The sequence below is a fragment of the Cetorhinus maximus genome, chromosome 3 (assembly GCF_964194155.1).
Source record: "Cetorhinus maximus chromosome 3, sCetMax3.hap1.1, whole genome shotgun sequence".
NCBI classification, from domain to species: domain Eukaryota; kingdom Metazoa; phylum Chordata; class Chondrichthyes; order Lamniformes; family Cetorhinidae; genus Cetorhinus; species Cetorhinus maximus.
The window spans coordinates 163,706,946-163,779,034 of NC_135881.1; the positions used below are offsets into that span (position 1 = coordinate 163,706,946).

Consider the following 72,089-nt stretch of genomic DNA (forward strand, 5'->3'; position numbering starts at 1 on the left):
CATCCACATGGCACTTATGGCTGAAGCCATTTATCACATTGTTAATCAGCATCATGGGCACAGTAGCCCCATGTGTCAGAGGTGTCATACGGTAGTGACTTTCTCCATAGGTATCTGTGTATTTCATGTAAATCCTGCCAATAATCACATAGAATACCCAGTGTGTTTTGCACAATACCATTTAAATATATCCACTTGGAGGCTGCTTCTGTCCCATGCTGAATTCGTTGTAGAAGGGGTTGTATAAATGTTTCTCAGTAGTTTTACACTTTAGTGTGAAACAACCATCCCTAATTGCCCTTGCTCAGAGGGCATTTAAGAGTCACCCACATTACTGTGGATCTGGAGTCACATGTGCCAGGTAAGGACAGCAGATTTCCATCCCTAAAGGGCATTAGTGAACCAGATGGGTTTTTACAACAATCAACAATGGTTTCATGGTCATCATTAGACTTTTAATTCCAGATTTTTATTGGATTCAAATTCCACCATTTGCTGTGGCGGGATTCGAACTCATTACCCTGGGTCTCTGGATTACCAAAATATAAAGGCAAAATACTCCTGATGCTAGAAATCTGAAACAAAAGCAAAACATGCTGGAAAAGCTCTGAGCTATTTAAATTTCTAGACTTAAGTTTCTGTTCCTGAGATGTGATGCAAAGCTAGGAAATCGAAACCTATGAATTTTTTTTACTTTCGCTTTCTCCCGCCTGCTTTTAGCTGGTGAACACAGCCCACTTTTGCTCGCAGTGTGAACTGAGTGCTGAACATGGAGTTTCTGTCCAGTTGTAAACCGGAGCGATCGATATTTCTGATATTACAGTCAGGTAATTTGGAGTGCTTTAAAATTAATCTTTTTTAGCAGATTCATTTTTCGGTGGCAGCTCACTGTTGTTTCTTCCCTTCTGTCAGTAAGATTTTGGTTCGCTGCTTTTTGAATTTAGAGTGTGTCGTTCAATATATCTTGACGTTTTACCCCGTGATGTCCCTTGTTTTAGCAGTGCTGTTCTTTCTGGATGTAGAAGCTGTGACAGAAGTTTTTATAAGGTTGGGTGAAATTGCAAAGCTGCCCTGTGATGCTCCTTGCGTACCTGAAATTCAGTACCGAGCTATCAGCTGGTACAAGGTAAAAGAATTTTGCTGTTGTATTTAAGGTAGATTTAGACTGTACTCATAGCAAGTAAAGCAGTCGCAACTTGGGCTGACGATGCAGCTGTGCAGAACTCCTTGCGGCACATAAACATGTGCCTGGTGTAAAAAGTGTGGAAATTTGGGACACACTTAATTACACTATACCCGAGTGTCCTCACTCTTTTACCCCTAACTATTGACCCCTGTGCCTGAAGGGACAAGGGCTTCACCCATGACTCCTGTCCGGAACCTGGACACAGCTGCAGATCTGTCCCACAACACCAGCACAATGCCACTGCAACAAAGGTGATAGTTATGATTCCGAAGAAGCTTTGCATTGCACCCCTGTGATTTGTCATTGCTTGCTGCATACTGCACAACTTCAGCACCACTGGGTAAGTACAGCAGGACAGTGGGGGAGGCAGCCACTTACAGACCCCTGACATGCCTGAGACAAGTTCATTGAGGATCATTTAACACAGTCAACCAATATTCCCACAGTCTTTACCACTCTGGTTACAACCATCCCACTCCAAAAGTATGGATCTTGCCCTCAGTTTACCACAAAGACAAATCAAAAATCAAATTGATTAAATATATCATGTCAGGATTGACATAAGGAGTGAGACCTGTGCAAGCCCTTAATGCCTGTCTCCTGAGATTATTTACCTATCATAGTGCTCCTATGAGTTACTATCCCAGTAACTACAACTTGGGAGATAGAGGCTTGCTGAGTTTCCATTGAGACACTTCAGAGGCTGTGACGGGAAGCCTCAATATCAGCCAACTCCCAATAGGCATCCGTTGAATAATGCAGACATTTTTTTCTAATTAGGCAGCAAGGCATGTCTGAATTGGTACTAACTGGCATGAGTAATAGGCACAATGTAATTTCTAGGCAGTGGTGCTTAGTATGCATGAATGATAGATGGTTTGAAACTTTCATACTTAAAGGAATGTAGTCTGAGTTTGACGCTTGCTGTGGCACTGCTTGCTCGCGTTGTTTTCTGCTTAGTTGTGTCCATTTTAAAATTATGGTGGAAATTATCTGAGATTGGCAGGAAATTTGGGTGAAAATAGACATCAGCAAACTCGGCACACAAATGGACATAACCTCGGCTGTAACTCCCCAATTATGACCCCACACAAAATTTCATGTAGCCTGAATAGGGAACCTAAACTGGCACTGAAACAAAATGGAAACTCTCGGCAGGAGATGATCTTCCTTTAGATAAAAACAAAAAGCTAAAAGCTACTGCGGATGCTGGAAATCCAAAACAAAACAAAAACAGAATTACCTGGAAAAACTCAGCAAGTCTGGCAGCATCGGCGGAGAAGAAATCAGTCAACGTTTCGAGCCTCCATGGCCCTTCGGCAGAACTGCAGCATAGTTTCAACAAGGGAGAAATATAAATTGGTTTAAGGTGGGTGGGGGGCGGGGGGGAAGAGACACATTGAGGGTGTGGTGTGAGCAGATAATCAAAAGATGTCAGAGACAAAAGGGTCAAAGAGGTGTTGAAGGTGGTGGTCTTTGTCTGAGAAAAGTGCTAATTAAGAATGGAATACAGGATATTCAAAGTACAGCTCTAGTGGGTGTGGGGTAGAGCTGTACTTTGAATATCCTGTATTCCATTCTTAATTAGCACTTTTCTCAGACAAAGACCACCACCTTCAACACCTCTTTGACCCTTTTGTCTCTGACATCTTTTGATTATCTGCTCACACCACACCCTCAATGTGTCTCTTCCCCCCCGCCCCCCACCCACCTTAAACCAATTTATATTTCTCCCTTGTTGAAACTATGCTGCAGTTCTGCCGAAGGGCCATGGAGGCTCGAAACGTTGACTGATTTCTTCTCCGCCGATGCTGCCAGACTTGCTGAGTTTTTCCAGATGATCTTCCTTTGTTCCACTTTGAAATTGGTCTGGGCCATGACACCTGACTTATACTCCACAAGGTTAACACCAGTGCAAATCTGGAACTGCTTTGGTAATACTGGCGGAGGGAGGTTTTAGCCTAGACCTCGGTACCAGATAATGACAGGAGATCTTTTACATCCATTTGAACAGGTGGGTTGAGCCTTTAGTTAATATCCAAAAGATGCAGTGCTCCAATATATTGTACCGCACTAACCTCGAAAAGGAGAAATGTACCATCATGAAGTAAATATGGAATAGTTCACTTTACAAAGAGAAATGCAGCAGCTAAAATGTTAAAGATTCATGCTTTGACAGAGGGGGAGTACGTGGTTGAGCGAGGGAAGTTGTATTCTGATGAATCATAGAAACTATTACTCAAATTACTTGCATCCTGGAAAGGAAGGAGAAATTTTACTGTGGAAATTTTGCTTAATTTTTGGGTTTCCTTCCTCCTTCTAACTATTAGACCTTTTGATTTCTGTGATAGTTGGCCTTGAAACCATCATATAGGCTTTCATGCAACACTGAGGGAATACAAAATTGCTGGAGAGCTGTGTTTCATTAGTTTGTCCTTATGGATGTAAAAGACCTGAACATCTTTTTAAGAAGTGGCAACATTTATCCCTCAAACAACATATACAAAACAAATAAACTATTCATTCATCTGCTATTTTCTATCGACAAAATAACAGCAACTAGAAAATCCAGGCTACTAAACTGTAAGGGCAATTTACTGTTCCATCTGAGGCCAGAATCATTCTCTCTCATTGGCAGCGGGCATCATGGTGGGCGTAAGTGGACAATATGGTGAGAAGGCCAAAAATTTGTTTTATGTCGCCATGAAACCAGTTTGCGAATGTCCATTCCGCTCATCAATGGTGGGCCACGTTTCCCGCCATCCAATGTCGGGAATTTAATTTTAATGCATTTGAATCTCCTCATTGTGCCCTCGTGCCAGAATCACCCCCCACATCAAATTTACCTCCCACATTGGCGCGACTTTAGAACGGCGTGATTTACGGCCGCCTTTAAAAGACGTGCACCTGGCAAGCTGAACTCGAGGGGAACTTGGAAGTGAATGCACACAAGCTTGCGCAGCGCTCGCAAGGATCGCCCGTAAGACACCAAGGTAGAGGCACCTCGCATTCGGGGGAGACGCAGACAAGTCGCATTTTCCCAGCTGGCTTTCAATGCGGTGCCAGGACAAGGGCTGTGGTGCCAGTGGTTGCAGGGGGCAACGCAGCTCCGACTGAAGGAAGGACACAAGCACATGCTGGAGGGGTAGGGGGTGGGGTAGGGGGAGGGTGAGAGAAGCAGCCACACACTTGGAAAAGCTCGTCAGAAATGAGCATTCTTTCGCAGCTGAGACTGTTCAGCAGCAGCTCCATTGACATGCTTGGAGTCGGGCCTCTGAAACTTTTCTGCCCACACGGGCAACTCAAAAGCATGAAAGTGCCACCAAATGCTCCAGAACTTTTCACCTCTCGGGCACAAATTAATGTGCTTTTTAGGGGGCTGCAGAACAATTGGCCGACTGGGCAAGTTGTAGAATCCCTTTGCGAAAGGTGGCCATGGCATAGTCACTGCTGGAGGTGCTCACAGCCCCTTGAAGTGCTGGTTAGGAGAAAGCCTGTGCCTGAGCTGGGAACACAGCATGCAGTCCAGTGGCCGAAGCTGCCGCCAATCGGTCAAGTGGAGTGGGGCGGAGGTGAGTGGGGTTTCAGACTGCCAAAGAGCGCACTACAGACTGGCCATCCAAGTGGTGGCTAGCACACTCCGGCATGCGTGAAGGGGCCTTTAGCCTTAACCAAGAGAGGTTCTTAGGACACATATGCTAATTTTATCCTGCAAGGGGAGAACATCAGGATCATGGAGCCTGGTGATTTAATGGTATGCCTCAAGAAGAAGAGAACGATGGAGGCACCTGGCTTGCCAATGGGAGGAGCATCACCCTCAAGATGAAGGTGTGGCAGGGCCTCCTGCACATGCAGCTGCAGATCCACAGCATGCCATCGCTTGTAGGCACCTCGCTAGACCCAGGGTCTATAAACGGCGCTTTTCATTCCTGCAGATGACAGAGAAACAGTGTTGCCAAAGACTGCGCGTGTCGAGGGAACTGGTTGGTCACAAATGCCAGCTGCTGCTCAATTTTTAAACCAGTGGCTCCTTCCAGGGTTCCACAGGTGACCTGTGTGGGATCTCACAAGCCTCCACGCACAAGTGTATCCAAGAGGTCACGGATGCCATCTTCATGAAGGCACAGAACTTTATGCATTTTGGGCGGGATCAGGAAAGCCAGGAAGCAAGAGCATTGGGATTTGCACAGATCTCTGATTTTCCACAGGTGCAGGGTGCCATCGACTGCACTCGCGTGGTGCTTAGACCTCCATGGTAACAAGCAGTTAACTATGTCAACCACAAGGGCTTCCACTCGTTGAATGTTCAGCTGGTCCACAACCACCACAAACGCATTCTACAGATCTACGCATCGTTCCCAGGGAGCATCCACAATTCCTACATCCTTAGCAGGTCTCAGATCCCTGACATCTTCCAAGGCCCACAGAAGCTGCAGGGTTGGCTCCTCAGGGACAAGGGCTACCCACAGAGGCCGTGGCAGATGATGCCCATGCAGCGGCCTCAGACTGCAGCAGAGTGATGGTATAACGAGGGTCATGCTGCAAACCGGACTTTGGTGGAGCAAACAATAGGCGTCTTGAAAATGAGGTTCCGGTGCCTCGACAGGTCCGATGGAGCACTGCAATACAGTCCCCAGAGGGTGTCACGCATCATCATAGCTTGCTGCACGCTACACAACCTGGTGCTGCAATGGGGGGAGGACCTGGCTGAGGAGGAGATGGAAGAGATGCACATCTGCTCCGATGAGGATGACATCAAGGGGAATGAGGGTGATGAGGTCCTCGAAGGTGAGGATGCTGGTGATGAGGCCAGACAAGGCAGGCACGCTTGGGAGACCCTCATAGCCACAAGGTTTGTGGAGGATGATGACGAGATGCAGTGAGGACAGTCTTGACATCCTCACTTTGCATCTGTGAACATCTGACTCCTGTCTGACTGAGGGCAGCTCACTCGTGCTCTGTGACCAGGGTCAAGTCGTGGAGACGCAGCCGTGAAATTTAAATGCACCTGATCCTTTGTCCGCCTTCAGCACCTGACCCCTTCAAGACCACACCGTCACTGGACACAGATGCTGAAGAGATGGGGGCCCAGCCCCACCTCAAAGATGCTGAGAGCACACAGAGAGAATGATGGAACTCAGTGACACCTGCCCATGACATTCTGGCAGCAATGACCAGCACTATCGAGGTGCAACTACATCTTATTAACATTCCTAACTGCTCCCCAAACATCCACAGTGGAGGTGGAGGCAGCCTGCTCTCTGCTGCGCCCTGTCTGTAGTAACCTTGGTGGTCATCCTCTGGAGGGCCGAGACCTGAAGGACCCCGGCCTGCTTTAGGTGTCCTGCTGTGGGCCAGCTGCACCCTGTTCAGCCTGTGAAGCTGGAGATAATGGGGTCATAGGAAGAGGAGATTTGGATGGGCCGGACATTCCCGGAGTCACCTGGGTGGATGGCCTTGGGGTGCTGAGCTGCTGGTCCTCCTCCCTACGGGTGCCCGACAGCCCCTGGCTGACTCCCTGGGAAGAAGGGGAAGCTGGAGTGAGATTGAGCTGCCCTACTCCCCTCTCGCATTGACACTGTTGGAGGTTAACTATGGCGTCAGCAATGGAGTTCAGCCCACGCAGCAGTGCAAGACCGATGTCCTGGACCAAGGCCTCCATGGCGGCTGCCATCCTGCTGGCGTTGACCTTGGTTTATCAGCATGCCGGTGCTATCACCTTAGACTGAAGGTGGACAGACTTTTACATCGTACCTTGCAATCTGAGGAGTGCACCAGGCATCCCTTCCTGATGTTCCCATGATTTGTCTTTGCAAGTCCAATAACTGACTCATCATCTGACTTGGACTCAGCAGATTCCTTGCCTCCAGCAGTCCTCTCGGCAACCTCAGATGTCCCTGCCTCTGCCTGCTGCGGAGCAGATTGTGATCAAGAGGCTACTGTACATCTTGGTCTGACTGAGGTGTGTGTCGCTGCGCTGGTGGAGTGTGTGGGTGAGCGCCGTGAGGGGTCTTCAATGGTGCTGCCCTCAGTGTCCTCATCCGAGGTGCTCTCGGCGCTGGAATCAGGGTCAAGTTTGCTTGAGTGCGAGATGAGATTATTCATGCTTGGCAGCCACGTTACACACAGAACAGTGGACTCAGAGTTGTGTTGAGACACCGATGTTGTGGTGCGGGATCCTCACCTGGATGCTTGCTGCCAACCTCCCCGTTGCCGCAGGAAATGTCCACGTCCTCTCCCACCGGCTTCAGCACACGTGTAGTAATTATGGTTTTATTTATTGTGTAATGTATCCTTAAGAATAATACTTGTTAAGGGAGACCACATGATCTGTAGGAACCATTAGGAGAGTAGTGTGGGCAACCTCAGCAGTCAGTGTAGAGTTAAAGTTGGAGTTGAAAGCACATGTGTAGTTGCTGCTGAGCATATTGTTAATAAACTTAAAGCTTACACCCAAGAAGTGTCTGCTGATCAACTCTATCATTAATAGCACAACTCGGCCGTCCTACAAGAACGGAATGAGGACCTTGATGTCCAGCACTCCACCCCCAGCCTGGGGCCTCTGCCAGCGATTGTGCACATTCACGATCTTGTCCTGCATAAAGACAGATGGAGAGAGTGTGATCGAGGTGCATGCTAGGCCAAATGAGAAGGATGCCAGGTGTGCTGAGTGGAGCCATGGACGGGATGAGGAGGCGATCGCCAGAGAAGTTGAGGCCAGATGGAGTTGTCGGTGTCGGTGCTATGTGGTGTGTGTGTGGTGTCCCTTAAGCTGGCAGTGATTGAGATGCCAATGAATGTGCGAGTTGAGAGCGATGAGATGGTCGACTTGCCTGGTGGCATGGATGGGACCATTCATCCTTTTTCTGCACTGGATGGCCAACCTCTTGTGTGCAGCATTGGCACTATCCAACTCTGCTACAGCCTCCCAAGCCAGAGTGGTGAGATCTCTTGCGGCCAGAGCAGTGGCAGAAGACATCACAGCGGGCCTCCACAGCATCCAGAAGGTATCCCAGGGATGCGTCACTGAACCAGGGGGCTGTACTCTTCTTGGCTTTTAGGGCCATGTCTTCACTGGAGCAGTCCTGGGAGGCGAGCATCGAGAAGTGTGTGTGCGGCTACAGTTTAAATATGGTGCCTGGAGTGAGGAAATGGTGACGTAATGGCATGTAGGCAATTCGGAGGCGGGGGGGGGGGGCACCAGCAACCTGGCATGTTTACCATAACTGCATAATTTATGAGGCGGAAAGGGGACGATATGGTGTGAAAATTGGCCATTAGTTAAAATATCTTTTTTTATCCCTGCTACCGCACTTAGTGCAAATCTGGGATGGTTCCATCCTAAGTAATGGCAAAGTTTTATATCTTTCAATTTAATTCTAGGTCTCTGTTACTTCTTAAGTTGACCATCATGAACAAGAGTTTTAACAAAGCCATCTGAATCCTCGATTGTGTTCTTATTCATCCTGAATGCGTTAAATTATATAATTTCATAAACATTTAGATGTTAGTATCTGAATAATTGTTGCATAAACAACCTAAAATTACTGTGTGTGTGTATATATATATATATATATATATGTAAATTGTTGGCGATATGTACGTTGCAATATAGCCATTTTGAGCATTACATTCTTCAGTCTCTTAACCGCTTCCTGACGTGATTTTGATTGAGTTTGTTGTCGCCTGTTTCCACAAAAACTGTTAAAATTTGAGAGTTTAGACAAAATTAGGAACTGTGCTAGTTTATACAAACATACGAATTAGGAGCAGGAGTAGGCCAGTTGGCCCCTCGAGCCTGTTCAGCCATTCAGTAAGATCATGGCTGACCTCAATTTCACATTCCTGCCTACCCCCACTAACCTTTCACTCCCTTGCTTATCTCTGCCTTAAAGATATTCAAGGGGCAGGATTGTCAGCTTGGCGTGCCAGCATGCGCCTGACACACCCGAGGGTGAGATAGCACACGATGACGTTGGGCAGGCCTATTAAAGCCCTTAAGATGGTAATTAAGTTTAATTTTCCGCTGCCCATCCAACCTTATGGTTGGTGGGTGGGCGAATCGGCTAGGTGGCCGTTGCATTTTTTGTGAAATCTCATCCACAGGTGGGATGAGGTCTCCAAACAGTGAATGAAAAAAATCAGTAAAAATATTTTAAACTAATTTTTAATATGTCCCTGTTCATGTGACAGTGTCACATGTGTGGATATGTTTCCCTTATTTTTCAAACCTTTATTTTTAAATCATTCAGCTCCCTGAGGCAACTTGCCCTCTCGCTGACCCTCCCTCTCACTGCTTACATCCTGAGCCCTCACTCATAGCGAGGGTTCCGGAGAGGGAAGCAGTGAGCGGAAGAAGCAGTGACTGAGAGGGTTGGGGAGGGGGTGGCAGGTGTGTGGCTCAGGGAGCAGGAGGTTTGGCGAACATGATCGGTGATGACTGGGTAGATTGAGCATGCGGGTGAGATGAGGGGCGGCAAATGGGAGGTTTGGAGAGCAGGAGAGGTGGTACCCAATGTTACTCACAATAAGAGGTTGTGGTGGAAGAATTAATCCAGGCAGGTCTCTTAGCTAAAGCTGGTTTATTTCCAAGACAACTCCTCAGTGCTACTAACTTCTAGTAGCTTGCACACAAAGTGTTCCAGCTGTACCTTTTTATTCTATTCAGTTGGGATAATTAATGCCCATCACCTGTTTAACTACCAATTGGTTTTAACAAAATGATTACCATATTAACACCCAAAAGCAAATAGAAAGAATTAGCATATTTCTTTTATATTTTTAAATATTTTTCATTTTATAAGTTATTTAATTTACAAATATAGGAATTTAATAATTGTATTATTTCAATTTACAAGATATAATTATTTTTTTCTGAGGAGAAATATCCCACAGAATCTAACTACAGTTTTTACATTACGTGTGGTAGGAAAATCTGATTCACTTAACTTTGTTTGCTTAAAGTTGCACTTTTCAAAAACACAACTACAACAATTAAGCAAGGTAAAAGCAAAATACTGCGGATGCTGGAAATCTGAAACAAAAACAAAAATTGCTGGAAAAACTCAGCAGGTCTGACAGCATCTGTGGAGAGGAATACAGTTAACGTTTCGAGTCCGTATGACTCTTCATCAGAACTAAAGAGAAATAGAAATGTGGTGAAATATAAGCTGTTTAACGGGGGTTGGACAGGTGAAGCTGTATAGAGGGCCAATAATAGGTGGAGGCAAAGGAGAGATTGCCAAAGATGTCATAAACAAAAGGTCAAAGGTAGTGATATTAGCTAAAGGATGTGCTAACGGTGACATTAAGGGCAGAAAGCAGGATGAGCAAGGTACAGATAGCCCTAGTGGGGGTGGGGTGGGGGGAGGGGATCGAAATAGGCTAAAAGATAGAGATAAAACAATGGATGGAAATACATTTAAAAATAATGGAAATAGGTGGGAAAAGAAAAATATATATATAAAAAAAATATATAATAATTATTAGAAAAAAGGGGATAATAAAGGGTGAGGATGGAGGAGAGAGTTCATCATCTGAAGTTGTTGAACTCAAAGTTAAGTCCGGAAGGCTGTAAAGTGCCTAATTGGAAGATGAGGTGCTGTTCCTCCAGTTTGTGTTGGGCTTCATTGGAACATTGTAGCAGGCCAAGGATGGACATGTGGGATGAGAGCAAGGGCATGAAGCAAGGACTTGCTTTGCTCTTGTTCACAAATATTCTCTGTAGAAAAACAGCACTGTTTGATTCTCTGTGATTTATAAACATTTTAATATTTTACTAGGTAGTCGATGATGGGTTCGGCTTATCAGGAATTGTACGAAGGGATTTGAAAGAGAACATTTCCAGGCAGTACCTGGGTTTCAACGGATCAGTTGAGGTAGCTTCTGCCAGTCCCTATTCCTTGACTATTCACAATGTCTCCATTGAGGATTTGGGAAGATACCAATGTTCCGTGTGGGCACCACTTGGAGAGCAAAACAAGCAGGGAGATGTGAGACTGCACAAAATAGGTCAGTATCATATCAAAAGTTAAAGTTAGCATGTAGTTACTGTATATTCTTTCTTTCATTCCTCTCTTTTTATCACGTCAAAAACATAGAGTAGAGTTTATGAATTAGTATTCCTGGTCTAGAACTTTGCATGATAGGAGCACAAACCAAGAATAGGTGAGAAATTCTGCCTTTGGATGAGAAATTATATGACTTCCATACTCAAAATCCTTTATGCTCTCCCACAACGTGAAACCCTGTACTGGAAGTGCTCATTCATCCAATCGACCTAAATACGCAATGTTAGCTGTACAGCAGCTTAAGGAGGAAGGGCTACAAATTTGTTCCTATCTCTGTTTCTGTCCACAGGTGGTGTCTTATCTTCTGAGTATTTTCAGCATTTTTTGATTTTATTTTATACTAAAATGTTGATTGCCTAGCAGCACTTCAAAGTGGTGCTGCATCGATTATATTGATTCCCCAGGGACAGACAAGGCCACCAGCCTCTACCTGTGCAACCCACATGGGTTCCTTTGACGATATCAATGAGGAAACTTTTGCAGGTCATGCAGGTAACGGCCAGCGTCTCTGCCTAGGAAATCCACATTGAACCGACATAGAATCAACAATCAATGCTTTCAAGCAGTGCTACATGAATGAATTTTTATCCCGAGGTATTTACTCGTGAATTGCCACGCCTGGAGTTCCAATGACATCATGAGTGATACCCTGAGTTGACTATTCCTTATCACGATATCATCAGAGTAGAATATCATCATGTTGCACTCTGGACATTCCACATAAAAGACTGCTTCGTTGCTACCCCTAAAACAGTGGATGCCTTAGACATGACTGGGAAATGCTGATAAGAGATCAGAGAGGTTTGAGACAGTCCATATCAACAAGAGTGACCTTGGGGAAATAAAAGCAAAAAATGCTGGAAGCTCTCAGCAGGCTAGGCAGTATCTGTCCAGAACACAAGAACGTTGACATTTCAGCTATTAACGCCTCCTTGGAATTGAGAGATATTACAAACAACACTGAAGAAGGAATGCAATAGGGGGAATGGGGGAGCAAACACCTAGAAAGACATAACATGACTTGTAAAGTGTCACAGTAAGGATCAGGAAATGAATAAAAGCAGAAATGGTGTGTTCAGGAGACAAAAGGGGGCATAATGCAAGAAATCAGAGAAATAAAGTGAGAGAATGAAGCATCAGTTTGTGAACTCAGCAGGAAATTTATTGGGCACAGAGAGCTTGGTGAATTATGCAATAAATTAATATCACATTGTGATCCAGTGGTTTTTTTTGCAACAGAGCAACAAAATCCTCTCATACTTGGTGCCCCATCAGTCGCGATTGAGATTATGTTGTTGGTATGTTTTCCTCTTGTCTTTAGGTAGTTAATGATAGTTGAGAAAACATCTTGCCCCTTTGTTTTTTAAGGGGCAACAAGTGGTTGAACTCCACTTGGGTTCTGTTGGAATTCACATAACTGCAGAGAAGAGCAATCTGTGCAATATTATTAACATCACAAATTATCACAAGCAATAAGAGGAGCTAAGTTTATATCCTCAATCTGTTACCTACTGATATCTGCAGCTATTTTCACTGTTCTGTTCCTCATTGTCTTTAATTTTTAAAATAATTTTGTTTTTCTTTTGAAAATAACTGCCCAGTTGTTCTGAGACTTTGATAAACCAGTCTTTACATATTCATCATTTGTGAACAGCTTTACCTGTTTCACAATCTCTTGAACTGCCACAGAATTAGCAGGAGCTGAGCTGTTTGATGATTTCACTCACTTGGTGAACATTGTCCAAGATTTCTCTGCCTTGCTCTTCAGCTCCTATACCGCTTTTTCTCGAGCTTCACCAGCTGGATAACTTCTGGCCAAGGCACTGTGCTTTTTAGTGAAATGCCTCTTGAGACTTGATCGCTTGATGTCAAATTTCTCATTGCAAATGAGCCCAGCAAGGAGACCAGCTGAATTTGGAATGAATGGGATTGAATTTGTCTAGAAATTCTCAAGTTTCTTCTTAAATTCTTCTCTTCTTTGCAGCCATTTTCAAAGCATCCTCAAAAAAAGTACGTTTGTGCCTTCAGTAATTTATCTGCCTGCCTGCATACGAAGCACTTGCTCACCAACACAGCCTCAACACCAGGGCCAGAGAGAGCATGCTCTTTTATTGATTAAAGTGCTTGTCAGCATGTGCTCACTAGCACGGCAGCAAGGGCACTTCTAATTGGCACCCACCTTGTCATACATCCCTCCAATCGCAGAGCACTAACCCATTGATAGCAATCAATAAGCTGCCAAATACGACAACCAATCAGAATGAGCCATCTTGGGCAAGCTTTGTGAACAGACCAACCAGGGCTAGAGTGAGAGGGATTGTTTTATTGACTAACATGCGCCACATGTTGGATGGCACGTGATAGTTCAGGGCTCCATTTTTCCTGATGAAGCATTTGACAATCAAGACTTTTTAGATAGCTGAATGATTTTTATGTTCCTGCGCTGGGGGAACAATTTTCTGAAAACTCATTGCAGTCAATGTTTGAAAGATGCATTTGTTTTGGCGCTACTCAGGAGCTGCACATCAGACCCCAGGGAGCCACAGGCTGCTGACCCCTGGAATAGGTCAACTGAAAATGAGTGCAAGCTGAAAAAGGACCTGGAGGCAGATCATTTTCCATACTATGGGGGCAATTTAATGTAGAATGTTGGTACAGCTGAGCTATTTAAAAATCCCAGAGGGAAACTTTAAACAGCTGTCATAACCAATAATTTTAAGTGTTATGTTTGAGATGTGACTCTAAACTCAGGAATCAGACCACCAGTTCTCGAGGCTTCACATTAAACTAAATGAAACATTTAGTTAATTTATACAGGTTAAAATATATATACACATGGCTACAAATCACTACTATATAACATAACTTTTAACAAATTCCCAAACTAATCTCCATTAAGGCAACAACAACAACCCATAGACTTAACCAGGCACCAGACAAAGCATTTTCACCTTACACATTCAAAATGAGGTTCTTTTCACCTTGGTTCCTGTGGTGCCAGTTGGAGGCTTACAGCTGCTTTTGATTTCACATTGCCTCTGCCATGCACACCCAAAAACTGCTAAAGTTATACCAACCACTGTCCATTGAATGTTAATTCTCATTGTATCAACAACCTCTGAACTAAACCTCTCTAACAATAAAACCCCTTTCATAGTACCAATTTTATTAGTAATATAAACATATGGCTTGGTTTCTGCTAGAAAGGTATCATTTTTCACCCCACTTCTTGAATGCTCTATTCAAAAAATGCAAATGCATGCTATTTCTCTTGCGTATCAAAACTACTATACATCAAAGCACCCAGACTAGCTGACTTTAATCCAATTAAGTCACACACACAGACTAAACCTCTCTTTTAAAATAAAAATCTTTTCCAATAATATTATATACATTAATAGCTTCATGACATAGAAACAGTATCAGACGAGGTCGAAACATAACAGAAAGCAACTACTGAATTTGTTAAGAGCAAAGGACTTGGGATCTACACCACAAAGGCCACAGCTGTGCTCAACATTTTGCCCAATGGATCACTTCAGTCACATTGAAGGACTATCTCAGGCACTAGTCAAAGACTATTGTCCAGCTGCATTTAAAATGCAACAGATGTACTACTAAAGAATGATAACAGTCTCATCCATTTCCATTGAGAAGAAGGTCAACTGTTTCAGAGAGAGAAAAACAATTTTGTTCCACTATTAACAGCAAAAGATGTTGGAAATAACCAACAGGTTAGGCAGCCTCTGTGTAGACAGAAACAGAGTTAAAGGGCTAGATTTTACCAGCCTTTTGGAGTCAGGCTGGGAGTTGGGAGGGCTAGTAAAATAGAAGATGCCTTGAGGCAAGCCTGGTGCCTTCCTGCCGCCACAATATATTATCAGCAGTAGGAAGCTCAGTGGCATGGCCGCCCACTTGGTGGCCAGTTATGCCAATTAAGGGCTGCCTCCCACTGCTGCTGACATTTTACTGGCATTGTGGGGAGACTGCCAGATAAAACCAAGCAGCCTGACAGCTGGAAAGGGGGGTGGCGGGGCCTCCTTAATGGCTGCTCCATGGCTCATGGATGGAGGGCCCCAATGGTAATGGCCATCTCCATGGCTATGCTGCCCCCGATCACCTAGGCCTGCCTGCCTGGCTCTGGCAAGCTTAAAAACAAATTTACCTTCTCTTTGAGGGACCTCACCATGAAGTTGCCCTTTCCTTCATCCTGCAGCTTCAGCAGTGGCCACCTGTACTGGAGGGGTTGCCAAGCTGCTTGCTCTCTGATTGGGCTGGCAGCTGTGGGAGGCAGACCGCCAACCTCCATGGGATTTTAAAAAAAAATATATACTTTATTCATAAAATATCTGGAAGAATATTACAAAACATTTCTAAATAGCCATCACGATAAGTACAATCAGATTCAACTTTTACACATGGATCACAAGGTGCTTCAATACAATCAATGAACATTACAATCATTTCAATATGGTCATTACAGACAGTCAGACAGCGCAATGGTATTGGAGTTGTCGACATACATCATGTTGCACTCTGAGGTGCTTCAATACAATTAGCATTCAATGCATACATTCATTGTGAGCTGTACAGCTCGAGGAGTCTATACCTTTCCCGGCCCCTCGGTGCATTATGGCAGAAAGTTCTTAGAAAGCGACCTTTCCCCATTGCATCTTTGTGGCGGCTGCCCCAAGCTTTAGTACATCCCTCAGCACGTAGTCCTGGACCTTGGAATGTGCCAGTCTGCAACACTTGGTTGGGGACAAGTCTTTGCACTGGAAGACCAACAAGTTTCAGGCAGACCAAAGAGCGTCTTTCACCGAGCTGATGATCCTCCAGCTGCAGTTGATGTTTGTCTCGGTGTGTGTCCCTGGGAACAGCCCGTAGAGCAGAGTCCTGTGTCACAGAACTGCTCGGGATGAACCTCGACAAAAACCACTGCATCTCTCTCCAGACCTTCTTTGCAAAGGCACATTCCACAAGGAGGTGAACAACGGTCTCATCCCCACCACAGCCACCTCGAGGGCAATGTGCAGTAGCAGAGAGACTCCTGGTATGTTGGAAGGATCTGACGGGGAGGGCCTTTCTCACCACCAGCCAAGCTATGTCTTGGTGCTTGTTGGAAAGTTCTGGCGATGAGGCATTCTGCCAAATGACTTTGACAGTTTGCTCGGGGAACCATCTGACAGGATCCACCCTCTCCTTTTCCAGCAGGGCCTCTAAGAACTTTAAGTGCCGACCACTGCCTGATGGACTTGTGGTCAAAGGTGTTTCTCTGCATAAATTTTCCCATGAGGGACAGGTGGTACGGCACGGTCCAACTACTTGGAGTGTTCCGCGGCAGCGTGGCCAGACCCATCATTCTCAACACCAGGGACAGGTGGAACCTCAGCATGTAGTGACGCTGGGTGTTTGCGTACCGAGGGTCTACGCACAGCTAGATGCAGGCACACACAAAGGTGGCCATCAGGATGAGGGCTGCACAGCAACAGCGAGAGTGCCTCACACCTGATGACCAGGTTCTTACCTGCAATGGAGAGGGAGCGTCGCTCCCACACGCCCAGTTTTATTTCCACCAAAGCCACTCGCTCCTTCCAGTTTCTAACACATGCCCTGGTCGCTCCGAACCATATCCCCAGCAACTTCAGGCCGTCAGCCCTGATGGTGAAGGGGACAAAGGATCGGTCAGCCCAGTTCCCGAAGAACATGACCTCACTCATGTCATGATTTACCTTGGCTCCCGAGGCCAGTTCGAACTGGTCGCAGATGTGGATCAGTCTGCGCACCGACAGCGGATCCAAGCAGAAGACGGCGACATCATCCATGTACAGGGAGGCTTTGACCTGAGTACCTCCACTGCCTGGGATCATCACTCCTCTTATGCCCAGATCCTTCCTGGTGGACTCAGCAAAGGGTTCCATGCAACACACAACAGGACAGGGGAGAGAGGGCAGCCCTGCCTGGCTCCACATTTAATAGGAAAGCTTTCTGATTCCCACCCATTGATTTGAGACTGCCCTACTGATGTTAGTGTAGAGCAGTTGGACCCAGTTGTGGATTCCTTCCCCAAACCCCATTTTGCAGAGCACATCCACCATGTAGGTGTGTGATATTCTGTCAAAGGCCTTCTCCTGATCCAGGCTGATGAGGCAGGTATCCACACCCCTATCCTGCACATAGGCAATCCTATCCCTGAGTAGCGCAAGGCTGTCAGAGATTTTCCAGTCGGGCACAATGCAGGTCTGGTCAGGGTGAATCACCAATTCCAGAGCGGACTTGACCTGATTGGCACTGACTTTGAACAGAATATTATAGTCCACATTCAACAGTGAAATGGGTCCCCAATTTCTAATTTCCTCCCTTTCCCCCTTGTGCTTGTAGATGAGAGTGATGATGCCTTTCCTCATGGATTCTGACATGCTGCCGGCCAGAAGCATACTCTCGTACACTTCTAGCAGGTCTGGGCCGATCCAGTGCCACAGAGCCGAATAGAATTTCACAGGCAAGCCGTCGCTTCCGGGAGTCTTACTCTTCTCGAAGGACTCAAGGACTTTAATCAGTTCGTCAGGAATTAACGGTTTGTCCAGGCTTTTCCATGTACTGTCGTCTAAGACCTCCGTGATAGGGGACAGGAAGGACTGGGAGGCCGTGCTGTCTGTGGGCTTCACGTCATACAATCCGGCATAAAAGGATTTGCTGATCCTCAAAATGTCGATGACTTTACTGATCTGTCTTCTTCCTTCAGGCTGCTGATCACGGAGTTCTCTCTGTGTACCCTTTGGAAGAAGAAACGTGAGCACGTCTCATCCTGCTCCACGGAGCGGACTCTGGACCGGAAGATGATCTTGGAGGCCTCCAAGGCAAAGAATGAGGCTTGGTGCTCTTCACCTCTTGAAGTTCCTCGTTGACATCGACCCCCATCGACTGCAGCCAGAGCAGGTTCTACTTTTTTTTCTGGAGTTGGCACATTTCCCTCTGTTCCTTTCTAGCTTTCCAGATGCCTTTGAGGATGCAAAATCTCTTGATGTTTTCCTTGATCACTTCTCACCAGTGTGTCAGTTACTCAAAGAGGGGTTTCACGGTTCTCCAACCTTTGTAATCCCTCTTGAGTTCCTCCATGTTCTCTGGGGTCAGCAGTTGCACGTTCAACTTCCATGTCCCCCTTCCAACCCTCTGGTCTTCCTGTAATTGACAGTCAGCCAGTAGGAGGCAGTGGTCAGAGAATAACGCCAGCTTGACATCGGTGGATCTGACTGTGAACGCACGGGACACAAACCGGAAGTCAATCCTAGAACGGATGGACCCGTCTGGCCGCGACCAGGTGTATCTACGCTGCGCTCCATCTGTAGGGTTGCTGAAGACGTCATGCAGCTTGGCATCCTTTACTGTTTCCATCAGGGACCTGGACGTAGCGTCCAATCTGCTGTCAGCCCTGCCGGATCGTCCAGCCGCATCGATGATGGGATGGCGAGCCTGGTGGTGGCCTCTTAATTAATCACCAGCGACAAAATGCTGTCCCTGAGTTTTGCTGGTGTGAGATTGGGTCCCCCTTTTAGTCCTGGCAGCAGAGCTTTTTAACTGCTGGAAAAATACAACCCAAGGCTTCAGGTTTCAGGCCTTGCATCAAAACTGGAAGAGATTGGTGACTGAACAGTTTTGAAGAAAATACGGAAGCATGGAAATGTTCGGAGGTGGGCTTGTGTGACGAAGAGGGGAGGAAAGAACAGAAGGAGAAGTCTGTGATAGGCTGGAGTGATTAAGTGGCAAGGGATGATTGTGCAAGGCCAAACGGGTAGTCATGGGACAAATAGTAAAAGATGGGCTGAGAGCAGCTGCAAATGGTAACAGCAGAACCATCTGTCCGAAATAACAGGAGCACCGGATATGATCTGAAGCTCCTGAAATCACTGGGTCCGGGGGGTAGTAAAGTGTGTAATCGAGCTTCCTCAAGTTTCTGTTCTCAACTCTGTTATCCAGTGCTAACATGGGTCTTCACTCTGAAGAAAATTTAATTCGTGGGTACAAAGGTGAAGGTGGTTGTTTTAAATAATTTATGTGATATTGTAAGTGTGTGCACATTATGTGTATACAATCTCCCCCTATGCCTAATGTGATACCTTATATGCACATGGGCCAGGATTTCCCGATCGGCGAGCGGGGGTGGGGCCTGCTCGCCGACGTGTAAAATGACGCGGGATGATGTCGGGCGGAACTGCCAACATCACCGTGCCCCATTTCAATTTTCAGATCAACGGGAGCTCAGCCGAATCAGCTGTGCGCCCGCCGACCTGTCAAAGGCCAATTGGGGCCATTGACAGAGTCATTAAATTAATTAATGGACCTGCCCGTCCAACCTTAAGGTTGGCGGGCAGGCCGGGAGCCCTGGCGGGAATTAGAAAAAGCATGAAACCTCATCCACGGGCGGGGTGAGGTCTCATGTAGGTTTTAAAAAATGTAATTAAAGTGTATTTAAAAGTTATGGACATGTCCCAACTCATGTGACAGTGTCATATGATGGGGACATGTCAGTTAATTTTCTTTCTATTTTTCAGATTTTTTTTTGTAGAGCCGATCTCCTTGAGGCAGCACTTAGCCTCGAGCGATGAATGCGTTCTTTCGTGCGCATGCGCAATGAGCACACTCTCGGCTCGGGGAATCCCCCCGCCCACACAGGGAGAGCATAGCGCTTCCTTGCGGACATCACGCTGGACGGGCCTTAATTGGCCTGTCCACGTAAAGTGGTGGCGCGCTCCCAATCAGGGCGCGTCGATCGGAGGCACGCCTCCACACGGCTGCTCTTAAACTGCCCCCCACCCACCCATCCGACAGGGGGAAAATTCTGCCCATGGTGAATGTTATCTTATTTGACTAGGGAATTTTAGAGAAGGTCGCGGAGGGATCAGTGAAACCACATGAAGGTGTGGCCATGGAGAAAACATTTGTTAACTAGCCATTCTGGGGAACCTTTTGCTGCAGGCAAGGCACGTGGACAACTATGTCCAGGACTTTTGCCATCAGCAACAGACTGCTCACCTCATTTTCACCATTCAGTTTTTGAGGTCCTCTATTTATGTCAGTGGTGGTCAGTGCCTACCTATGGCTCCCAGTGATGTGTCTGAAGATAGACTACTGTACCTCCACAAGGCCAAAGAGACTTTGGTCATAGCTGACCATATAACTTCTTCGTGATGCCACTGACAACTGCCCTGATCACCTCATTAAACAAAGCATCAATCAAACCATTTTGGAATGATATTGTCTCTAAATGACTGAGGTTGATTGTTGGTGGACATCAATTTCAGCACATTATGGGTTTTTGGGATGGAGGTATTTGTCTTTGAAATGGATGACTCTTTTGTTACCAGCCAATCATCCGCCATAGCATGTGCAGTGGCCACTGTAAGATAGCTTTGTGTGCTGGGAAGGCATAGCAGAAAATCAGTGCAAGATAAGACCCAGTGGATCATGCAAGATTTTCTTTCCTTCTCCCTTTAAATTTTAACAACTGCTCTTCAAGAGTTGATTCAGTCAATTTTTCATCCCTGACCCCACTGTGAACTATAGTGAGCTCCCAGTGATAAGCCCAATATGAGTAGATATATTAATTAGGGCTGACCATGGAGAAATTTCTTCTAGTTATCCCAGTGTGATTTTGGCAAGTGTTGATTTAACTGCTTCACGGCCTCTCTCCTTTTAATGTTTCGATTGGAAAGTCACCATCTTTTTTGACTTTATACCTGTTGCTGTCAAAAGAACCAATAATTTATCTATAACAGCATATACAACTATTGCCATTGAGTGAATGAAGTACAACACAGCACAGAAAGCTTCAAGAGATGCCATAGCAACAAAGAACACCATAGCAACATGAAGACGTTAGTGCAACAGTGCACCATTATGCATCACTTTGTACTGATCCAATTTAGAATTTGGCTATGACTCACAAACTGGCTGTGTGCATGTACAGAATTAGGGCAAAATTATACTAAATTGGCTTTGTATGTCTACTAAGAATTTTGCAACACAAACCAGTGACAATCTACCCCTATTGTCAATACTGCAACTCATGCTCTAGTGCTGTGCTGAAGAGGAGGTGGAAATGGTCTGCCTAAGGTGTGATAGAAATTTTTCAGATGAGTCCGTATTTGTACAAAATGCCAAACAGAAGTTAATTAGTCACAGTGTTTTTGCCTTCGATATAAAAAACAAAATATAGTGACCTCTGTGTTGACCTCTATTGCTTACATTGTCGGGAAGACTGGAGAAACTGAACTTTTCACCCTTGAAGGGAGGCACATGAGAGTAGATCTTACTGAACATATTAACGGGAGTAGGCCTTTCAGCTCCTCAAGCCTGCTCCACCACTCAATCCGATCGTGGTTGATCCACAGCTCAACTCCATTTTCCCACCTTTGCTTCATGTTCCTTAATATGGTTACCTTAAAAAAAAGCTACTGTTCTTGGTCTTGTAAGCTCCAATTGTCCTAGCATTCAGAAACTTTTGGGGGAGCAAGTTACAGATTTCTTCTATCCTTTGCATGAAAAAATTTCTCTGATGCTGCAGCTTTTACATTTACTATAGCTTTCTGCATTTGGAACATAAGAATTGGAACAGGAGTAGATCATTAGGTTCCTCGAGCCTGCTCCACCATTCAATACAAACATGGATGATCTTCTACCTCAGTTCCACTTTCCTGCCACCCCCACCCCACCACCAATCCACCATATCCCCTGAATCCTTAGAGATCAAAATCTATTGATCTTAGTCTTAAAGATCCTCAATGATGAAGCATCCACACCCTCTTGGGTGAGCAATTCCAAAGATTCACAGCCCTCTAAGTAAATAAATGATTAGAAATTTCTCCTCATCTCAGTGCTAAATGATAGCCCCTTTCCTGAAACTGTGTCCCTGTGTTCTAGATTTGCCAGCTAACAAAAAAAGCCTCTCAGGCTGGAATTTTCCATGCCCATTGGCATGAATGGATAATAAGGCGAGAAGACGAAAAATAGGTTTCGCACCATGGTGAAACCAGTTTGTGATCATCCTTTCCACCCGTCAACGGCAGGCCGCCTTTCCCGCTGCCGCACGTCGGCAATGTAATTTTAATACATTTGCATCTAATTATAAGCCCTGCCCACCGGCATCATCCCTGCACGTCAGATTTACCGCCCATGTTGATGGGGAAACAGGCCGGCCCACAACACGTCTTGACAAGCGTGATGTTCAGAAGGCGGGACTTACCGCCAGGCCCTTGCTCACATTGCCGACATCTGAGGAGCAGAAGATGCTGGGGCCCAATGGCAACCAGATCTTGGAGAACATGTGCATCGCATGCTGGGTGGACTCTGATGGACATGGCTGGCTGCGAAGCAGCTCACGGGAGATGGAAAGTCTCTGTTGATGTCTGGGGCCTGCTTCAGGACATCACAGACTTCGTCATGGGCTGCTGCAGATGATCGTCATTGGGGGGACGGACGGCGGTGGCGGTGGCGGTGGTGAGGAAGGCCTAGCTGGAGTGGGAGAGGAAAGTCTAGGTTTGACTGGGAGAGGAAGTTGTGGGGGGGGCGGGTAAGGTTGGGAACGGGAGAACGCATGTGTCAGGGAGTGAGGTTGGGAGGGGGGGAACTAAGGTGTCAGGAGGGTATGGTTGGGAAGGGGGAGGGAGTATGGGGGGAGGAGGGTGTAAAGCGGGAGGATGCAGCCGCTAGGGCAGTAGGTGTGGGGGGTGAGGAAGGTATAAGGGAAGGAGTTCGGAGGGGGGAAGGAGTCCAGGGGGAAGGAATGAGTTCAGAGGGGGGGTAGGTGTCCGGGGGAGAGGTGCGAGTAAGGGTAGAGGAGGGTGTAAGGGGAGGGGGGATGTCCAAGTGAACATGCAAGAGAGGGGCCTGTGAAGCCAATAGGGAGAAAACGGAGGGAGGGCATGGTAGGTGGGAATGGTGAGTATGAGAGGGGGCAGAGTGAGCCAGAAGGGTGGGAGGGTGAGTTTGCATCGGAGGCGGCAGAAGGGGCAGCGACGGTGGTTGGTGGAGACGCAGAGGCAGACATGGACCTTGGGGGTGGGAAGAAGGAGGTCGGGGAGATCAATGTGGATGGGGGTGGGATTCTCAGGTAGGTAGGGATGTGCACATTCACCTGGGCATCTGGGAAAGAAAAGGGTTCTAGCTGGTAGGTAATGCCAGAGGGGTCAACGGTGATGGGGAAAGGACATGGGCGATTGGGGGAGGGGAAAGGCTGGGGGATTTGAGAAGAAAACTTATTGCAACCATGTTCTTAAAATCGAAAGTGAGCGGAGCCTCATGTTGGACAGGCACAGGTGCTGCATGGGAGTGTGATCAGTGGGTGGGTGGAGATGAGGTCAGCTCAGATGGACAACTGAAAGAGAACCCCAGCAGGCAGCACTGAAAATGCTCGGGACAGTGAGATGAGTGTGATGGAGGAAGGCTCCACGTGCCTGGGAGAATGCTTGCAAGAGGCTCCGAAAGGCCCTGCCGCACACAGGGCAGGATTTTACGCGTCGGCAAGCGGGGCGGGGCCAGCTCACCGACGTGTAAAATGATGCGTGGTGACATCAGGGAGAACTCCTGACATCACCGTGCCCCATTCCCCATTTAAATTTTCAGGAAGGTGGGAGTGCAGCGAAATCAGCTGCGCGCCCGCCGACCTGTCAATGACCAATTGAGGCCATTGACAGAGGCAATTAAGTAATTAAAGGACCTGCCCGTCCAACCTTAAGGTTGGCGGACAGGCCAGGAGCCCTGGTGCAAATTGGAAAAAGCATGAAACCTCATCCACCGGTGGGTTGAGGTTTCATGTAGCTTTTAAAAAATTTTAATAAAGTTTTTGTGAAAATTATGGACATGTCCCAACTCATGTGACATTGTCACACAAGGGGACATGTTAGGGAAATTTTATTTTTCTATTTTTATTTTTTTGACATTTATAGCCGATCTCCCTGAGGCTGCACTTTTCTGCCCTCAGTGTCCACCCTGTCAAGCCCTTTCAGAACTTTGTATATTTCAATGAGATCCTCTCTCATTCTTCTAAACTCCAGAGAGTAAAGACCCAATTTACTCAGCCTCTCATCACAGGAAAACCCTCCCTTCACAAGAACCAATCTAGTGAACCTTCACTGTACTGCCTCCAAGGCAAGTATCTCCTTCCTCAAATACAGAGACCAAAACTGTGCACAATATTCCAGGCGTGGTCTAGCCAAAGCCCTGCACAATTGTAGCTAAACTCCCTTATTCTTATGCTCCAAATCCATAGCAATAATGGTTATAGAGACATAGAGGTTTACAGCACAGAAAAAGGCCCTTCAGCCCATCAAGTCTGCACCGGTCAAACAAGTACCTAGCTATTCTAATCCCATTTTCCAGCACTAGGCCCATAGCCTTGTATACCACGGCATCACAAGTGCACATCCAAATACTTCTTAAATGTTATGAGGGTTTTTGCCTCTACCACCCTTTCAGGCAATGAGTTCCAGATTCCCACCACCCTCTGGGTGAAAAAATTCTTCCTCATATCCCCTCTAAACCTCCTGCCCCTTACCTTAAATCTATGCCCCCTGGTTATTGATCCCTCCACCAAGGGGAAAAGTTCCTTCCTGTCTACCTTATCTATGCCCCTCATAATTGTATACACCTCAATCATGTCCCCCCTCAATCTCCTCTGCTCCAGGGAAAATAACCCCAGTCTATCCAATCTCTCCTCATAACTAAAACTCTCCAGCCCAGGCAACATCCTGGTAAATCTCCTCTGTACTCTCTCTAGTGCAATCACATGCTTCCTATAATGCGGATTCCAGAACTGCATGCAATACTCTAGCTGTGGCCTAACCAGCGTTTTATACAGTTCCAGCATAACCTCCCTGCTCTTATATTTTATGCCTCGGCTAATAAAGGCAAGTATCCCATATGCCTTCTTAACCACCTTATCTACCTGTCCTGCTACCATAGTAGACCAGTAGAAATGCACACCAAGATCCCTCTGATCTTCAGTACTTCCCAGGGTCCTACCATTCATTGTGTATTCCCATGCCTTGTTTGTCCTGCCCAAGTGCATCACCTCACACTTATCCGGATTAAATTCCATTTGCCACTGATCAGCCCATCTGACCAGCCCATCTATTTAGAAACATAGAAACTAGGAGCAGGAGTAGGCCATTCGGCCCTTCGAGCCTGCTCCGCCATTCATTATGATCATGGCTGATCATCCAACTCAATAGCCTGCTCCCGCTTTCTCCCCATACCCTTTCACCCCAAGAGCTATATCTAACTCCTTCTTGAAAACATACAATGTTTTGGTCTCAACTGCTTTCTGTGGGAATGAATTCCACATGCTCACCACTCTCTGGGTGAAGAAATTTCTCTTTATCTCAGTCCTAAATGGTCTACCCCATATCCTTAGACAGTGACCCCTGGTTCTGGACTCCCCCACCATCGGGAACACCCTTCCTGCATCTACCCTGTCTAGTCCTGTTAGAATTTTATAGGTTTCTATGAGATACCCCACTTCCTCCCTTCTTGAATAACATTACCACATTAGCTGTCCTCCAGTCCTCTGACACCTCTCCTGTGGCCAGAGAGGTATTGAAAATTATTGCCAACACCCCTGCTATTTCCTCCCTTGCCTCACTCAACAGCCTGGGATACATTTCATCCGGGCCTGGAGATTTATCTACTTTTAAGCCTGTCCGACCACTTAGAATCTCCTCCCTTTCTATGCTATTTTCTTTAATTATATCACAGTCCTTCTGCCTGTTTTCCATACCCACGTTGTCCCTCTCACTTGCGAGCGCCCACACAAAGTGTTCATTTAGAACCCTACCTACGTCTTCCGGCTCCACACACAAATTACCACTATGGTCCTTAATGGTCCCTGCTCTTTCCCTAGTTATCCTCTTACTCTTAATGTACTTGTGAAATAACTTTGGATTTTCCTTTATTTTACCTGCCAATGTTTTTTCATGCCTCCTTTTTGCTTTCCCAATTTTCTTTTTAAGTTAACATGCCATTTTCTTCGTTAATTACATGCTGTACCTGGATGCTGTCTGTGTTCCTTGAACGATACACCCAAGTCTCTCTGAACATCAACAATTAAAAGTTTCATGCCTTAGGGTTATACCTGATTATTTTTCCCTCCACTCAGCCTATCTTGGAAGAAAAGGTTTTTTAAAAGTGCAAATTGTTGTGCTTTGGGAGAAATCATGATCACGGTGGTCATAATAACACCAGCTGGGTAAAAGCAAAATACTGCAGATGTTGGAAATCTGAAATAAAAACAGAAAATGCTGGTAAAACTCAGCAGGTCTGTCAGCATCTGTGGAGAGAGAAACAAGAGTTAATGTTTTGAGGCCATATGACTCTTCTTCAGAGCAAAAGAGAAGTAGAAATGTGATATGATGGATTTTATACTGTTAATACTGGCATAAAGGTAAGGTAGCAGAGGGTGTTAATAGCAGAACAAGGGTCAGCGCTCTGTGAAAGCACAACATAGAAACAAGTGATAGATGGCCCTGTGGGGGGAAGGTGGGTTGGGGAAAAAGGTTTAAAAAAAAAGAACAAATAAATAAACGAATAAAAAATAAATAAATAAATAAACTGGATTTCGAAAAGGGGTCAAGATGGAGGAGAGAGTCCACGGTCTGAAGTTGTTGAACTCAATGTTAAGACCAGAAGGCTGTAAAGTGCCTAATCAGAAGATCAGACTCCAGTTTGAGTTGGACTTCACTGGAACATTGCAGTAGGCCAAGGACAGACATGTAGGCATGAGAGCAGGATGGGGTGTTGAAATGGCAAGCGACAGGAAGGTCTGGGTCATACTTGCAGAATAAGCGAAGGTGTTCCACTAAGTGGTCACCCAGTCTGCATCCAGTCTCCCCAGTGTAGAGGAGACTGCATTGGGAGCAGCGAATGCAGTAGACTAAATTGAAGGAGGTGCAAGTGAAGTGCTGCTTCACTTGAAAGGAGCGTTTGGGGCTTTGGACAATGAGGAGGGAGGAGGTAAAGGGACAGGTGTTGCACCTTCTGCGATTGCATGGGAAGGTGCCGTGGGAAAGGGATGAGGGGTTGGGGGTGATGAAAGTGTGGACCAGGGTATCAGGGCCCCACTTCTCCTCACTTTTCACCCCACTAGCCTCTGCATTCAAAGGATCAGCCTCCTCCATTTCCACCAACTCCAGCATGATGTCACCACCAAACACATCGTCCCATGACCACCACCCACCCATCAGCATTCCGTAGGGACCATTCCCTCCATGACACCCCACCCTACCTCTATGCCACTATCCGCACCTTCTTTACTCTTTACCACGACCATTAACACTCCCTTTGTCTTGTGCCCATGACATCTTTGCCAATCCCTCCTTAGCTGTCATACCTATCCCCGACTTCTATCTTGCTCCACCCCCTCTTAAACAGTATAAAATCCATCACATTTCTACTCTTTAACTATGAAGAAGAGTCATACGGACTCGAAATGTTAACTCTGTTTCTGTCTCCACAGATGCTGCCAGACCTGCTGAGTTTTACCAGCATTTTCTGTTTTTATTTAACATCAATTGGATATGGCTGCTGTGAAGGCTGCATTGTGTGTGCATTGGGATGTGGCCTTGGTGGGAGCTTTGTTTCATTCTGTTTTGTTTAAGTGGTGTTTTCAATAGGCTCTGTCAAGATATTTATAGGTTAGCTCAAGCTCCAGTGAGGTTTTTTCCCTCATTTTGTATTGCTATACATTCCAGAAAGCTTGAGACTAGCTATGGTGAGGAAGTTGCCATGGTAACAGCTGGCATTCAATTGTGAGGATGAGTACACAGCTGTTTAAATAATTCTGCATTCCACATATGTGATACATTCTCTTTATTTTTACCTTTTTTCCCTTGCTGGTTTTGTCCCTAGCTTTATCTTCTGAAGGCTTTGCTGAGTTCACCTTCTGGTTCTGGGAATGAGGTGGGTTAAGTGTCAGCAGGGGACCATTTAGCGACAATGATCATACAGTTCATAATGTTTAGGTTAGCGATGGAAAAGGGCAAGGAGCAATCCAGAGTAAAAATACTTAATTGCAGCAGGGCCAATTTCAGTGGGATGAGAACAGACCCGGCCAAGGTAAATTGGAATGGAAGATTGGCAGGCAAAACTGCATCCTTAAGGATGAAATAGGACAGGTACAGTTGAGGTACATTCCAATGGTACAGCAACCAAAGCCAGAGCTCCCTGGATGATGAAAGAGATAGAAAATAAGATGAAGCAGAAAAAGCAGAATATGACGGGTGTCAGGTCGATAATTCAAGTAAGAACCAGGCCGACTATACATAATTCAGCGGAGCACAGAAAAAGGAACTCAGAAAGGCAAAGAGATTGTATGAGAAGAAACTTACAGCTAATAAAAAAGTGAATCCACAAGTCTTCTATCGGAATATAAGTGCATAAATCTAGTTGTAGGGCAGATTAGGGACCAAAGATGGTATCAACACATGGATGCAGACAGAATCACAGAATCACACAGTGCAGAAGAGGCCCTTCGGCCCATCGAGTCTGCACCGACACGTGAGAAACACCTGACCTATCTATCTAATCCCATTTACCAGCACTTGGCCCATAGCCTTGAATATTATGACGTGCCAAGTGCTCATCCAGATACTTTTTAAAGAATGTGAAGCACCCCACCTCTACCACCCTCCCAGGCAGCACGTTCCAGACCATCACCACCCTCTGGGTAAAAAAGTTTTTCCTCACATCCCCCCTAAACCTCCTGCCCCTCACCTTGAACTTGTGTCCCCTCGTGACTGACCCTTCAACTAAGGAGAACAGCTGCTCCCTGTCCATGCTCCTCATAATCTTGTACACCTCGATCAGGTCGCCCCTCAGTCTTCTCTTCTCCAATGAAAACAACCCAAGTCTATCCAACCTCTCTTCATAACTTAAATGTTTCATCCCAGGCAACATCCTGGTGAATCCCCTCTGCACCCCCTCCAGTGAAATCACATCCTTCCTATAATGTGGCAACCAGAACTGCACCAAATGTGGCCTCACCAAGGTTCTATACAACTCCAACATGACCTCTCTACTTTTGTAATCTATGCCTCGATTGATAAAGACAAGTGTCCCATATGCCTTTTTCACCACCCCCACTAACATGCCTCTCCACCTTCAGAGATCTATGGACACACACTCCAAGGTCCCTTTGTTCCTCAGAACTTCCTAGTGTCATGCCGTTCATTGAATACTTCCTTGTCAAATTACTCCTTCCAAAGTGTATCACCTCATGCTTTTCAGCGTTAAATTCCATCTGCCACTTATCTGCCCTTTTGACCATCCCATCTATATCTTCCTGTAGCCCAAGACACTCAATCTCACTGTTAACCACCTGGCCAACCTTTGTGTCATCTGCAAACTTACTAATCCTACCCTCCATATAGTCATCTATGTTGTTTATATAAATGACGAATAATAGGGGACCCAACACAGATCCCTGTGGTACGCCACTGGACACTGGCTTCCAGTCACTAAAGCAGCCTTCTGTCATCACTCTCTGTCTCCTACAACTAAGCCAATTTTGAATCCACCTTATCAAATTACCCTGTATCCCATGTGCATTTGCCTTCTTTATAAGTCTCCCATGTGGGACCTTGTCAAAGGCTTTGCTGAAATCCATATAAACTACATCAACTGCACTACCCTCATCTACACACCTGGTCACCTCCTCAAAAAATTCAATCAAATTTGTTAGGCATGACCTCCCTGACAAAGCCATGCTGACTATCCCTGATCAAACCTTGCCTCTCCAAGTGGAGATAGATTCTCTCCTTCAGAATTTTCTCCAAAAGTTTCCCTACCACTGACGTGAGACTCACTGGGCTGTAGTTCCCTGGCTCATCTCTACAACCCTTTTTAAATAACGGAACCACATTAACTGTTCTCCAGTCCTCTGACACCTCCCCCGTGGCCAGAGAGGAATTAAAAATTTGGGTCAGAACCCCTGCAATCTCCTCCCTTGCCTCCCTCAGCAGTCTGGGACACAAATCATCCAGACCTGGAGATTTGTCCACTTTTAAGCCTGCCAACACCTCCAATACCTTGTCACTCCCTATATCAATTTGCTTAAGAACCTCACAGTCTCTCTCCCCAAGTTCCATACCTTCATCCTCATTCTCTTGGGTGAAGACGGATGTGAAGTATTTGTTCAACACTCTACTGATGTCCCCTGGCTCCACCCATAGATTGCCCCCTTGGTCCCTAATGTGCCCTACTCTTTCCCTGGTTATCCTCTTCCCATTGATATACTTATCGAATATCTTGGGATTTTCTCTACTTTTACCAGCCAGAGCTTTCTCATATCCCTTCTTTGCTCTCCTAATTGCTTTCTTAAGCTCCACCCTGCACTTTCTGTACTCCACTAATGCCTCCGCTGATTTGCTTCCCTTGTACCCGCTAAAAGCCTCTCTTTTCCTTCTCATCGTATCCTGAATATCTCTGGTCATCTATGATTCTCTGGGCTTGTTACTCCTTCCTATCACCCTAGAGGGAACATGTTGAGCCTGTACCCTCCCCATTTCCTTTTTGAACGTCCCCCACTGCTCTTCTGTAGATTTCCCCACAAGTAGCTGTTCCCAGTCTACCTTGGCCAGATCCTGCCTTATTTTACTAAAATCTGCTCTCCCCCAATACATAACATTTTTTTGCAACTTGCCCATTTCTTTGTCCGTAACAAGCTTCAATTGTACTCACCATGGCTGAGATACTAAATGAGTACTTTACATCCATTTTTATCAAGGAAGATGCTGCCAAAGTCATAGTGAAAGAGGAAATAGTTAAGACACTGGGCTAATTGTTAAAGAGGTAATATTAGGAGAGCAGACTATACTTCAAATTGATGTCACCAGGATCGGATGGGATGTATCCTAGAATACTGAGGAAGGACTGGAGAAGTGCAAATCAAAATCGTGTGTAAGGATAAATCCAACAACTAAAGGCCAATAAGTTTAAACTTTGTGATGGAAAAGTTTTTAGAAATGATAATTTGGGTCAACATTAATAGTCACGTGAACAGTGTGGATTAATTAAGGAAAGCCAGCATGGATTTGTGAGAGGCAGAATGTGTTTATTTAACTTGATTGACTTTTTTGATCAGATAACAGAGAAGATTGATGAGGGTAATGTGGTTGATGTGATGTACACTGACTTCTAAAAGGCATTTGATAAAGAGCCACACAATAGGCTTGCCATCAAAGTTGAAGCTGATGGAATAAAATAGACAGTGGCAGCATGGTGATAAAGTTGGTTCAGTGATAAGAAACAGAATAGTAGTGAATGGTTGCTTTTTGGACTGGGGAAAGATGTATCCCCAGGTAATGGTATGAGGCTTTTCTTGATACATTTATGATGTCTCCTTGGATGATAGGGCACAATTTCAAATGTTGCAGATGCCACAAAACTTGGAAATATTGGGAATTGTGAGGAGGATAGAGATAGACTTCAAGAGGACACAGGCTGGTGGAATCGGCAGACACTTGTCAGATGAAATTTAATGCAGAGCAGTGTTTAGTAATATTTTTTGTTAGGAAGTACAAGGAGAGACAATTTAACATAAAGAGTACAATTGTAAAGGGGGTGCAGGAACAGAGAGATCTGGAGGCATATGTCCACAACATTGAAGGTGGCAAGACAGATTGAGAAAAACTAGACTGGATCCTGGGCTTGATAATTAGAGATATAGAGTATGAAAGTAAGGAGATCATGAAGAATCTTTATAAACCATTGGTTCAGTCTCAATTGGAGTATCTAATTGTGTCTAATTCTGGGCACCACACTTTAGTAAGGATGTGAAAGCTTTAAAGAGGGTGCAGAAAAGAGTTACAAGAATGGCTCTAGATTGAGGGACTTCAGTTACCTGGATAGATTGGGGAAGCTTGGGTGGTTCTCCTTAGAGAAAGGAAAGCTGGGAGGAAATTTCATAGATGTGTTCAGAATTATGAAGGGCCTGGACAGAATAGTTAGAGAAAAACTAAGACACCAATCTAAGGTGAATGGTTGGAAAAACATTTTCACCCAACAAGTGGTTAGGATCTGGAAAATGCTGCTGAGAGTTTGGTAGTGGCAGATTCAGGTGTGGCTTTGGATAATTAACTGACAAAAAAGAAAAATGCATGGCTATGGGGAAAGAGCAGGCATGTAGGACTAGTTGAGTTGCACCTGCAGAGGGCTGGTACGGACACCATTGGGATGAATGGTTTCTTTCTGTGCTATAACAATTCAATGATTCCAAGTGACCTCACCCATATGGCTTTTATTAATGTATGACATGTAACAGCGAATGTTGTCAAGCAGGGTGGCCACTCAACCACAATCAATTCTGTCCTCACCTGGTGTGGCTCAGTTGGTAGCATCTCACCTTTGAGTCAGAATGCTATGGTTTCAGGCCCACTTAGAGACAGGGGCAAGAAATTTCCTGTTGGCAAGTGGGGGCAGGGCCCGCTCGCCGACACGGAATGATGTCAGGCGGAACTCCCGATGTCATCCCGCGTCATTTGCATTTTCAGGTCAGCGGGGGTGCAGCCGAGTCAGCTGTGCGCCCGCCGACCTGTCAACAGCCTACTGAGGCCATTCAAAAAACAATTAAGCTCATTAGTGGACCTGCCCGTCCAACCTTAAGGTTGGCGGACAGGCCAGGAGCCCTGGCAGCCACCTGAAAAAGCATGAAACCTCATCCGCAGGCGGGATGAGGTTTCATGACTGAATTTAAAAATTAAGAGACACTTTTAATTAACATTATGTCCATGTTCCAACTCATGTGACATTGTCACATGAGGGGACATGGATGGTGAATGAAATCTTCACTGCAGTAAGTTTTTTACTTTGGAAACTGATCTCCCTGAGGCAGCACTTAGCCTCAGGGAGATCGGAGTACTCCTTTGTGCGCATGCGCGAAGGAGCACACTTCTGATTTTAGGATTCCAACCCCCCCACCCACACAGGAAGCGCATAGGGCTTCCCTGCAGACCTTCATTTTTAGTGGGCGGGTCTTAATTGCCCCGCCCACTAAAATAGCCCCTCCCCCCCAATCGGGGGGGCGCCGATGGAGGGCAGCCCGCCCACGTCCAGCCCGGCACTTCCCCTCCCTTGATGGGGGGACAACTTTGCCCATGGTTTCCAAACTGAAGTTGGAATCTCGGTGTACATTGAGAATAAAACCTGAGAAGGAATCTGAGGCCTATGTAGCTCAATTACTCACTAAACCATTGAAAAAAACATCATCTGTACATGAGAGCCTATAAATGTGTATATGCTACATTGTCTTAGATACAGGAATTGTGTTTTTTTGATACAGATGAATCCAACCAGTCTGACGGGATAACCTGGATTATGCTGATGTTCATTGCAGTGACAATATGCATGCTTCTCATTCTGTGCATGTATCTTGTGCACAGGGTAAGTACCTCTTTTATTTGTTTTTATGAAAGGTGGGTCCCTGTCTCACAGACTGTGGATAATGGCAACTAGCCATAGTACACAAAGGACCAGAGGCATCTCTCACCGTAAGAGAGAGCTAATTGATTACATAGCTTGGGGGAGCACCATGCTACATCAAATGTGGAACATTGCAGGCCTCCATGAACTGCCACAGCCAGTATGGGGATTGAACCCATGCTGTTGGCATCATTCTGCATCACACTCTAGCCAATTGAGCTAGCCAACCCGCACACAGACTGTGGGACAGCACAGCTATTGGAGGTATAGAGAAACTTGTAGAACTGCTACCCTGGTGGCAAAGCGAACAGGCACAAATCTATAACTAGAATTAAAATTGCTAGAAGTGAAGGGAAACAATTAGCCTCATGATTATAACTTAGGAATGGAGCTGAATTTTAATATGAATATTGATAATATTATCTTAATAAGTTTCCTATGTTGTGCTTTTTGCGCCCCTTCCAGAAACATTCCAGAGCAATGGAAACCTGTGCAAAACAAATGAGCAAGAACATGAAGAGCTACTCACAACCATATGGGGACAAAATACATGTTTATACGTGTATTTAATGCCGCAGGAGACTGAATCTCCAGACAATTGGTCAAAGTGATTTGTGCTTTCATCACACTCACGGCGCTGCTCGAGATGCTGTCATTAGCCATCAAAAGTCATTGTGGCCTTGAACTTCTTTGCCTCTGGCTTCTTCCAAAGTGGAACTGCAGGCCTCAGTGGTGTCTCACAAACAGCTGCACACCTCTGCACCTCAAAGCTCGTTGATGTCCTATTTGTGAGAGCTGGGCAGTGCCTACAAATCCAGGCAGATAGGAAACCTCACAGGCACAAAGGGCTGTGGGCTTTGCCTCCGTTGATGGTTTTATCCAGGTGCAGGGCATCATCAAGTGCACCCATGTGAGTATCAAGGCACCAAGTGAGCAGCCCGTGAGATTCATCAGCAGAAAGTACTTCCACTCCCTCAACGTTCAACTGATCTGTGACCATAATAAAACCTCTCTGCATGTGTGCACTCAATTTCCTAGTGGCTGCCATGACTCTTAATCCTCTGAGAAGCCACTACCTGGATGGATTCTAAGGAACAAGGGTGACCCCCTTGAAGAGAAGGCTACCCACCCCTCTTGGAAAACCTGAGACAGAGATGCTCCCGCTGCACAGGGAAGTGGTTTGAGGCTCAAGGGCCTCATCAGGAATCATCTGATCCAGGCTCCTTTTAGCTGAGCCCCTCAGACTCAGAGGGAACAGCATGAGCTGGAACTCACTTTGAGCTGACTGTGGATCCATGTTGAAGATACAGCCTGGAACAGCTCAATTCTTACTGCTAATGAAGGACACACATCTGGTCAGAGGTTTCATTCTCACCGTTCATTGATCCTTGCTCCCCTTCATCACTTTATCCATCTTTTCCTGTCCCGCCATTAATAAAAGAATGCTCACAATTTTGACTTCATGTGTCAATATTTACATGTGCTCAGAAAGACAAAAAGCACACAGTTACAGGAAGAAGACAGCCCAGTGACCCACTCAGTCTCTTCTCAATGCAGTCGCCAGGCACTATTACAGCTGGCTAGGGTGGTAATTCTACAGTGTCTGAAAGCACAAATGCAGAAGGGAAGGGTTGAGGTGAGGGAAGATTGGGGTGGGGTTAACGCAAGAGGTGGATAATTACACCACCTTTACTTGTACAGATAGTGGGATGAGAGTGAAGTGGGATTTCACAAGGTGGGGCATAATGCAGGAACATACCATTATCATGGATGGCTTCAGTGACACCACTTACCATGGTCTTAGTGAGAACCGTGCCAATAATACTGAGCACTGTCTCCTCCAAGGGGCTGAAGGTATGCACTGAGCCTGTCCCCGACTGTACAGTACTGGTGCTTCCTGTTTTGCAAGGGATAGGAAGGGTAGTTGCGAGTGTGTTGCAATGTTTTGGGGTGATGTGTTTGTCAATAGGTGTGTAGTTGAAGATATGAGGCATGCAGCACTGGTAAGTGTGAAAGGATGAGATGCAATATATGAATGTTTGGCATAAGTCATAATTGCTAACGGGTGTGATGAAAGTGTGCACATTGTGCAGTTTGTGAGGTTGGTGGTGTTGGTAGGAGGTGGCAGTTGGAAATGCATTTACTGATCTTGGCCATTCATGTGAAGTCATTGAACCTCTTCCAGCACTGAATAGACACATGACATTGATCTACCCTGCAGGTAGATCACCTTTCAATCTCCCCTACCGAGGCTTTATGTGCTGTACCAGAGAATCCAGGAACTGCCTCTCCGGCCTGCTGTGCTATTACACAGATTCTTCCTGCTCCTAAAGTGTTTCCCAGTCAGCTGAATGAGCTGCTGCATTCAGAATGCACCTATCCTTTAAGAAATGCAGGCTAGCTTTAATTGATGCAAACCTCACATGAATTTGGAAGCCCTGTTGTACTACATACAGTCCCTCAGCAGTAGGTTTAGACCTGGGCTTCATGTCACAATCATGGAAATAAGCAGATAGCGCAAATATTTTCAACAGGCATGGGTTAATCACATATTGCGACCCCCATGCCCATTAATGGGTCTCATCGGATTTTTAGCCCTACATTTCTTGCACTTAAGTCACTCCTAGTATGATTTATTTCAGCATGGCTAATTACTGAGTGTTTAACTTTTGTGGAAGTCAATTATATTTTATTTGGTCTGCAATTTTTACCTCAGAGTTTCAGCTATCCTCTGAATTTGGTGTTAAAATTAATGTATTATTGGATGAGTTATGAAAGATCTGTTGTATGAATGATATGATCAGCACTAACTAGATAAAAAGAAAGCATATCCAGCAACGAAATGGCCACCCTGTGGGCCAATACTATTTGACACCATTTCTAAGGCAGCCATTTGAAGTAAACCATTGTTAAAGTTAACAAGCAAAGGAGGTGCTCTATTTGGAACAAAATTCCGTATTGTCGGTTCACTGTCAACACAACTATCCTCTAATTGCACTCTTTTGTATATATATCAGAAAATCTATGAGCTAACACACAATTATAATCATAACAGCTTGCATTTATATAGCATCCTTAATGTAGAAACATTTCCTGAAGTTCTTCACAAACGTAAAAGGCAAAATGAGGAAGAAAGTGAGGTGTTCTCCATTTTTTAATGTGGTTTATCTTTCACATTATTGCTCCATCCTCTTTTTTAAACTGTTTCCTGTTTGCACTTTGTTTAATTTAGAAATTTGCTTTCTTAACTATGTGATCGTAGCCAATCCAATAGGTTGTCTTTGCCAAAAAGAATTTGGAAGGCATATGGGGATTTTATGCTGTATAGGAATGGGGAACATCACATGACTCTTAAACTTCAGAATATAAAACCCTTTGTAGGAGCCACTCACTCATAGTTTGGTTCTTGAGGTGGGTGGTGGGCCTATACTGAAGGGATGCGGAAAATAATCCACAGTAGAGATCTGAGAAACAACTTTATGATGAGATTTCTAAACCAAGAATCGCATCGTGGAAGGGAGAACCCATCTCTTTGTTAAAAATTGTAACTGGAAATTGGGAAAGGTTTTAAACTGCATTCTTGTAGATTAATGACAGAATCATCAGGACAGAATCCAACAGCATAATCTTCATACTTTTACTAAACTTTACTGGTTAGATTGTCCTCCTGTAGATAACATGCAGTTTGGTGAATCAGTTATTAAAATAAATCTTTAAATCACACCTCTTTCTTTTATGTGTTATGGTTTAGTGAGCAAAGCCTGAAGATAGATGAGAAAGAGCATTAAGTTGCCTATTACAGCCAGGTATTTCACCTACTTAGAAAATATTCCTCCATGTAGCTACCTCATCCTGTCCTACCACACTTTCCAATGTAAAATGGGTATCAATCAAAGAAAGAGAATTGATTGGCGATGGAACTTGAGTGATGTAGGAATAGGATAGAATAACATGAATAGTAAGAGACTATTAGAGGGCAATTCAGAAAACAACCTGGATTGGACTCCAACAACAGATTTACAGTAAAGATGATAGAATAGTGCATATATTTTAAAATGATATTGATGAAAAGTTGAAAACAGGCACTTAGTGGAAGTTCTGATCAAAGGTCATTGACCTGAATCAATGGGCCTTAACTTCTGAGCTCCCTGGCGTCAGATTAGGAGGGGGGGGGTACCCCAAAGATGCGCTGGGGAATTTCCTTCAGAAGTTCACAGGTAAGGTTTACATGGCAATTGCCCAGAAGTGCAAACTTCGCCTGGGCACTTGCGCTGAACTGGGAACCACCCAAAAATGCGATTTTAAATCACAAACTTCAGATGGTTCTGACTGGGCTACATCAGTAGTTGCCCAGAAAAGGTTAGAAGGATTAAAACCGCTTCTAACTTCTGGATAACTATTGTAAAGGCCCAGACCAACCTTCCATGGGACTTCCCCCACACTCTCCACCCCTCCCACAGGGGCTCCCCCCCTACCCACCCCCCACAGGATTCCCCCACCCACCCACATGGGACTCCTCCCCACGGTGGGCCTGACTCTTCCCCTCCACCCCGGGCCTGACCCTCCCCCCAACCCCCCGCCACACCCTCACCACCACCTCCCCGAGGCCCAACCCCACCCCAAGGCCTGACCCCGCCCCCACCCCACGCCACCCCAACACCCTGGAGGCCTGACACAGCCCAAGGCCAGACCCCCAGCTTCCCCGAGGCCCAAAACCCTCCCCCAAACCTCCAACCACTGACCTCCAACCACCAATCTTCGATCCCCGGCCTCTGACCCCAACCTGCGACTGCCCCCGCCCTCCGAACCCCCCAACCTCCAACCCCCTGACTTCTGATCTCCCCTGGCCTCCAACCCCCCAAATCTCTGATCCCCCTGACCTCCGATCCCCCCCGACCTCCGATTCCCCCTACCCCCAAAATCCTATCGACTTACCTTAGATACTAACATTCTCCCTGTCCTTTGAAGAACCTTTAAATTTCACTGGATCTTTAAAATCACCTGGTTTACAGCAGTTAGTGCCGTAAAAAAGGGGGCATGGCCTCATTCACTTTGACTCTCCTGCACTATGACGCTGGGCCCCGGGGACATGCTGCACAGCCTGGATCTTGCACAGTCTGAGTCAGAAGGTAGGGCGAGATAGAATCGAAGAAAAATTGAAGTAAATAATTGGGCATGGAGTGGCAATCTGATGCTGAGTGCCCCTCCAAGGAAGTTCAGAAATTAACTTTGTTTATCTCTCTCTCTACAGACACTGCCAGACTTGTTGGGTATTTACAGCATTTTCTGTAATTATTTCAAGATTTCCAGCATCTGCAGTATTTTGCTCTTGCTCAGTGGATTCTGTGTTAATAAGACGAGCTTGTTTGAAAGTCTGATTTTAACCTGCAATTTTTCATGTAATTACTGATTACCATAATTTGTAATTGCCTCGAGGTACAAAAACAGACATCTGCAGGTTTAGCACTTAAGTGCTGATTAGAAGCAATTTTCATGGAGCAATAAATGTGGTTGTGAATTGACACAAAACAGCAGGTTTCGAGGTAGATCAGAGACCAAGGGAGAGGCCAGGTTCTCAAACATGGCACTGGACGTCCTAAAGGAGGAAGTTAGAGAAGGAGGGATGTCCTGTAGCCACAAGCAGGAAGGAGACCACCTCGTTCTCCCTCTCCTTCTGTCCTGCAGCAGCTAGTGCTGCTCTGTATGGTCTCTTATGTCTTCCTCCCATTCATCCTCCAGACCAAAGGGGACCCCCTAGCAAGGATGTCTAAGACCAAGCACTCCCTTTCTCCTGGTGACTCCTATAAGGTGTCCAGTAAGTTGGAGTAACACGGCACTCACTTTAGGTGAAAGTTATAGAGAATTTTCAAAAGAAATGCTGAGCAGGTGTTGGTGAAGTCTTGACAAACAGATCCAGAAAATCTCCAGATGAGATTCAAAAGTCCTTTACAAGCCTTCAGCAACAAGCAAACAGTGAAAGCTGAATATGGTTTTTAATAGAGCTCAAAATCCTCAGTAATGACTTGTTTCCTCCAGTGCAGCTGGTTACTGTTAGGAGAGGGCCTTAGTTCAAGTTCTGGCCACCAAAGTGCCACGCAGCTCATTTAATAAGCACTATCAGCAAGTTTAAGAGGCACATAACCTCTTAAGGATCTCCTGGATGGCTGTTCCTCATGCCCAATTCAACTCCTTTACCAAGATGGTGACTTGCACTAAATGTGGGCTAAACCGATATTACAGCTAAGCTCCCTTCTAGGCCATCTCCACCTCAGAGGCCTTTTTGCGTCTAAATGTATGATGAAAATCACCCCTTTGAATTAAAAATAAACAATCCAATCTAAAAATCAGAGTTGGGCTGACAACAAGTGGTGTGAAGGCTTGGTCAGGGTTGATCCATCTTAGCTTATCCTGAGGTTCCCAGCATCACAGATGTCAATCTTCAGCCAATTCAATTCACTCCACGTGATCCAAGAAATGTCTGAATGCACTGGATGCATCAAAAGCTATGGAGCCTGACAACATTCTTGTCATAGAACCAAAGAGTTGCTCTCCAGAACTAGCCATGTCTCTAGCCAAGTTGTTCCAGAACAACTATAACACTGGTATCTAGCAACAATGTGGAAAATTGCCCTAGTATTTCTTGCCCACAACAGGCAGGACAAATCCAACAAAAACAGAAAATGCTGGAAAAACTCAGCAGGTCTGACGGCATCTGTGGAGAGAAAAACAGGGTTAACGTTTCGAGTCTATAGGACTCTTCTTCAAATCCAATCTGGTTAATTAGTTCCCCATCAATCTACTTTCAATCATCAGCAAAGTGATGAAGGGGATCATTGACAGTACATTTACTTAGTAATAACCTGCTCACTGATGCTCAGTTAGGGTTCTACCAGACCCACTTACCTTTAGATCTCATTACAAGCTTGGTCCAAACATGGACAAAAGAGCTGAATTTCAGATGTGAGGTGAGAGTGACTGCCCTCGACAACAAAGCAACATTTGAGGGAATGTGGCATTAAGGAGTCTTTGCAAAACTGAAGTCAGTGGGAATCAGGAGGAAAACTCTCCACTGCTGGAGTCAAACCTAGCACAAGGAAGATGGCTGTAGTTATTGGAGGTCAATCACCTCAGGCCAATGCTGTAGGAGTTGCTCAGGGCAGTATCATAAGCCCAACCATCTGATGTTGCTTCATCAACGACCTTCCCTCCATCATTAGGTCAGAAGTGATGATGTTTATTGCTGATTGCACAGTGCTCAGTACCATTCATAACTTCTCAGATACTAAAGCAGTCCATGCCCACATGCGGCAAGACCTGGTCAACATTCAGGCTTGGGCTGATAAGCTTGAGTAATATTCACACCATACAGGTGCCAGGCAATGACAATCCCCAGCAAGAGAGAATCAGACCATCTGCCCCTGACATGCAACGGCATTACCATCACTGAATTCCCCCACCATCAACATCCCGGGGGTTACCATCGACCACGAACTTAACTGGAGCAGCCACATAAACAGTGTGGCTACAAAAGCAGGTCAGAGAATAGGAACTTTGTGGTGAGTAACTCACATCTTGATTTCTGAAAGCAAATGTCAGGCATGTGGTAGAGTATCTCCACTTACCTGGGTGGATATAGCTGCAAAAAAACTCAAGAAACTCGACATCATCCATGTCAAATCAGTCACTTGATTGACATAGCATCCACTATCTTATTACTCTCTCCCCCACTGGCCTACAGTGTACTCTATGTACTATTTTCAGGATGTACCCCAGCAAGGTATCTCCAGCATCACTACCCAAATCTGCTACCTCTACCAAGGGCAGCTGGTGCATGGATGTACCATTAACTCTAAGTTCCCTTCCAAGTCACCTGCTAACCTGATGCTGTTCCTTCAGTATTGCGGGGTCTAACCCTGGAACTCCCTATCTAATACCAATGTGAGAGTCCCTGCACCACACAGAATGCAGCAATTCAAGAAGGCAGTTCACCACTACCTTCTCCAGGGAAACTATGGAAGGGCAATGAATACCAGTCAAATAGCACAAAAAAAGTGTTTTAAGCTGATAGATCTGTTCTTAATCTATTGCACTCAGCACGGTGGTAGTGCCAAATGTCACAAAACTTGGGGAGGGGGGTGGGTGTTCTTGGCATGAAGACCATGGGCAGAATTTTCCCAGAATTGCACCAAGTGCAGTAGTGGGTGGGTAAAATGGAGTCCTACCCGCTGATGAAAATGACGGGTTTTCACACCATATCTTCCTGAGCCTGCCTCATTATATATTAATTCCTGCAAAACACACTGTTTCCATGGCAGGCGGGGTCTCATTTGCCTGCCCGCCATCATTCTGCTGTTGCATCACGCCAGCCGCCACCTTTAAAAGGCAGCCGCCAGCAAAGCGCTCATCGCCACCAGCTCACCACCGCTGCCTGGGAGACATGGCCAGCAAAGGAAAAAATACTGCAGGCACCCGCTTCAATGACGGGTTCCTCGAGCGACTGCTGGGTGCCGTGGAGGCCCAACGGGATGTGCTCTACCCCTGCTGTGGCCGCAGGATGGACAGCAAAGTCACCAACCCGGCTTGGGAGGTGGCGGTCAGCACGAACGCCCTGCAGAGGAGGACAGCCACCCAGTGCCACAAAAAGGATGAATGATCTCCTCCGTTCCATTAGGGTAAGTCACTCCTTTCACCACATTCAACTGACACACTCACAAACCCATCACACACCCACAGGGTCCTCACTCTCTGCCAGTGCAAGGGACATCACCATTCGCTCTCTCACACACACCATCATTGTCCTCAGCCCATGTGACCATTCACCACCCACACAGGCCAGGCATACTTATCATCTGCCCTAACAGGCATCCTGCTTACACTCTCCCAATCTCTATTCATGCAGGACAAACTGGCTCACAACAGGAGGGAAAGGTCACAGACAGGTGGAGGGATGCCAGAGATCAAAGTTCTGACAGAATTTGAAAACAGAGCCATCCAGCTGGCCGGCGATGACCAGGACTGTTCCTTTGCTGATGGTGAGGTTGGCGCTGCTCTACCAAGTGAGGATCCAGCAGTGCAACATCCATCAGACAACCATGCTGTGAGTGATGTGTCCTCTTCCATAGGCCACTGCCATGCACTAATTATCTCCCCTTGCTTTCGCAGGCACATCTGGGAAGCAGCCGACAGAGTCCATGACCCAGAGCCTTCAATCAAGCTCCGAAGAAATCTCTGAAGAGGAATCTAAAGGCACCCTCCCTGAAGTCCCGTCACAGCGCTCACCCACACCCTCCACCATTGTAGAGACACACACCTCGGTGGGACCTAGCTTTAGAGTAGCCTCGGGTTCACAATCTGGTGAGCACATCGCACTTTCTGATCCACAGCAGGCGGAGGCAGGGACTTCCCAGGTCCCCGGCACTCGGAGGGCTGCTGGAGGCCAGAAGGTTGCTGAGTCTGAGTCAGATGATGAGCCTCTGGACTCAGTTATGTCACAATTGCTGGATCTGCAAAGGCAAACTCGGGAACATCAGGAAGGGATGGCCGGTACAGTCCTCAGATTGCAAGGTGCGATGGAGGAGTCCTTCCGTCTTCAGGCTGAGATGATAGTGCCGGCATTGCAATGCACTGAGATCAACAGTGGCAGGATGGCAGCCGCCATGGAGACCTTGGTCCAGGATGTCGCTCCTGCACTGCTGCGCGGGCTCAACCCCATTGCTGATGCCATAGTTAGCCCCCAACAGTGTGTACGTGAGAGGGATGCTGGGCAGCTCGATCTCACTCCACCTACCTCTTCCATTCACAGAGTCAGCCAGGGGCCCTCGGGAGAAGGATCAGCAGGTGCTCACACCGGGCCCAAGTATCCAGGTGACTCCTAGCCTATCCGGCCCTTCCGACTCCCATCTTCCTGTGACCTCAGCAGTTCCAGCTTCATAGGCCAAGGAGGTGCCATTGCCACACAGCAGGACCCTGAAAGCAGGCCGTGGCCCACCAAGTCCTAGTCCTCCAGAGGATGCCCGCCAAGGTATCACAGACAGGGCCTCACAGTCAGCAGGCTGCCTCCTCCTCTGCTGTGGATGTCCAGGGAGCACCAAGACGTAGCGGCAGGGGTAGGAAAGTTAAGTAAAAATACTTGCACAGCCTGGCCATGGGTGTTGATCACTTGTACATACTTTTCACTATTGTCAATAAACTCCTAAGAATGTCTCCCTGTCTGTGGCTCCTTGCTCTGATGAGCAGTGTTCTTGACATTCAAATGTGAAACAAGATAAAAGGCAGGTGTCTCAGTCCAGGGCATCTTCTCTGTGCTCTGTGAGGCCTTCAGACCACAGTGATGGTCCAGCCTCACACTCCCTGGAAACATTACTGATGCCTGCACCTTGGCGGTGCTGGTCATTGCTGCCAGAATGTAGTGGGCAGACCCCACAGAGTTCTTTTGTTCACTCTGTGTGCTCTCAGCATCTTTAAGGTGGGGCTGGCCCCCATCACACCAGCATCTGCGACCAGTGATGCTGTGCACCAGCTCCTGAAGGGCTGAGGTGCTGAAAGCGGACACAGCATCAGGTGCGTCTAAAGTTTCATGGCTATGTCTCTGAGATGGCCCTGATCATGGAGCGCAAGTGAGCTGCCCTTGGCCAGACAGGAGTCAGACATTCTCAGAGGCTATGTGAAGTTCTATGGAATGTCCTTATTGCAAGTCGTCATCATCCTCCACAAGTCTGGCAGCTATGAGGGTCTCCCAAGCGTGCCTGCCTCATCTGGCCAGTGCGAGAGCCTCATTCCCATCATCGTCACCGCCAAGGACCCCCGCACCCTCATCCTGGTCGGCGGCGTCCTCATCCGAGGGGACCTCTATCTCCTCCTTAGCCAGCTCCTCACCCCGTTGCAGCGCCAGGTTGTAAAGGGCGCAGCCCTTGTGTGATGTGTGATGATGTGTGACACCCTCTGCGGACTGTATTGCAGGGCTCCACCAGACCGGTCCAGGCACCGGAACCTCATCTTCAGCATCCCGATGGTTTGCTCCACCAAGTTGCGAGCTGCTGCATGAGCCTCACTACAGCGTCCCTCTGCTGCAGTCTGAGGCCGTTGCATGGGCGTCATCAGCCACAGCCTCTGTGGGTAGCCCTTGTCCCCAAGGAGCCGACCCTGTAGCCTCTATGGACCCTGGAAGACTGCAGGGATCTGCGAGTGACTCAGGATGTAGGCATCATGTACACTCCCTGGAAACCGTGCACACACCTGCAGGATTCATTTCTGGTGGTCGCATACCAGCTGCACGTTCAGTGAGTGGAAGCCCTTGCGATTGATGAAGTCCACTGAGTGTAGCAATGGAGACCTGAGCACCACATGAGTGCAGTCAATCACACCCTGCATGTGTGGGAATCCCAAGATCACGGAAAATCCAATGGCCCTTGCATCCTGGCTGTCCCGGTCCTGGGCGAAATGTACAAAGTTGTGTGCCATGGAGAAGATGGCATCCGTGACCTCATGGATGCATTTGTGGGTGGCAGATTGTGAAATCCCACAGAGGTCACCTGTGGAGCCCTGAAAGGAGCCACTGGCATAGAAATTGAGCGCCATGGTCACTTTTTCACAGCCACTGGCAGTGGATGCCCTCCATGTCCCCTTGGCGCCAAGTCCTGCAATAAGTGGCAGATGTGAGCCACCAGGTCCCTAAACATGTGCAGTCATCGGCAACACTGGTTCTCAGTCATGTGTAGGAATGGCAGGCGGCGTCTATAGACCTTGGGTGTCGCTAGGTGCTAACCAGTCACAGCTCGCTGTTGCTCCTGGGCAGCGTGTGCGGGAGCTCCTGCTGCCCCTTCTTCATGAGGTTGCTGCTCCTGCCTTTGCCTGGCCAGGAGCCTCAGTTACTCCTCCGTCTTCTACGGTCTCTGTAGGCCATTAGGCATATAGCTAGGTCACCAGGCTCCATGATCCAGACATGGTCCTCCTGCAGCATGAAAGAGGTTATCATGACTGTACTTAGCACCTTTCCTGTCCCTGTGTGACTGCCCCTTAATGCTTCCCAGAGAGCGCTGGTCACCTCTCGGATGGCCAGAGATGAGTGCACTGCATGGCTGCCCTGTCAGCCTGCGACATGGGGGACACTGGTCCAAACCGGGATGCTGAGATTGCAAGGGGCTGTGAGCGCCCCCAGCAGTGACTGCTACATGGCCAGTGTTGGTGAGGAGATTGTACAACGTGTGCAGTCCAACTGCTCCACGGTCCAATAAAGTGATGGCGAACTCGAAGTCAGTGCCGGGGGGTGGGGGCCAGGGCTGGGATAAGGTACGGAGCGCTTGGTGGCCCTTTGGTGCCTCTGTGTTGCTTGTATGGGCGGGCAGGCTAGGAGCCTGACCCCAATCATATCACTGTGGCTGCGCCTGATCTGTCTCAGTTGCAGAGGGATGGTCAGTTTATACAGGTGTGCCTAATGTGTGGCCACTTCCCTCACTTACCCTGACCCCCCCCACCTCAACTTCCTGTGCGCGGGATGCAGCGCCAGGGCAGCACTTGACCTCTCCACCCCCCTCACTGACAACGGTTGCCTCCGAGGCTGGCCAGCACTTGCCCCCGGACACCCACCTCCTCAGCAGTCGCCTCTGGAGCCAGGCATCAGTTGCACCCGCCCCCACCCCTGGTGCCCCTGAAGCTTGTAAGCAATGGGTGAGCTGTGGGGAACACCGCCGCTCACTCACCTCAATTCCCCTAAAGTGAAGGCCGCCGAGTGGAAGTTGTCTGCGTGCTGTTGTGAAACATGTCGATGTGCTTTCCCGCCGATGTGGATGGACGATACGGCAGGGTTCTGAGAGTCTGGCGGGATGGCCTTTTAATTATATGCTGATGTATTACAATGCGCCCCCCCGCTGACCAATGGCGGGAAACGCGGCCCGCTGTCGACGGGCTGAGGGGACGATCGCGACCTGCCTTCATGCCGTTGTGAAGCACCATATTTTCCGCGCGCGGCACCTATCACGCCCACCGCCAGCGGGCTCGGAAAATTCTGCCCCATGAATTTTACAAATGGTATTTGACCTGTATTTAAAATGAACAATTACACTTAATGACAAAAGGAAATGCATTTATATCATGCCTTTAACATGGTTTCCCAAACCATTTTGCAGCCAATGAATTACATTTGTAGTGTAGCAACCTTTTTTTATTCATTCATGGGATGTAGGTGTCACCAGCTAGGGCAGCATTTATTGCCCATCCCTAACTGCCCCTGAGGAGGTGGTGGTGAGCTGCCTTCTTGTACCGCTGCAGTTCCGTGGGCTAATGCAGCAGACAATTCATGCACAGTGAGATCCCACAAACTATGCAATGAATGTGGCTATCAAAAAGCCGAGGATCCCTTTTGTCTTTTTTAAGCAATCTTGTCCTGCCATCTTCACATATATACACTCTCAAGGCTCTCTGGATGCAAAATTGAGCTTCATACCACTGCTGCTGGCACTATGAAAACCCAGAAACAAGGAATGGCACTGCCCACACTGGACCACCCCTGCAATGGCCTATGCTGGGAAGGGTGCTAACATGGCCATGTTGTGTATGCAACTGGAGCAGCTGGAGTGGTTACCACGGAGTGGTTATTCAAATAATCCTTCCGGCTATATTAGTTTGAGAAATTTCGTCTGTGGATGTCCAATGAGTGCCTGTGCTGATCACTCTGAATTGAATAGATGTTTAGCAGTACATGGGTCTCACAATTAGCTTTAATCAAAGGGCACAGATATCACGCTGCCAGTGAGGTGCTTTTGACTTACCTCTGCTTAGGTTGGGTTTGTGGAACCACTCAAGTATATTTTTGGAGGCATTTTGGATGCTTACTGCTTAAAATCAAGAAAGGACGCAGATTTTGGGAGTTGGAGAGGTGGCAGACCTGTGAGGAAGCAACCTAGAATAGGAGAGTATGAATTGGGACCAAGGCTTGAAGCCTGCACCTCTTACCTTGGAGTTGGAGAGGCGGTGGGACCAGTCAGCTGCTCGGACCTGGCCCACGCTGAGTTTGAAAGGAGAGTGAGGAAAAACAAATAGTGACATTACAGTAAAATTGTAAGTTCATTGGTTGGTAAGAAACTGTTGTTAGGGACTGTCTTTCAATTGCTGTAGATTAGAAAAGCGCATCATTTTTAAAGAAGTAGCAATACCTAGAACCATAGAACACTACAGCACAGAAAACAGGCCATTCAGCTCTTCTAATCTGTGCCGAAATATTATTCCACTAGTCCCATTGACCTGCACCTAGTCCAAAACCCTCCAGACCTCTCCCATCCATGTATCTATCTAATTTATTCTTAAAACTTAAGAGTGAGCCCGCATTTACCACATCAGATGGTAGCTCGTTCCACACTCTCACCACTCTCTGAGTGAAGAAGTTCCCCCTAATGTTTCCCCTAAACCTTTCCCCTTTCACCCTAAAGCCTTGTCCTCTCGTGTTTATCTCTCCTAATCTAAGTGGAAAGAGCCTACTCGCATTTACTCTGTCTATACCCCTCATAATTTTGTAAACTTCTATCAAATCTCCCCTCATTCTTCTACGCTCCGAGGAATAAAGTCCTAACCTGTTTAATCTTTCCCTGTAACTCAACTCCTTAAGACCCGGCAACATCCTAGTAAATCTTCTCTGCACTCTCTCAATCTTACTGATATCCTTCCTGTAGTTAGGCGACCAGAACTGCACACAATACTCCAAAGTTGGCCTCACCAATGTCTTATACAACCTCACCATTACAACCCAACTCCTATACTCAATACTTTGATTTATGAAGGCCAGTATGCCAAAAGCTTTCTTTACAACCCTGTCTACCTGTGACGCCACTTTCAGGGAATTATGTATCTGAACTCCCAGATCCCTTTGTTCCTCCGCACTCCTCAATGCCCTACCATTTACTGTGTATGTCCTACCTTGGTTTGTCCTTCCAAAATGCAAAACCTGACACTTTTCTGCATTAAATTCCATCTGCCATTTTCTGGCCCATTTTTCCAGTTGGTCCAGATCCCTCTGCAAGCTTTGAAAGCCTTCCTCGCTGTCCACAATGCCTCCAATCTTAGTGTCATCAGCAAACTTGCTGATCTAATTCACCACATTATCATCCAAATCATTGATATAGACAACAAACAACAATGGTCCCAGCACAGATCCCTGAGGCACACCACTAGTCACAGACCTCCAGTCTGAGAAGCAATCATCCACTACCACTTTCTGTCTTCTCCCACACAGCCAATTTCGAATCCAGTTTACAACCTCTCCATGGATACCAAGTGTCTGAACCTTCTGAACTAACCTCCCATGTGAGACCTTGTCAAAGGCCTTACTAAAGTCCATGTAGACAACATCCACAGCCTTTCCTTCATCTACTTTCTTGGTAACCTCCTCGAAAAACTCTACAAGGTTCGTTAAACACGACCTACCATGCACAAAGCCATGCTGACTATCCTTAATCAGCCCTTGGCTGTCCAAATAATTGTATATCCGATATCTCAGAACACCTTCAAATAACTTACCTACTACTGACGTCAGGCTCACTGGCCTGTAATTACCTGGTTTACTTTTGGAGCCTTTTTTAAACAACGGAACAACATGAGCTACCCTCCAATCCTCCAGCACCTCACCCGTGGCTAAGGACATTTTAAATATTTCTGCCAGGGCCCCTGCAATTTCTACACTAGTCTCCCTCAAGGTCCGAGGGAATATCATGTCAGGCCCGGGGGATTTATCTACCTTTATTCGCTGTAAGGCAGTAAGCACCTCCTCCTCTAATCTCTATATGTTCCATGACACTACTGCTTGTTTCCCTTCCTTCCTTATACACTATGCCAGTTTCCTGAGTAAATACTGATGCAAAAAAACTGTTTAAGATCTCCCCCATCTCGTGAGGCTCCACACATATACGACCACTCTGATCTTCAAGGGGACCAATTGTGTCCCTTACTATCCTTTTACTCTTAATATACTTGTAGAAACCCTTCGGGTTTACCTTCACATTATCTGCCAAAGCAACCTCATGTCTTCTTTTTGCCTTCCTGATTTCCTTCTTTAGTATTTTCTTACATTTTCTATACTCTACAAGTACCTCATTTGCTCCTTGTTGCCTATACCTGCTATACACCTCTCTCTTCTTCTTAACCAGATCTCCAATATCCCATGAAAACCAAGGTTCCCTATGCCTGTTAACTTTGCCTTTAATCCTTACAGGAACATAGAACCATAGAACACTACAGCACAGAAAACAGGCCATTTGGCCCTTCTGGTCTGTGCCGAAATATTATTCCGCTAGTCCCATTAACATGCAAACTCTGCATTCTCAAAATTTCGCCTTTGAATGCCTTCTACTTACTGAACACATCCTTACCAGAAAACAACTTATCCCAATCCACTCTTCCTAGATCCTTTCTCATTTCCACAAAATTGGCCTTTAAAAAACTTGGATTTAAACTTGGAGAAACACCAGGAATAAGGGAAAGTCAGGGCCAGTATAATAAAGTAATATAAATAAACCAAGGTAAAATAAAGTTAAGACATGGCAGGGCAGCTTGGTTGAGTGGAATGTGTGTCCTGTAATATGTGGGAAGTCATGCACGCTGCTGGTGTCCTAGGCAACCACATGTGCAAGAAGCACTGGCAGCTTTAAAACCTTGAGTTCTGGGTTTCAGAGCTCCAACGGTGGCTGGAGTCACTGTGGCACACCCGCTAGGCAGAGAACTATGTGGATAGCATGTTTAGAGAACTGGTCATGCAGCTTAGGAGCCTGGAGGCAGAAAGGGAATGGGTGACTACCAGACAGTCCAAGAGAACTTGGCAGGTAATGCAGAAGCCCCTGGGGTCCTGCTCACAAATCAGATTTGCATTTTGGAAGCTGGTGAGGGCACTGGTTCCTCAGGAGTGCAGTCAGAGCCAAGTTTGTGGCACCATGAGCAACTCAGCTGTACAGGAGGGGAGGAAGAGGAAAGGAAGAGCAATAGTGATAGGGGATTTGTGGGCTAAGGGAACAGACAGGTGTTTCTGCAGCCGGAGGTGTGACTCCAGGATGATATTTTGCCTCCCTGGTGCCAGGGTCAAGGATGTCACCGAGCGGCTGCAGGACATTCTTCTGGGGGAGAGTGATCAGCCAGAGCTTGTGGTCCACATTGGTATCAATGACTTAGGTAGGAAGGGGGATGTGGTCCTGCAATCAGGATTTAGGGAGCACCATCACTCCATACAGGCTATCGAAGAGCACCATCACTCCGTATGGGTTATCGGAGAGCGGCATCACTCTGTACAGGCTATCGGAGAGCGCCATCACTCCGTATGGGTTATCGGAGAGTGGCATCACTCTGTACAGGCTATCGGAGAGCACCATCACTCCGTATGGGTTATCGGAGAGCGGCATCACTCTGTACAGGCTATCGGAGAGCACCATCACTCCGTATGGGTTATCGGAGAGCGGCATCACTCTGTACAGGCTATCGGAGAGTGCCATCACACCATACTAGCTTTCAGAGAGCGTCTTCACTCCGTACGGGCTATCGGAGAGCATCTTCACTCCGTACGGGCTATCAGAGAGCATCTTCGCTCCGTACGGGCTATCGGAGAGAGCCATCACTCCGTACGGGCTATCGGAGAGCATCTTCACTCCATACGGGCTATCGGAGAGTGCCATCACTCCGTACGGGCTATCGGAGAGTGCCATCACTCCGTACGGGCTATCGGAGAGTGCCATCACTCCGTACGGGCTATCAAAGAGAGCCATCACTCCGTACGGGCTATCGGAGAGCATCTTCACTCCGTACGGGCTATCGGAGAGTGCCATCACTCCGTACTAGCTTTAAGAGAGCATCTTCACTCTGTACGGGCTATCGGAGAGCATCTTCACTCCATACGGGCTATAGGAGAGTGCCGTCACTCCGTACGGGCTATCGGAGAGTGCCATCACTCCGTATGGGCTATCGGAGAGTGCCATCACTCCGTACGGGCTATCGGAGAGTGCCATCACTCCGTACGGGCTATCGGAGAGTGCCATCACTCCGTACGGGCTATCGGAGAGAGACATCACTCTGTACACGCTATTGGAGAGCGCCATCACTCCGTATGGACTATCGGAGAGAGCCATCACTCCGTACGGGCTATTGGAGAGCGCCATCACTCCGTACGGGCTATAGGAGAGCGCCGTCGCTCCATACGGGCTATCGGAGAGCACCGTCACTCTGTGCAGGCTATTGGAGAGCGCCATCACTCCGTACGGTTTATAGGAGAGCGCCGTCGCTCCATACAGGCTATTGGAGAGCACCGTCACTCTGTGCAGGCTACTGGAGAGCGCCATCACTCCGTACGGGCTATAGGAGAGCGCCGTCACTCCATACGGGCTATCGGAGAGAGCCATCACTCCATACGGGCTATTGGAGAGCACCGTCACTCTGTACGGGCTATCGGAGAGTGCAGTCACTCCGTACGGGCTATTGGAGAGCGCCTTCACTCTGTGCAGGCAATGGGAGAGCGTAGTCACCCCATACAGGCTATCAGAAAGCGTCGTCACTCCATACGGGCTATTCGAGAGAGCCATCACTCCGTACGGGCTATCAGAGAGTGTCTTCACACTGTACGGGCCATTGGAGAGCATCTTCACTCTGTACGGGCTATCAGAGAGAGCTGTCACTCTGTGCGGTCTATCATAGAGCGTCTTCACTCTGTACGGGCTATCAGAGAGGGTCTTCACTCTGTACGGGCTATCAGAGAGGGTCTTCACTCTGTACGGGCTATCAGAGAGGGTCTTCACTCTGTACGGGCTATCAGAGAGGGTCTTCACTCTGTACGGGCTATCAGAGAGGGTCTTCACTCTGTACGATCTACCTGAGAGTGTCTTCACTACGTATGGGCTATCAGAGAATTTCTTCACTCCGTACGGTCTATTAGAGAGTGTCTTCATTCCATACAGGCTACCAGAGAGCGTTTTCACTCCGTACGGGCAATGGGAGAGCGCCATCACTCCGTACAGGTTATCGGAGAGCGCCATCACTCTATACGGTCTATCTGAGAGCGTCTTCACTCCGTACGGGCTATCAGAAAACATCTTCATTCCATACAGACTATCAGAGAGAGCCGTCATTCGGTACGCGCCATCGGAGAGCGTCGTCACTCCGTACGGACTATAGGAGAGCGCCGTTGCTCTGTTCAGGCTATGGGAGAGCATCTTCACTCCATACGGGCTATCAGAGAGCGTCTTCACTCCGTATAGACTATCGGAGAAAGCCGTCACTCTGTACGGTCTATTGGAGAGAGCCATCACTACATACGGGCTATGGGAGAGCGCCATCGCTCCGTACAGGCTATCGGAGAGAGCCATCACTCCGTACGGGCTATCGGAGAGAATCATCACTCCGTACGGGCTATGGGAGAGAGCCATCACTCCGTACGGCCTATCGGAGAGAGCCATCACTCCGTGCAGGCTATCGGAGAGCGTCTTCACTCCCTATGGGCAATGGGAGAGTGCCATCACTCCGTACGGGCTATCGGAGAGAGCCATCACTCCGTACAGACTATAGGAGAGCGCCGTCACTCCGTACAGGCTATAGGAGAGAGCCATCACTCCGTACGGGCTATCGGAGAGAGCCATCACTCCGTACGGACTATCGGAGAGAACCATCACTCCGTACGGACTATCGGAGAGAACCGTCACTCCGTACGGACTATCGGAGAGAGCCATCACTCCGTACGGACTATCGGAGAGAGCCATCACTCCGTACGGCCTATCGGAGAGAACCATCACTCCATACAGGCTATCGGAGAGAACCATCACTTCGTACGGGCTATCGGAGAGAACCATCACTCCGTACGGCCTATCGGAGAGAACCATCACTCCATACGGGCTATTGGAGAGAACCATCACTCCGTACGGCCTATCAGAGAGAACCATTACTCCGTACGGGCTTTCGGAGAGCGCCATCACTCCGTACGGCCTATCGGAGAGAACCATCACTGCGTACGGGCTATCGGAGAGCGTCTTCACTCCGTACAGGCTATCAGAGAGCATCTGCACTTTGTACGGGCTGTCAGAGAGCACCGTCACTTCGTCGAGGCTATCAGAGAGCACCGTCACTCTAGATGGGCTATCAGACAATGTCTTTACTCAATCGAAGCTATCACAGAGCGCCGCCACGCCACACGGGCTATCACAGAATGTCTTCACTCCTTACTGGCTATCAGAGACTACCTTCACTCTGTACGGTCTATCAGAGACCACCTTCACTCTGTATGGTCTATCAGAGACCACCTTCACTCCGTACGGTCTATCAGAGACCACCTTCACTCCGTACGGTCTATCGGAGACCACCTTCACTCCGTACGGGCTATCAGAGACCACCTTCACTCCGTACGGGCTATCGGAGACCACCTTCACTCCGTACGGGCTATCAGAGACCACCTTCACTCCGTACGGGCTATCGGAGACCACCTTCACTCCGTACGGGCTATCAGAGACCACCTTCACTCCGTACGGGCTATCAGAGACCACCTTCACTCCGTACGGGCTATCAGAGAGCATCTTCACTCCGTACGGGCTATCAGAGAGCATCTTCACTCCGTACGGGCTATCAAAGACCACCTTCACTCCGTACGGGCTATCAGAGAGCATCTTCACTCCGTACGGGCTATCAGAGACCACCTTCACTCTGTACGGTCTATCAGAGAGGGTCTTCACTCCGTATGAAATATCAGAGAGCGTCTTCACTGCCTACGGATTATCAGAGATCGCCATCACTCCGGATGGGCTACCAGAGAGCACCGTCACTCTATACTGGATATCAGAGACCGCCTTTACTCCATACAGGCTACCAGAGTGCCTTTTCGCTCTGTACGGGCTACCAGAGAACGCCGCCACTCTATACAGGTATCAGAGAGTTCTTCACTCCATATGGGCTATCAGAGAGCACCTTAATTCTGTATTGGCTATCAGAGTGTGCTTTTGAAGGATCCTTGGTGTGTTGCAGCAGTGCATCTCATAGATCATACACACTGTTACCACTCACTCACTGTCGGTGGTGAAGAGAATGAACGTTTAAGGTAGTGGATGTGGTACCAATCAAGCAGGCTGCTTTGTCCTGGACGTATTCAAGCTTCTTGAGTGTTGTTGGAGCTTCACTCATCCAGGCGAGTGGAGAGTATTCCATCACACTCCTGACTTGTGCCTTGTAGATGGTGGACAGGCTTTGGGGAGTCAAGAGGTGAGTTACTCACCGCAGAATTCTCAGCCTCTGACCTGCTCTTGTAGCCACAGTATTTATATGGCTAGTCCAGTTCGGGTTCTGGTCAATGGTAAACCCCAGGATGTTGATAGCAGCGGATTCAGTGATGGTAATGCCATTGAACGTCAAGGGATAATGGTTAGATTCTCTCTTGCTGGAGATGGTCATTGCCTGGCACTTGTGTGGCCTGAATGTTACTTGCCACTTGTCAGCCCAAGGATGAATATTGTCCAGGTCTTACTGCATTTGGACATGACTACTTCAGTATCTGAGGAGTCGCGAATGGTGCTGAACATTGTGCAATCATCAGTGAACATCCCCACTCCTGACCTTATGATGGAAGGAAGGTCATTGATGAAGCAGCTGAAGATGGTTGGGCCTATAAGCTGAGGAACTCCTGCAGTAATGGCCTGGGATTTACCTCCGACATCTACAACCATCTTCCTTTGTGCTAGATATGACTTCAACACGTGAAGAGTTTTCCCCCTGATTCCCATTGTCTTCAGTTTAGCTAGGGGCTCCTTCATGCCACACTTGGTCAAATGCTGCCTTGATGTCAAGGGCATTCAACTCTCACCTCTGGAGTTCAGCTGTTTGTCCATGTTTGGAATAACGCTGTAATGAGGTCAAAAGCTGATTGACCCTGGTGGACCCAAACTGAGCATCAGTGAGCAGATTGTTTCTGAGTAAATGCTGCTTGAAAGCACTGTCAATGACCACTTCCATCACTTTTCTGATGATGGAGAGTAGACTGATGGGCCGGTAATTGACCTAGTTGGATTTGTCTTGCTTTTTGTGGGAAGGACATACCTGGGCAATTTTCCACATTGCTGGGTCAATGCATTATTGTATAATAGCTTGGCTAGGCGTGGAGTTAGTTCTGGAGCACAAGACTTCATTACTATTGCTGGAATGTTGTCAGGGCCCATAGCCTTTGCAGTATCCAGTGCCTTCAGCCATTTGTTGATAGAGCTGGATAGAGGGCCAGTGATAGGTGAAGGCAAAGAAGAGATTGTCAAAGATGTCATAGACAAAAGGACAAAGGGGTAATATTATCTAAGGAATGTGTTAATGGTGACATTAAGGGTAGAAAGCAGGACAAACAAGTGGCAGATGGCCCTTGTGGGGGTGGGGTGGAGGGAAGGGATCGAAATGGGCTAAAAGGTGGAGATAAATCGATAGTCCTTGGCCTGCTGCAATATTCCAGTGAAGCTCAACGCAAACTGGAGGAACAGCACCTCATCTTCTGACTAGGCACTTTAGAGCCTTCCAGACTTAACATTGAGTTCAACAATTTCAGATCATGAACTCTCTCCTCATTCCCCACCCCTTTTCCGATCCCCCTTTTCCCATAATTTATATTTTTAAAATATATTTTTCTTTTTCTATCTATTTTTAAATCTATTGTTTTATCTCCACCTTTTAGCCCATTCCAATCCTTTCCCCCCACCCCACCCACACTAACATTGTTTGTCCTGCTTCCTACTCTTAATGTCACCATTAGCACATTCCTTAGATAATATCATCACCATCAACACCCCTTTGTCCTTTTGTCTATGACATCTTTGGCAATCTCTTCTTTGCCTCCACCTATCACTGGCCCTCCATCCAGCTCTACCTGTCCCACCCTTCTCTATCAGCTTATATTTCACCACATTTCTATATTTCTTTAGTTCTAATGAAGGGTCATACGGACTCAAAATGTTAACTGTGTTCCTCTCCGCAGATGCTGTCAGACCTGCTGAGTTTTCCAGCTATTTTTGTTTTTGTTTCAGATTTCCAGCATCCGCAGTATTTTGCTTTTATCTTAGATCTGATCTGTTGGTTGTGGGGTCACTTATCTCTGTCTATCACTTGCTGCTTATGCTGTTTGGCAAGTAGTCCTGTGTTATAGCTTCACCAGGTTGACACCTCATTTTTAGGTATTCCTGGTGCTGCTCCTGGCATGCCCTCCTGCACTCTTCATTGATCCAGGGTTGATCCCCCGGTTTGATGATAATGGTAGAGTCGGGGATATGCCGGGCCATGAGGTTACAGATTGTGCTCGAGTACAATTCTCTGCTGCTGATGGCCCATAGCGCCTCATGGATGCCCAGTCTTAAGTTTCTAGATCTTTTCGAAATCTATCCCATTTAGCACGGTGGTAGTGCTACACAACACGATGGAGGGTATCTTCAATATGAAGGCAGGACTTCACCACATTAAGGACTGTGTGGTGGTTACTCCTACCAATACTGTCACGAACAGATGCATCTGTGGCAGGAAGGTTGGTAAGGATGAGGTCAAGTAGTTTTTTCTGTCCTGTTGGTTCCCTCACAACCTGCGCAGACCCAGTCTGGCAGTAATATCCTTTAGGACTCAGCCAGCTCAGACAGTAGTGGTGCTACCGAGCCACTCTTGGTGATGGACACTGAAGTCCCCCAACCAGAGTTCGTTCTGTGCCCTTTCCACCCTCAGTGCCACCCTCAGTGCTTCTTCAAATTGGCATTCAACATGGAGGAGCACTGATTCATCAGCTGACATGGGAGGCTGGTGGTGGAGAGGTAGTGGTGGTGGTGATAGGTGGTAATCAGCAGGAGGTTTCCTTGCCCATGTTTGACCTGATGCCATGAGACTCCATGGGGCCCAGAGTCAATGTTAAGGACTCCCAGGGCAACTCCCTCCCAACTGTATATCACTGCTGGGTCTGGCCTGCCGGCGGGACAGGACATACCCAGGGATGGTGATAGTGGTGTCTGGGACATTGCCTTTGAGTGATGATTCAGTGACTATGACTACGTCAGGCTGTTGCTTGACTCCTTTGTGAGATAGTTCTCCCAATTTTGGCATAAGCTCCTCAGATGTTAGTGACGAGGACTTTGCAGGTGGACAGGGCTGGATTTTCCGTTGTTGTTTCCAGTGCAGCCACCTGAAACTACACTTTCTTTATTTGGACTGCTCTGGAGGAGCCCTGCAATACTCAACTGGGTAAATATCATGATTTGTGACAATATACTACATGCTGCACAACCTCACCATTCTGATGGTATAGCCCTTGCCACCATCTATCAGGCAAGATGCTAAGGAGAAGGAAGAAGTGAAGGAGAAAGAGGAAGAGGAGGAGCAACAACAGAAAGTGGAGGAACAGGAAGAGGAAGGGAGGCTACAGCATAGCCTTTCTCCCTTTCTAACTGAGCTCAATGTGATCAGATTATTCCCGAATGGAACCAGTAAACTTAACTACACCTCCCCAAACACCAACTGCCCCGCACTCCTTACCTTTCCTCTGTCACTAACCATGACATTGTCCTTTTACCATCAGCAGAAAAATAAAAGCCACCAGAAAATGCACATTCCAAACTAATTTTATAAATTCGCTGTTAAATAACACATTACAATGTAACTTTGTGCATTCCCTTATTGCCAGTCTGTATGCTTTCTCTCCTAGTGCTCCTATAAAGTACTTCCCCGGTGACTGCAGCACGTGTGATTTAAGGCTGCTGACCTCCAAATGAGGCTATTGAAGATGGCCTGCGAGCATGACTTTGTGCAGCTCGAGGCCAACAGGGCACCATCTTGGCCAGAGCTGCAGCAGCCTGAGTGGCTGACTGACAGGCAACAACTAGGGCATTGGTGGAGTGGAAGGGGTAGAATGCTGCCACAAATTATGTTGCCCTCAGAGAGAGGACAGCAGGTTTCTGTCTTCTCCAGGGTTGGACGTTAATATTCCGACTGTTTGCTGGCGAACAAATTGTTGGACTGCTGTGACACCCTGGAAGCTTCATAAACAGTGATATCAGTAGCAACAATGACAGCATCCGAGCTTGCAAGACAGCAGTGATACCTTTGATGGGATCTGTTTGTGCTACAATTGGAGCTGTGGTATTGACCATCAGGTATATTGATAGAGGTAACCACCCATTCCATCTTGGAAAGATTGGGCAAAAAATGCTCCACAAATTCCTAAACCAAGTTGGAGCTGAACTTCTCCATAGAGCATTCTGGCAGGCTCTCCAGTGCACCAAGCATTTGGTTATGTACACCCACCAACCTTCTGGGCCAAGAGTCCTCATCTGACTCCTCTGCAGGAGAACTAATGTACAACTTCACCATCTGGCGAGTTGGCACTAGCACTATACATTCCCCCTGCCCTGGCTTGCATGCCTTGTGCCTGGTGACTTATCAAAGGTGACAGATCCTTCCTCTTTCCTATCCTCTAAAATACACACAGGGTCACTATCTGAGCTAGTGGCTGCTACTGTGAGATCAAGTGACAGTGTCTGTTCATCTTCACTTCGTTCTTCCTCTTGCTCTTCTGACTGTTAACATTTCAATTCTTCAATATCTGAAATAGAAAAGTGATAAGGGTTGAATTGTAGTGAGGGGATCAAAGAAAGTAAAAAGTGTGTGCTCATACAATCAGCAGCCTGTGAGGCAGAAGAAATTGAGGGATGCAGGAGATGTGGGAGGATTAGAAGAGAAAGAGGATTAGGTAAACTGATACCCTCAGCCCCTCCAATCACTACAGCCTTAGTGATGCCCTTCCCATGATGGCCAGCACTGTCTCCTCCATGTGGGTTAAAACATGCAGGCTCATCCTTCTCTAGATCTTCCCTATTATACACCATCTTCCCCTGCAAGAAAGAGGGAAGTGTGACAGTACGTGTCCTCAATGTGTTTGTTTGATGTAGCCATCATGGTTGAATTAACTCCCAGCAATTGTGAACTCAGAATTGTGGGTGTGATACTTGCAACTGTACCAGAAAGTAAAGGAAACCAGTTGAATGGCAAAGTGGAGTCCTGATTGATAGAGGTTGTTGGTAGATGAGTAATGGAGGTGTAGAAATTTGATCAGTGGATGAGACTAATGGTGCAGTTGGGTAGGATATGCCATATGATGATTAGACTCACTGACCCTGATAACTCATGTCAGATTGTTAAACATCTTCCTTTACTGCATTCATGTTCTTGGAGCAATACTCCTGGCATTGAGCTCCACTGCTATCTCCTGAGCATATGTCTGGAGGGCCTCCTGCCTGTACCCACACCCCCCTCCTTTCACCCCCACTGTAGATAATGGGATATATCTCCTAATTTCTACCTCTTCCACCAAGACTTCCAGTGTCTGAATACCTTGATGTTCACTTTCTTACATATTCAGCCATTCCCCAAGATATCACAGCTCAAATTAACCTTTGAAATTACTTGCACTGTGTCTTGCAGCTATAATGCACTCCACTTTAAGAAGTGCAGCTGCCTTTAAGTAGCGTTAGTGATTTGCCATACAGAGCAGCCTGCTGACATGTGCAGCCAATGAAAAGCATGGAAGCACGGGATGCAGGCAGTAATCATGTAGAGCAGCAGGCTGCATCAATAGAATCATTTGATGATTTAGTGGGGTATCAGCTTACTGAGGCAGAGTTCTAGGACATCAGTTTGACACTTTGATTCCCTACAAGGGAAGTGAGAGAAAAAAAAACAAATGAGGAGCAGGTGGACACAGTTATCGACTGGTGCTGCACTTGTAAGTCATTTTCATGCCTGATTTCATAATAGCATAGTCATTTATCACAGCATCTTCTATATGACATAGAGATGTCCTGTGCAATAGTTAAAGCGCTGCAGAGAAGCTGTGCTATACAGCTTAGTAAAGTCCTAGGGTTGATTGCCAGTTTGTATTAAGGTGATCTCGCCTGGTGTAATGGTAAGGAAGCTAAACTCAATAGAAAGGCAAAAATCTACTCTTAATTGTTATCTAATGATCTTCCCCTCCACCCCACCCCCATGATCCCCAGTGAAAGCAAACATGAGGTGAGGGCTGGATCAGGTAGGAACATGGTATCTCTTGTAGACAAACACTCTGCCAACTCTTACCAGCTCGGCTTATACATGCAGAGTGACCACTTGGGTGAGATACCGTGAGGCAACCAGTGTCTGTGTGGTGCAATGACCCAGCAAAAAAATAAACATCCTCAAGGAAGTAGGCAGGGGAGAAAATTGGGAGGAAAAATGCTGAAGAGATTTGTAGAGAAATTTGTGCTTTTGAGCTAGAAACTAAAAGTCATTTATATTACTAATTGGAAAATGGCCAACCTACACAAAAAAATCAAATTAAACCAAGGAGAAGGTGGCAGAGTGCCCTCATGTTATCTTTCAGCGTTCGGAACAGAGGATTAAAGTGTTACAAAGTGAGTCAGGCAGGTGATGTTAATTGCATATTACTAATGTTTAATTGTATGCAGATGGTGGGCATTAACACTGCAATTCAAGAGAGGAAGGGGGAAGAGAACAAGGAACCACAGGCCAGTTAGCCTGACATCAGTCATCAAGAAAATTCTGGAATCTATTATTAAGGAAGTCCTAACAATGCACTTAGAAATGATGGCATGATCAGACAAAGTCAATATTTTATGAAAGGGCAATTGTGTTTGACAAACTTATTAGTTTTTTGAGGATGTAACTAGTAGGGTAGATAAAGGGGAACATGTAGATGTAACATACTTGGATTTGCAAAAGGATAGGATGCCACCCATAAGGTAAATACACAAGATAAAGGCTAGAGGTAATGGAGTTAGAGGTAATATATTAGCACAATTGATGGATTGATTAGCGGACAGGAGCCAGAGAGTAGGGATAAATGGCACGGTTACGAGTTGGCAGGCTGAAACCAGTGGAGTGCAGTAAAGATTGGTGCTGGAGCCTCAGCTATTTGCAATCTATTTTAATGATTAAGAAGAAGAGACCAAGAGTAATGTATCTAAGTTTGCTGATGTTACAAAACTAGTTGGAAAGGCAAGCAATGAGGAGGTTGCAAAGAGACATAGACCGGTTAAATGGGTGGGTAACAAGTGGGGTTATTTCCTTTGGTTGTAAGAATAGAAAATAATATTTTCTTTAAATGCATAAAACTTAAACTTTGATGTTTTGGACAGATTTGGATGCATTCATACAAGGAACATAAAAAGTTAGTATGCAGATACACCAAACAATTAGGAAGGCACATGACATGGTGGCTTTTATTGCAAGGGAATGGAGTACAAGGATAAGGAAGTTTTGCTACAATAGTATAGGGATTTGGTGAGACTGCACTTTGAGTACTGTGCGCAGTTTTTGTCTTCATATCTAAGGAAGTATATGCTTGCATTGGAAGCAGTACATTGAAGGTTCACTAGATTAATTCCTGGGATAAGAGTGTTGGCCTATGATGAGAGGCTGAGTAAATTGGGCCTACACCATCTGGAGTTTAGAAGGATGAGAAGTGATCTCACTGAAACATACAAGATTCTGAAGGGACTTGACATGGTAAACACTGAGATATTGTTTCCCTGACTCCGGAATCTAGAACACAGGGGTACAGCCTCAGAATAAGTGTTTGATAGGGCTGAGATGAAGACAAATTTCTTCATTCTGAGGATTATGAGTCTTTGGAATTCTCTTCCCCAGAGGGTTGTAAATGCTCCACTGTTGACTATATTTCAGGCCAGGAGACAAATTTTGGCTTCTGAGGGAACCAAGGCACATAGGGAATGGACAGGAAAATGGAATTAAATACAATCAGCCATGATCATATTGAATGGTGGAGCAGGCTTGATAGGTCATATAGTCTACCCCTGCCCCTATTTTTTGTGTTCTTGTGACTATTTCATGTTAATTAGAAATGTTGATTATGCTCTGCCTGCCTCTTGGCTCATCAATGACCTGATTTTTGTTTTAATACTTTAACCCCTGCCCATGAACCTCTCCCACCCATGGAAGGGATGGGGGAGGGGGATTAAAATAGAGGCCAAGCTATTGGGCTCATGTGACTTTATTTTCTAAGCAATTGCAAGCTATTAAAAAGAAAGAAGAATGAAAGATCCTATACTTATATAGAACTTTTCACGGTCTCAGGACATCGCAAAGCACTTTACGATGTAGTCACTGTTGCTTGCACACAGCAAATTCCCAGAAACAACAATGAGTTAATGACCAGATAATTTAATTTTAAATGTTAGTCGAGAGATAAATATTAGCCAGGTCATTAGAGAGAACATTTCTGCTCTTCTCTGAAATATTGCTATGGAATCTTCCATCTAAGAGGGCAAATGAAGCCTCATCTGTAAAATGGTATCTCTGGCGGTGCAGGACTCTCTCAGTAGTGCCAGCCTAGTTTACATCGCCTGGTGTATAATTGCTTGACATGCTTCTGTTTGAGATATTTGACCCCAAATAAGGGAATCTCTGTCACTCGGGTGTTCCTGCAGTCAGTACTTCAAATTTGAAAAATATATCACAGAGATTGGTCAAAATGGGTTTGAAGGAATTTGCTTTCTGAATCAAATGTGTAAAAGATGGAGTTCTGACAGGAGGTGATGGAGTTTACAGGGCTCTCACTCAGAACATGCAGATCCATCTGGATGATCAGAAGCATCAGAATGGCAGAACCATCAGTAAATCAAAAGCCTGAGCGGGACAGACCCAACTCCAGTGAAAAGTAGGGACTCCATTAGTCAGAGGTAGACAGAGACATCCAGTTACGTAAAAGGTAAATTTTTGATAAAACAATGTTAAACTACTGAGGGAATAGTTGAGGGAGAAAAGCTACAAAAGCAGATTAGAGATTTAAGCCATTGACATCCTGGAAGCCAATCCCAGCACCCCAGAGTAGGTCCTCTACTGCACTGACATGGTCAAATAAGTTCAGAAATTTGTTAAGGTTGTAAGCTTACCAACAACCAGTTAAATAAACTAAACTCTCAGTAGGGACATTGGTTAGAAGGGAGGAACAAGGGGTGCCTATCAGTGGCCAGGAAATCAGAAAATATTCTGTTTCCTGCCCAGAGGTTGGCCAGATTGAAGGGTGGTTGGTTGCCACACGGGAAAGCCTATGGTATAAGGCAGCAGACGGGACTGCTGAGAATTATCCTTGACAATTGAGAACATCGGGACTCATGGGGTGGTGGGGTGGGGGTGCTGCTCAGAGAGTGCTGAAGAGGTGGGAGAGAGAAAGAGATCATGCAGGGTGGGAGATTACTGGGGAGTGTGAGACATCAGAGGCTCTGGGAGCAGGGCAGGGGGAAGAGATTGTGGTGGCCTCCAAGTGGGGGAGGGTGAAGAGACCATGGTGGTGGTGGAGAGAAATTGCAGGGGGTTCGAAAGATCAGGGTTGGAGGATGTCAGCTGAGAGGAACAAACACGGCAGGTTTGCTTGAGGAGCTGGGGAGATGTACCCCTGTTCCTCCTGGTCGACAAGGAGTTCTGGAAATGCACCCACTTCCCTTCAGCTGCTAAGTTTTCAAAGTAGCTCATGATCTTTTTAAATATCAATTGAAAGGTCCTTCATAGCATTTAATGTCATGTTCAGCTGTACAAATTAGGCTGGAGCATGGTGGTCAAAAATGGCAACGTTGGTATCATATCAGTATTGCACATTGATTGATCTGCCTGCTCTGCATGTTGCTGATGGTTGTTAGGTGTTGTGCTGTATGATAATCCCTTTACCAGTACGGTGTCCAGCTATCTTCCCATCAGAAGCATCCATGTACGTTTGGATGCCATTTTAGACTGTTAGGAAGCCACATAGTGCCTACCAAGCCCAATTTCTCCCATCATCTGTTTTAGGTATTGACTGAGGGGAAATGTTGGCCAGGACATATGGGGAGCTCCCATGTTCTTCTACAAATAGCGCCAGGGGATTGTGTACGTCTACCTGAGAGGGCAGACAGGTCCTTGATTTAACATCTCATTTTATGGTACAGCACTCCCTCAGTACTGCATTGGAGTACCAACCTAGATTAGGCACTTAAGTGGCTGGGTTAATCCTTTAACCTTCTGGCTCAGAGGTATGAATGCTACCACCTAACAGTAAGATGCTACTAATTAAAGTATCATATGTGTATCAATAAAGAACTGTAAGTTCCAGGTTTTATTGTCTGACTACTACTTTGATGACTTCAGTAAGAAGAAATTAACTCAGTGCCTTAATGTATACCTAGTGGGGACTGGTAGTACAAACCTTAATACTGTAAAATCTGGACCAGTAAATGGTTCAGGTAAGTCAAATTCAGATAAGAGATGATGAATTCTTTTTGAGAATTTAAAAGAATTCATCTGGTGTCCTTTGATTAATACTCTTTAAATGATTTATAGGGCACAGGACCCACTGTTCATAAATCATTAAAAATGTCAGCTTTAAAAAGTAAAAACTCCAGTCAGCCAAGTGTATTTAAAACACAAGTCCTGCACATCATATACATAAAATAATGTATTAAATGGAATCCTTCAATTCTTCTCTGCAGCTTACTCTGGTGGGACATTATATTATTATTATTATTATTATTATTACTGGTTATCCCTCGCTAGTGAGGATGATTGTCTTTCATGAGTCCAAAGATAGTTGATGAGGCTGATTTGGATTTGCAGACTTTATGGCACGTAGGGCATTTATTGTTATGTGGGATGTCTGTTTGTGTGTTATCAGTTCGGGTCATGGCATGTTCTTGTCGCTGCTCTCGCTTTTCCTCTTCTTTTTGTCATTGTTGCATCTCAAAATGCTGGGATCCTTCTCACAGACTCTGCCGCCACCTGGTTTGGTCCAAGGCAATGGTCTGCCAGGAGTTGATGTCCATGTTGCATTTCTTCATAAAGATAAACTATTGCGGATGCTGGAAATCTGAAATAAAAACATAAAATGCTGGAAAATCTCAGCAGGTCTGACAACATCTGTGGACAGAGAAACAGAGTTAACATTTCGAGTCTGTATGACTCTGCTTTAAAGAAGAGTCATACAAGCTCATGGGCCTGAATCTCCTGGTCGGCGCGTGGGGGAGGCCGCGTCATTCTGATCTTCATTTCAGTGGGCACGCACTGGAGTCAGCTGCGCACCTGCCGTACTGCCAAAAGCCTATTAAGGCCATTTGACAACCAGTTGAAAGAATTAACAGGGCTGCCCATTCAACCTTAAGGTTGGCGGGCAGGCAAAGAGTCCAGGCGGCCTTTGCATTTATCATGAAACCTCATCCACAGGCGAGATGAGGTTTCATGAAGGGTTTATAAATTAAATGAAATTTTTTATTAAAATTCATTGACATATCCCAGCTCATGTGACACTGTCACGTGAGGGGACATGTCTGAATAATTTTTTCTATTTTTTTTTTGAAGCTTTCATAATGAAAATAATCTCTCAGCTCCGTGCCTCAGGGAGATTTCTGTGCTCTTTCGCGCACAGGCCCTGACTCTCCCTCCTCCCCCTGCCTGCACAGGGAGCGCTCAGCACTTCCGGGTGCGCGTCACGCTGGGTGGGCCTTAATTGGCCTGCCCACATAAAATGGTGGTGCGCAGCCGATCGCATGACAGGGAGAAAATTCTTCCCATGAGTTTTTCCAGCATTTTCTGTTTTTATTGCATTTCCTCATGTTGGCTTTCAGCGCTTCCTTGAAGTATTTCTTCTGTCCTCCTCTGGTGCGTCTTGACTGAGCTGGGAGAAGAATACTTGCTTTCGGAGCCTGGTATCTGACATCCAAACCATGTGACAAACCCAGCAAAGTTGATGACAGGTGATCATAGCCTTGATGTTTGCAGTGCCTGCTAATGAGAGGACACTGATGTTGGTGCGTCTGCCCGCCCACTTAATATGTAAGATCTTCAGCAGGCAGCATTGATGGTATGCCTGCAGTGCTTTGAGGTGCCTCCTATACATTGTCCATATTTCAGCCTTGTACACTAAGGTAGGGATCATGGCCTCATGTAGACCATGAGCTTGGTTTCAGTTTTGATGTCGTGATCTTCAAACATGCTCTCTCTCAGGTGGCCAAAAGCTGCACCAACAGATTTCAGGTGATGCTGGATTTCTTTGTGAATGTCAGCCTTCTGAGAAAGATAACTTCCAGAGTAGTGGAAGTGTTCCATATTTTCCAAGCACTTATGAATCCTAATCAATGGGGCTGGGGCATGTGCATTTGGAACTTGCTGATGGAGGACTTTGGTCTTTTGAATGTTCAGTGTAAGTCCCATCTTCTCGTATGCCTCAGTCAATATGTCGACAATTCTTTGGGGATCCATTTCCAGAACAGCACTTACTGCAGTATCATCAGCATATTGAAGCTCGATGATTGAGGTCGGGGTGGTCTTAGTTTTGATTGTAATCTTCTGAGATAAACTAGTTTACCATCCATTCAATAAATAAGCTGCACTCCAGCAGGGAGCTTGTCTCTAGTTAGATGGAACAGGGGAGCAAGAAAGATCGAAAAAAGAGTTGGAGTGATGACACAATCTTGTTTGACTCTTGTATTAACTCCAAAAGGGCCTGTGATGAAATATGGATGCCCTCCAAAATTCATTACCATTCTTTGCCTGCTTCATGATGATATGCGAGCAGTGATCTCAACAATGGCGTATGCACGTGGGTGTTTAGTATCCTATGGCATATTTGAAAAGAGCAGGGAGTTCTTTTGGTGTAAGAACAGAAAATGCTTGAAATGCTCAGTAAATTAAGCAGCATCTGTGGAGAGAGAGGCAGAGTTAACATTTCAGGTCAATGGCCTTTGAAAGGTTATAGGCCTGAAACATGAACTCGTTTTCCCTTTCCACAGGTGCTGCCAGACCTGCATTTTCTGTTTTTATTCAGGTTTCCAGCATCTGCAGGACTAAGCTTTGTATTAGACTTCTTCTGGAGTCCTGAACAGCATTCCTTCCCAACCAACATCATCAAAACGAATTAACTAGCCAGTCATCTTATTATTGCTTGTGGAATCTTCATGTATCCAAAATGATATAACAATAGGGACAACATTTTAAATGTGTTGTGGCATTCTGAGAAATACTTGCTATATAAATGCAAGTCCTTTCTCACTTTATGCTGCTGAAACATAAAATGAAGCTCTCGTTTCTCAGAACTTTGACTCAAGTAGAATCATTGTAACTTGAAGTGAGATGGCATTACCTGAGGCACCTTCTGAAAGCGAGCAGCCTGAATTACTGCCAAGGAACCAGTAGGATGTGTAGGTGTAGGCAATGCAGGAAGTGGAGGTGGAAGTGAAGGTGTGGGTTCAGGAGGTCCCAACAAGGAAGAGAAACAGTGCAGAGCGTGCAGTCCAAATTTAGGTGGTGAGAATTGCATGGCAGTGCTGTACAGGGTAGTCTGTTGGTGGAGGATATGACCATTAAGTTACATTGAACTCAAAGTGGGACGTTTTAAACCGGCAGTTGTTGGTGGTGTGAGTTTGTTAAAACTAAGCAAGGACCAGTGTGTATGCAATATTTATAAATGTTTAATGTTAGGGGATTTGCAATGCAGTTTGATAGTTCTGCACTGCTTATTTCATGCCACCAACAGAATGAGTGATGTTAATTTTCAGGTATATATTTTGATGTGGGTGCACCTATGTGCTGGTTATATGGAAAGTTTAAATAAAACACAAAGCTCTGGTTATACTTTGATTAAAGGAAAATGGGTAATGTCTCTGTCATAGCATATTAATGAAGCAGGTTTAGGAAACTACTTGATGGTCTCGATGTCTGTATCATCAAAGTTCATGTGATTTCTGCAGCAATCTAAGCTCGCTAGCTGCAGTCTACTGGTATATCTTAATGGTTTATCCAGAACAAATTGCAATGCAAGTTAGGTCACTTTTTATGAACTTTCCAGAAATGTAGAGTATTGCTGAAGAAGAGACTTTTATGTTGAAGCTTTTCGTCTTGCATTTATCAGGACAATTCACAAGAAAGTACCAATGTCAGGGGAAACAACATATTTATACTTTATGAGAAAGCAGTGATGATTGGTTGGAAAGTGGACACTGATTGGTAGAGGCGTTGCCATGGAGAATGCACCAGTGGATGGTGACTGACAGTTAACTGCCCAGCATTGTTTGAAATTCAAACCAGGCAGCTTGATTCTGATTGATCAAAACATTGCCCTGGGGAATAAACCAGTGAATGGCTGTCACTTTTTTTTTTAGCTGAAACAGGTGCAATGTGTGTACATGTTCTGATAAGTGCAAGACAAAAAGTTTTGACAAATATGTCTCTTTTTCAGCAGTACTCAAGAAATAGAGAATTAGGTTTGTATGTTTTTCACTTTGAAATAGGCCTTTTAAAACCTGAATAGTCTACACCCTGTTTTGCAAATAGAAGTTACCATAGTTATTCAGTTATGGGATACAAATTGCCATTAAATGCCCTTCACCTGGGCTACAGTCTTAATCCTGAATATTGATTGCCACTTCTCAGCACCATTATTGGGGCCTCCCATCTTCAAATTCAGTAGTTCAATCTCTGTTAAAGTGAAGATTCAAGCCCCAACATACTTCCACCTCCTTCATTTAATATCTACACTTAAGCTCCAGTCAACTAATACATTTTACTGGTTTATATTAGCAGATCAGAATGCAATGCATGTTGGGTTATTCTTTACGAACTTTTGAGAAAGGTAGAACTATATTTGTAAGTTTTTCATTGTATTATTTGATAAAGATTTACAAGTTTCTGCCACTTGGGGCAGCATCTTCTGCCCTCTCCTGTGGTGCGTTTGGAGGTGGGGAGGGCAGTTAATCAGGTGGGAGGGTGGTGGGTATGCACCCTGCTGCCTCACCAACTCCTTCCCAATTTAGTACAGGACAAGAAGGCTTGTGATTGGCCTTTGGTAAGTGGCTGGAAAGGGTTTCAGGAGGGTATCAGGGTCACAGGAGGAAAGCTTGAAACAGAGGCAGGTGAGGCCTGAGCCCCTTGTGGAATTTATCAGCCTGCACATTTCAAATCAATGATTCTATTCTTAGCTATTGAAAATCCAAGAATCTGAAACTTTTAAAATAAATTTGTTGATTACATTTTTATTGATGATGAGAAGAAGGAAAGAAAAAGTATAATTATACATAAAAGAGCTGTTAATGTTTATGATATAACTTACATATTTTCAAACAAAATGATGAACTAGCCAAGTGTAACTGCTACAGTAAAATATTACGTTATTCATTCTATTCATGGGTTTCATTACAGTTTAGTCAAATTCCTTTTCAGATTTGACACAGGTACAATGAGCTGATGCCTCCCCGCACCATAAAACTCTGTAACAATTCCTCTTCTTCTGTTCTCTGCTGAAAGGCAGGTCCATCCCACAGCGATCTCCACCATTGGTTGGACAAAGAAGCAGGTCCCAAATCCACCCCAGCCAGAACAGGGATCAAGCCCCATGCTGTTGGCACCAACTTGATCCACATCAGCCATCCAGCCATATGTTGGCATGATTTGCAGATTGATACTCAATGTGTTTGTCAGCATTATGAAAGCATCTTCATGGTCATCAAGGTTTTTTTTATTCATTCACGGGATTTGGGCGTCACTGGCTAGGCCAGCATTTATTGACAATCCCTAATTGCCCTTGAGAAGATGGTGGTGGGTTGCCTTCTTGAACCGCCTCAGTCCATGTGGTGTAGGTACATCCACTGTGCTGTTAGGAAGGAGTTCCAGGTTTTTGACCCAGTGACAGTGAAGGAACAGTGATATATTTCCAAGTCAGGATGGTGAGTGGCTTGGAGGGGAACTGCTAGGTGGTGGTGTTCCCATGTATCTGCTGCGCTTGTCTTTCTAGATGGTAGAGGTCATAGGTTTGGAAGGTGCTTTTGAAGGATCCTTGGTGAGTTGCTGCAGGGCATCTTGTAGATAGTATACACCGCTGCCACCGTGCGTCGGGAGGGAGTGAATGTTTGTGGATGGGGTGCCAATCAAGCGGGCTGCTTTGTCCTGGATGGTGTCAAGCTTCTTGAGTATTGTTGGAGCTGCACTCACCCAAGCAAATGGGAAGTATTCCATCACACTCCTGACTTGTGCCTTGTAGATGGTGGACAGGCTTTGGAGAGTCAGGAGGTGAGTTACTTGCTGCAGAATTCCCAGCCTCTGACCTGCCGTTGTAGCCACGGTATTTATATGGCTAGTCCAGTTCAGTTTCTGGTCAATAGTAACCCCCAGGATGTTGTTAGTGGGGGATTCAGTGATGGTAATGTCATTGAACATCAAGGATAGATGGCTGGATTCTCTCTTGTCAGAGATGGTAATTGCCTAACACTTGTATTGCACAAATGTTACTTATCAGCCCAAGCCTGAATATTGTCCAGCTCTTGCTACATATGGACATGGACTGCTTCAGTATCTGAGGAGTCACAAATGGTGTTGAACATTGTGCAATCATCAGCAAACATTCCCACTTCTGACCTTATGATAGAGGGACGATCACTGATGAAGCAGTTGGAGATGGTTGGGCTTAGGACATTGCCCTGGGGATCTCCTGTGATGATTGACCACCAACAACCACAACCATAATTCTTTGTGCTAGAAAGAATTCTAGCTTTCCAACTAGAGGGACTTGGAGTGGAACTTGAACCCAGGGCTTCTGGCTCAGGTGTAGGGATGCTACCCATTGCTCCACAAGACCTCCTATCTCTGTTGCAATTATTAAAGATGATGCAGTTGGAATCAATATGCTACTCCTGTTCACTGTGCTAAAAATAATCTCAAACTGGTGCAAATAATTATTTGTAGGAAGGTGAATATTTCATTAATTTATTATGCAAAATAGGTTGGCATGCACTTTACATTGCTTACCAACATTCTGTGAGATTCTGTATGTTGGAGCTACTAAATACACCCTCCAATATAATATCAGGTAGAGGTGGATGAGAGGTAGCAACTCAGTCTCAAATTTTGGGTGACAATCTATTTAGCTTTGGTTTTACAATGTGAAATTGAACTCATTCATGAATTCTATGTGTTGTAAATCCATTCCTATTCAACCAGCACCATCCCTTCTTTCATTCATTCATGGGATGTGGGCTTCGCTGGCTGGGCCAGCATTTATTGCCCATTCCTATTTGCCCTCGAGAAGGTGGTGGTGAGCTACCTTCTAGAACCACTGCAGTCCATGTGGTGTAGGTACATCCACAATGCTGTTAGGGAGGGAGTTCCAGGATTTCCAGCGACAGTGAAGGAACGGTGATATATTTCCAAGTCAGGATGGTGATGACTTGGAGGGGAACTTCTAGATGGTGGTATTCCCATCTATCTACTGCCCTTGTCCTTCCAGATGGTAGCGGTTGTGGATTTGGAAGGTGCTGTCTAAGGAGCCTTAGTGAGTTCCTGTTTACTTCATGTTCACTGAGCAGCAAAACACCTGAAGGTAGTTTTCCAATTTCATG

The 72,089-nt window shown here is 46.2% G+C and overlaps 1 protein-coding gene across 2 annotated transcripts; it reads left to right on the forward strand.

The window, feature by feature from the left end:
• The first annotated feature begins 744 nt into the window (after positions 1-744).
• Positions 745-35,173, forward strand: LOC144679007 (CD83 antigen-like). Of its 2 annotated transcripts, none has more exons than XM_078539202.1 (5): positions 745-827; positions 999-1,126; positions 10,969-11,197; positions 33,584-33,684; positions 34,189-35,173. In XM_078539202.1, the coding sequence occupies exons 1-5, from the start codon at positions 770-772 to the stop codon at positions 34,291-34,293; spliced, it is 621 nt and encodes a 206-aa protein (XP_078395328.1). In that variant the 5' UTR covers positions 745-769; the 3' UTR covers positions 34,294-35,173. The 2 variants fall into 2 exon arrangements, with proteins under 2 accessions (XP_078395328.1, XP_078395329.1); XM_078539203.1 differs by having other exon boundaries at positions 1,002-1,126.
• Positions 35,174-72,089: the final 36,916 nt, after the last annotated feature.

Coding starts and splice junctions, on each gene's coding strand:
- LOC144679007 (XM_078539202.1), top strand. CDS start 770: ATGGAGTTTCTGTCCAGTTGTAAACCGGAGCGATCGATATTTCTGATA. Junction 11,198..33,583: donor TGTGAGACTGCACAAAATAG/GTCAGTATCATA, acceptor TTTTTGATACAG/ATGAATCCAACCAGTCTGAC. Junction 33,685..34,188: donor GCATGTATCTTGTGCACAGG/GTAAGTACCTCT, acceptor CGCCCCTTCCAG/AAACATTCCAGAGCAATGGA.